Below are 62,846 nucleotides of genomic sequence, written 5' to 3'. Positions count from 1 at the left end.
AGATGAAATGGATGCATTCCTGGAAAACTATAAACTTCCAAAATTGATCCAGGAAGAAATTGACAACCTGAATAGACTGATGTTTAGTATGATATTGAAGCAGTAATAAAAAACCTCCCAAAAAACAAGAGCCCTGGGAATACTACCAAACTTTCAAAGAAGAAATAACACCTATTCTCCTGAAGCTGTTTCAAAAAATTGAAGCAGAAGGAAAACTTCCTGACTCTTTCTATGAAGCCAGCATTACCCTGATCCCTAAACTAGGCAAAGACCACAACAAAGAGTAGAATTTCAGACCAATATCCCTGATGAATATGGAGGCCAAGATTCTCAACAGATCCTAGCAAATAGGATCCAACAGCACATTAAAAAGATTATCCACCATGACCAGGTGGGATTCATCCCTGGGCTACAAGGTTAGTTCAACATTCACAAATCAATCAATATGATAGAACAAATTAATATGAGAAGAGAGAAGAACCACATGGTCCTCTCAACTGATGCAGAAAAAGCATTTGACAAAATCCAGCATCCTTTCCTGATTAAATGCTTCAAAGTATAGGGATAGAGGGAACATTCCTGAACTTCTTAATATCTATCTATGAAAAACCCACAGCAAATATCATCCACAATGGGAAAAAAGCTCACAGCCTTCCCTTTGAGATCTGGAACAAGACAAGGATGCCCAATCTCACCACTCTTGTTCAACAGAGTATTAGAAGTTAGACAACACAAAGAAATAAAAGCTATCCAAATTGGCAATGAAGAAGTCAAACTCTCTCTCTTCACAGATGACATGATTCTTTATATGGAAAACCCAAAAGACTCCACCCCCAAACTACTAGAACTCATACAACAATTCAGCAATGTGGTAGGATACAAAGTCAATGTACAGAAATCAGTGGCTTTCTTATACACTAACAATGAAAATACAGAAAAGGAAATTAGAGAATTGATTCCATTTACTATAGCACCAAGAACCATAAGATACCTGGGAATAAACCTAACCAAAAAGGTAAAGGATCTGTACTCAAGGAACTACAGAACACTCATGAAGGAAATTGAAGAAAGCACAAAAAGATGAAAGACCATTCCATGCTCTTGGATTGGAAGAATAAACATTGTTAAAATGTCTATATTGCCTAGAGTAATTTATACTTTTAATGCCATTCCGATCAAAATTCCACCGGTATTCTTCAAAGAGCTGGATCAAATAATCCTAAAATTTGTATGGAATCACAAGAGACCCTGAATTGCTAAGGAAATGTTGAAAAAGAAAAACAAAACAGGCTGCATTTCGTTATCTGATTTCAAGCTTCATTACAAAGCTGGGAATGCCAACACAGCATGGTATTGGCATAAAAACAGACACATAGAGCAGAGGAAGAGAGTAGAGATCCCAGAGATGGACCCTCAACTCTATGGTCAAATAATCTTCGACAAAGCAGGAAAAAATATACAGTAGAAAAATGACAGTCTCTTCAATAAATGTTGCTCAGAAGATTGAACAGCTATATATAGAAGAATGAAACTCGACCATTATTTTACACCATACAGAAAGATAAACTTGAAAAAAAACTTGAAAAAAAAAAACACCTTGGATAAAAGACCTCAACATGAGGCAGGAATCCATCAGAATCCTAGAGGAGAACATGGGTAGTAACCTCTTCAACATTGGCCACTGCAACTTCTTTCAAGATGTGTCTCCAAAGGCAAAGGAAACAAAAGCAAAAATGAACTTTTGGGACTTCATCAAGATCCAATGCTTCTGCATAGCAAAGGAAACAGTCAACAAAACAAAGAGGCTACCCACAGATGGGAGAAGACATTTGCAAATGACAGTACAGACAAAAGGTTGATATCCAGGATCTATAAAGAACTCCTCAAACTCCTCAAACTCAACACACAGAGAACAGAAAATTATGTCAAAAAATGGGCAGAAGACATGAACAGACACTTCTCCAATGAAGACATACAAATGGCTATCAGACACATGGAAAAATGTTCATCATCATTAGCCAATCAGGGAGATTTAAATTAAATCCACATTGAGATACCACCTTACTCCAGTTAGAATGGCCAAAATTAGCAAGACAGGAAACAACCTGTGTTGGAGAGGATGTGGAGAAAGGGGAATCCTCTTCCACTGTTGGTGGGAATGCAAGTTGGTACAACCTCTTTGGAGAACAGTGTGGAGATTTCTCAAGAAATTTAAAAATAGAACTTCCCTATGACCCTGCCATTGCACTCCTGGTTATTTACCCCAAAGATACAGATGTCATAAAAAGAGGGGCCATCTGTACCCCAATGTTTATAACAGCAATGGCCATGGTCGCCAAACTATGGAAAGAACCAAGACACCCTTCAATGGATGAATGGATAAGGAAGATGTGGTCCATATACACTATGGAGTATTATGTGTCCATCAGAAAGGATGAGTACCCACCTTAGTAGCAACATGGACGGGACTGGAAGAGATTATGCTGAGTGAAATAAGTCAAGCAGAGAGAGTCAAGTATTATATGGTTTCACTTATTTGCAGAGCATAACAAATTACACAGAGTACATGGGGAGATGGAAAGGAGAAGGCAGTTGAGGGAAATTGGAGGGGAGATGAACCATGTGAGACTATGGACCCTGAAAAACACCCTGAGGGTTTTGAAGGATGAGCTGGGAGGTTGTGGGAGATAATTGGTGGGTATTATGGAGAGCACGGATTGCATGGAGCAGGGGGTGTGGTGCAAAAAGAATGAATTCTGTTACACTGAGAAGAAATAAAAAGAAATAAAAAATACTTAAAAAAAGGTCATATATATAACATTAAAAAAAGGAAATTAAAAAATATAAAAAATAAAACAAATAAAAAATATAAAGAATAATTATAAAAATAAAATATATATATAATTTTTATTTAATTATAAATATTTATATTATAAATAACTAAAAATATTTTTACTATTTATAAATATTATAAATACTTATATATATTTATTACATTATTAATAAATATGAAAATATATTCATTTTTATAAATTTATAATATTATATATAAATGTATTATATATAATGTTATATATAATATATAATTTATTTATGTATTATATTATTTATATATTATATATTATTATATATTGTATTATATATTATATATATTTTATATTTTATATATAAATATTATAAGTATACATTTATAAATATTATTTATTTATAAATATATATAAATATATATATAACTAAATTAGACTGGTGACTAGAACAGGGTCACCCACTTAATTTTGGTCTCTTAGAGGAAACTACCTCCCAAATTTTTTATAGAATGGAAAACATATATAAGGGTAAGCACCATGAAGGGATGGACTATGAGTGTAAAGATGAAAAAAATTTTTTTTAAATTTCTACAAAAGGAGTTGATAAAGTAAGTTGGTTCGGAGAATAAAGAAAAAGAAAGTGGAGAGAATTTGCTCAGGATGGAGACTAGAACAAGCTCAGTGATAGATTTAGGGTGTATTTTAATCTATTTGAGGAATTTGTACTCCAAATTTTTTACAATAAAAAACCCTATGTGTATATAAAAAATAAAGTTAGATACAATGAAGGATAAAATATGACTATAATACTGAATGTTCAAAAATATTTTTTTGTGGGGAGGAGTCAAGATGGCAGAGAAGTAACAAGCTGAGACAACATCAGGTAACAGGAGATCAGCTAGATAGCTTATCAATCCATTGCAAACAACTACAAATCCAATGGGAGATTGAAGAGAAGAAGAATAGCAATTCTAGAAACAGAAAATCAACCACTTTCTGAAAGGTAGGACCGACAGAGAAGTGAATCCAAAGCTACAGGAAGATAGACTGCAGAGGGAGGGGCTGGCTCTCAGTAAGCAGTGGAGCAATGAAGCACAAAATCAGGACTTTTAAGTCTGTCCCACTGAGGGACATCACTCCAGAGGCTAAACTGGGGTGAAGCCCAAGAAGGGTCAGCATGGCCCCAGGTCCCTCAGGGTCACAGAAGGATTAGGGGTATCTGAGTGTTGCAGAGCTTGCAGGTATTAGAGTGGGGAAGCCAGCTACAGAGACAGAGCCGGGGAGTGAGCTCTCAGCACGGTGTTACTTTGAACTGGCACAGGCTGGGTACCCTTGGAGTGCAGCTAGAGGCCAGGAAGACTGGAGTGATTGAGCGCTTTTCTCTGAGGGCGCACTGAGGAGTGGGGTCCCAGCTCTCAGCTCCTCCAGCTGGAGATTGGGAGGCCGCCATTTTCATTCCTGTCCTCCGGAACTCTACTGAAAGTGTTTAGGGAACAAAAGCAGATTATTTAGCCCAGCCCCTGGTAAGGGAGTGTCTTTGCCACCTCGGGCATAGACGCTTGAGATTCACTACAACAGGCCCCACCCCCAGAAGATCAATAAGAAATCCATAAAAGACAAAGTTTACTTACCAAGGAGAGCAGCGGAATTGCAGAGGAGGGGAAAGCAAAGCATGGAACTCATGGCTTTCTCTCCATGATTCTTTAGTCTTGCAGTTAATTTAATTTAACTTAGTTTAATTTCTTTTCTTCTGCTAAATTTTTTTTAACTTTTACCCATTTCTTTTTTAATATTTTTTTAACTAGTTTATCTTAACAATACCTTTCATAAAAAATAATAATAATCTTTTTTAACCCTCATTATTATAGTCATATTTTATCCTCCATTTTATTTAACTTTATTTTTTGTATACACATAGGGTTTTTTCTTCTAAAAAATTAGGGGTACAACTTCTTCTAATAGATCAAAATATGCCCAAAATCTAGCTCCGGGCTTGTTCTAGTTTCCAACCTGGGCAAATTCTCTCCACTTTCTTTTTCTTTATTCTCCCAACCAACTTACTTTATCAACTCCTTTTGTAGAAATTAAAAAAATTTTTTTTTCATCTTTATAGGCATATTCCATCCCTTCACTGTGTTTACCCTTATGTACATTTTTCATTCTTTAAAATTTTGGGAGGTTATTTCTACTAAGAGACCAAAATACTCTCAAAATTAAGTGGGTGACCCTGTTCTAGTCAGCGGTCTAATATATATATATGTATTCTTTTTTATATTTTTTCATTTTTAAATTTTCTTCTCTGAACTTCTTTTTATCCCCATTCTCCCCCTCACGATTTGCGGTCTCTTCTGATTTGGTTAAAGCGCATTTTCCTTGGGTCTTTGCCACCCTATTAGTATATTATTTGCTCCTTCATATGATCTTATTTGGAAGAAATGACAAGGCGGAAAAACTCACCACAAAAAAAAAAAAAAAAAAAAAGAACAAGAGGCAGTACCTAAGGCTAGGGACCTAATCAATACAGACATTGGTAATATATCAGATATAGAGTTCACAATGACGATTCTCAAGGTTCTAGCCAGGCTCAAAAAAGGCATGGAAGATATAAGAGAAACCCTCTCTGGAGATATAAAAGCCCCTTCTGTAGAAATAAAAGACTAAAATCTAACCAAGTTGAAGTAAAAAAAGCTATTAATGAGGTGCAACAAAAAATGGAGGCTCTTAGTGCTAGGCTAAATGAGGCAGAAGAAAGAATTAGTGATATAGAAGACCAAATGAGAGAGAATGAAGAAGCTGAGCAAAAGAGATACAAACAACATAAAATCTGATAAAAAGGGGGTGCACCTGGGTGGCTCAGTGGGTTAAAGCCTCTGCCTTTGGCTCAGGTCATGATCTCAGGGTCCTGGGATCGAGCCCAGCATTGGACTCTCTGCTCAGCAGGGAGCCTGCTTCCCTTCCTCTCACTCCGTCTGACTCTCGGCCTACTTGTGATCTCTGTCAGTCAAATAAATAAATATAATCTTTAAAAGAGAGAGAGACAAAAAACTACTAAACCATAAGGGGAGAATTTGAGATATAAGTGATACCATAAGATGAAACAACATTAGAGTAATTGGGATTCCAGAAGAAGAGAGAGGAGAGCAGAAGGTATATTGGAGAGAATTATTGTAGAGTATTTCCCTAATATGGCAAAGGGAACAAGCATCAAAATCCAGGAGGTGCAGAGAACTCCCCTCAAAATCAACAAGAATAGATCCACACCCCGTCACCTAATAGTAAAATGTACAAGTCTTAGCTACAAAGAGAAAATGCTGAAAGCAGCCCAGGAAAAGAAGTCTGTAACATACAGTGGTAAAAATATTAGATTGGCAGCAGACTTATCCACAGAGACCTGGCAGGACAGAAAGATTTGGCATGATATATTCAGAACACTAAATGAGAAAAACATGCAGCCAAGAAGACTATATCCATCTAGGCTATCATTGAAAATAGAAGGAGAGATAAAAAGCTTCCAGGCCAAACAAAAACTGAAACAATTGGCAAAACCAAACCAGCCCTAAGGGAATATGAAAGGGGTCCTCTAAACAAAGAGAGAGCCTAAAAGTAGTAGATCAGAAAGGAACAGAAAAATATACAGTAACAGTCACCTTACAGGCAATACAGTGGCACTGAATTCACATCGTTCAATAGTTACACTGAATGTAAATGCGCTAAATGCCCCAATCAAAAGATATGGAGTATCAGAATGGATAAAAAACCAAAACTCATTAATATGCTGCCTACAAGAAACTCATTTTAGACACAAAGATACCTCCAGATGTAAAGTGAGGAGGTGGAAAACAATTTGCCATGCTAATGGACATCAAAAGAAAGCTGGGTGGCAATCCTCATATCAGATCAATTAGAAGTTAAGCCAAAGACTATAATAAGAGGTGAGGAAGGACACCATATCATACTCAAAGTGTTTGTCCAACAAGAAGCTCTAACAATTTTAAATATCTATGCCCCTAACATGGGAGCAGCCAACTATATAAACCAATTAATAACAAAATCAAAGAACCACATCGAAAATAATACCATAATAGTTGGGGACTTTAACACTCCCCTTATGGAAATGGACAGATCATCCAAGCAAAAGATCATCAGGAAATTTAAAGGATACACTGGACCAGATGGACATCACAGATATATTCAGAACATTCCATCCCAAAGCAAGAGAGTACACATTCTACTCTAGTGCACAGGGAACATTCTCCAGAATAGATCACATCCTGGGTTATAAATCAGGTCTCAACCAGTATCAAAAGATTGGGATCATTCCCTGCATATTTTCAGACCACAATGCTCTGAAGCTAGAACTCAATCACAAGAGGAAATTTGGAAAGGACCCAAATACATGGAGACTAAACAGCATCCTTCTAAAGAATGAATGGGTCAACCAGGAAATTAAAGAAGAATTGAGAAAATTCATGGAAACAAATGACAATGAAAACACAATGGTTCAAAATCTGTGGAACACAGGAAAGGCAGTCCTGAGAGGAAAATATATAGTGGCACAAGCCTTTCTCAAGAAACAAGAAAGGTCTCAAATACACAACCTAACCCTACACCTAAAGGAGCTGGAGAAAGAACAAGTAAGAAACCCTAAACCCAGCAGGAGGAGGGAAATAATAAAGATCAGAGCAGAAATCAATGAAATAGAAACCAAAAACACAATAGAACAAATCAATAAAACTTGGAGTTGGTTCTTCGGAAGGATTAATAAGATTGATAAACCCCTAACCAGACTTACCAAAAAGAAAAGAGAAATGACCCAAATAAATAAAATCACAAATGAAAGAGGAGAGATCACAACAAACACCAATGAAATACAAACAATTATAAGAACATATTTTGAGCAACTCTATGCCAACAAAGTTGACAATCTGGAAGAAATGGATGCATTCCTAGAGACATATAAACTACCACAACTGAACCAGGAAGAAAGAGAAAACCTGAACAGACCCATAACCAGTAAGGAGATTGAAGCAGTCATCAAAAATCTCCAAACAAACAAAAGCCCAGGGACAGAAGGCTTCCCAGGGGAATTCTACCAAACATTTAAAGAAGAATTCATTCCTATTTTCCTGAAACTGTTCCAAAAAGTAGAAATGGAAGGAAAACTTCCAAACTCATTTTATGAGGCCAGCATCACCTTGATCCCAAAACCAGACAAGGATCCCATCAAAAAAGAGAATTACAGATCAATATCCTTGATGAACACAGAAGCAAAAATTCTCACCAAAATACTAACCAATAGGATCTAACAGTACATTAAAAGGATTACTCACCACAACCAAATGGGATTTATTCCAGGGCTGCAAGGTTGGTTCGACATTCACAAATCAATCAATGTTATACAATGCATGAATAAAAGAGAGAACAAGAACCATATGATACCCTCAATAGGTGCTGAAAAATCTTTTGACAATGTTCAGCATCCCTTTCTGATCAAAACTCTTCAAAGTGTAGGGATAGAGGGCACATACCTCAATATCATCAAAGCCATCTATGAAAAACCCACTGCAAATATCATTTGCAATGGAGAAAAACTGAAAGCTGTTCTGCTAAGGTCAGGTACATGGCAGGAATGTCTATTATCACCACCACTATTCAACATAGTACTAGAAGTCCTAGCCTCAGAAATCGGACAACTAAAGAAATTAAAGGTATCTAAATTGGCAAAGAAGAAGTCAAATTATCACTATTTGCAGATGATATGATACTATATGTGGAAAAGTTAAAAGACTCCACTCCACAACTGCTAGAACTTGTACAGGAATTTAATAAAGTGTCAGGATATAAAATCAATGGAAATAAATCAGTTGCATTTCTCTACACCAACAACAAGACAGAAGAAAGAGAAACTAAGGAGTCAATCCCGTTTACAATTGCACCCAAAAATCATAAGATACCTAGCAATAAATCTAACTAAGAAGGCTAAGTATCTATACTCAGAAAACTATAAGTACTCATGAAAGAAATTGAGGAATACACAAAGAAATGGAAAAATGTTCCATGCTCCTGGATTGGAAGAACAAATATTGTGAAAATGTCTATGCTACCTAAAGCAATCTACACATTTAATGCAATCCCTATCAAAATCCTACCCATTTTTTCAAAGAAATGGAACAAATAACCCTAAAATTTATATGGAACTAGAAAAGATCTCAAATAGCCAAAGGAATATTGAGAAAGAAAGCCAAAGTTGGCAGCATCACAATTCCGGATTTCAAGCTCTATTACAAAGCTGTCATCATCAAGACAGTATGGTACTGACACATAAACAGACACATAGATCAATGGAACAGAATAGAGAGCCTAGAAATAGCCCCTTAACTCTATGGTCAACTAATCTTTGACAAAGTAGGAAAGAATTTCCAATGGAAAAAAGACAGCCTCTTCAACAAATGGTGTTGGGAAAATTAGACAGCCATATGCAGAAAAATGAACGTGGACCATTCCTTACACCACACATGAAAATAGACTCAAAGTGGATGAAGGTCCTCAATGTGAGAAAGGAATCCATCAAAATCCTTGAGGAGAACACAGGCAGCAACCTCTTTGACCTCAGCCTCAGCAGCTTCTTCCTTGGAACATTGCCAAAGGCACAGGAAGCAAGAGCAAAAATGAACTATTGGGACTTCACCAAGATCAAAAGCTTTTGCACAGCAAAGGAAACGGTTAAGAAAACCAAAAGACAACTGACAGAATGGAAGAAGATATTTGCAAAAGGCATATCAGATAAAGGGCTAGTGTCTGAAATCTATAAAGAACTTAGCAAACTCAATACCCAAAGAACAAACAATCCAATCCAGTAATGGGCAGAGGACTTGAACAGACATTTCTGCAAAGAAGACATCCAGATGGCCAACAGACACATGAAAAAGTGCTCTACATTACTTGGCATCAGGGAAATACAAATCAAAACCACAATGAGATATCACCTCACACCAGTCAGAATGGTTAAAACCAATAAGTCAGGAAATAGATGCTGGTGAGGATGTGGAGAAAGGGGAACCCTCCTACACTGTTGGTTGGAATGCAAGCTGTTACGACCACTCTGGAAAACAGCATGGAGGTTCCTCAAAAATTTGAAGATAGAGCTACCCTTTGCCCCAGCAATTGCACTACTGGGTATTTACCCTAAGGATACAAACGTAGTGATTCGAAGGGGCCCATGCACCGAATATTTATAGCAACAATGTTTACAATTGCTAAACTATGTAAATAACCTAGATGTCCATCAACAGATGAATGGATAAAGAAGTGGTATATATACACAATGAATACTATGCAGCCATCTAAAGAAACAAATCTTGCCATTTGCGATTATGAGGTGGAACTAGGAGGTATTATGCTTAGAGAAATAAGTCAATCAGAGAATGACAACTATCATATGATCTCCCTGATATGAGGAAGTGGGGATGCAATGTGTGGAGTTTGGGGGGTAGGAAAAGAATAAATGAAACAAGATGGGATCAGGAGGGAGACAAACCATAAGTGATTCTTAATCTCACAAAACAAACTGAGGGTTGCTGGGGGGAGGGGCGTCGGGAGAGGCGGGTGGGTTTATGGACATTGGTGATGGTATGTGCTATGTTGAGTGCTGTGAAGTATGTAAACCTGGTGATTCACAGACCTGTACACCTGGGAATAAAAATACATTATATGTTTATTTAAAAAATATATTTTTCAAATGAAAAGTATTGTTAAGATAAACTAGTTAAGAAATTTTGAAAAAGGAAGGTGTAAAAGTTCTAAAAACTTAGCAGAAGAAGAAAAATAAAATAAAATATATTAACTTTGCAAGACTAAAGTATCATGGGGAGAAAGCCATGAATTCCATGCTTTGCTTTCTCTTCCTCTGGAATTCCACTTTCTCCTTGGTAAGTGAACTTGGTCTTGGCTGGATTTCTTACTGATCTTTGGGAGTGGGGGTGGGGCCTGCTATAGTGATTCTCCTTTGTAAACACCTACCTTTGCCCAAGGTGGAATTGCACCGCCCTTATCAGGGGCAGAGCTAAGTAATTATCTTGGGTTCCCTTTCAGGAGCTTTTGTTCCCTGAATGCGTTCAGTAGAGTTCCGGAGGATGGGAGTGAAAATGGCGGCCTCCAATCTCTGACTGGAGGAGCTGAGAGCTCGGGGCCCCACTCTTCAGCGCACCCTCAGAGAAAAGCACTCAATCACTCCAATCTCCCTTGCCTCTGTCTGCACTCCCAGCTCACCCAGTCCATGACCAAGCATCTCAGTCTCTGGCACACAGCTCTGCCTGGAGTCTCTGAACCCCCAGATCCCTGGGCTCTTCCAGGGGGGTCTCCTCGGATCTTGTTGGGACCCCACTCAGAGAGCAGTGGCCTGTGCCATGGATTATGGCTTAAGGTAACCCCAAGTTGAGTGCTCACTCCTCGGCTCTTTGTAGCCAGCTTCTCTGCTCTAATACCTGCGAGCTCTGCAACACTCAGATAACCCTGATCCTTCTGTGACCCTGAGGGACCTGGGGCCATGCTGTCTTCATGTATGCTTCACCCTGGTTTAGACTCTGGAGCGATGTCCCTCTGTGGAGCAGCGTTTTGAAAGTCCTGATTTTGTGCTCCATTGGTCTGCTGCTTGCTGGGAGCCGGCCTCTCCCCCGTGGTCTATCTTCCCGTCACTTTGGATTCACTTCTCTGCCATTCCTACCTTTCAGAAAGTGGTTGATTTTCTGTTTCTAGAACTGTTGCTCTTTTCTCTTGGATCTCCTGTTGGATTTGTAGGTGTTTACAATGGACTGATAAGCTATCTAGCTGATCTCCTGCTACCTGATATCGTCTCAGCCTGCTACTTCTCTGCCATTTTGACTCTTCCCCCCATTCTCATTTTTTAATACTATATTTTATTTATTTATTTGAGAGAGGACACAGTGAGAGAAGGAACACAAGCAGTGTGAGTGGGAGAAGGAGAAGCAGGCTTCCCATAGAGCAGGGAGACTGATGCAGGGCTTGATCCCAGGGTCCTGGGATTATGACCTGAGCTGAAGGCAGCCAATTAACAGCTGAGCCACCCAGGCACCCCCTCATTCTCAACTTGGGCCCAACCACAGAAAGCCAAATCACTTAGGATTCCATCCTGTCTAGCTACCCTGCCTCCAGTTACCTTCCCACCAACAAGATCCAGAGAGTATCTGAAACCTTCCCTTTTTTATACTATAAATCTCTAACACTCTTCTGCCTGCTTTGAGTCACTGCCAAAACACAAATAATGGTGGCAGACTCCATTGAAAGCTTTAAATAAACAACTTTTGCCTGTTTTCATTTGGGAGGCTCTTCTTTATTAACACAATGATATCCCTATTTTATCAATGAGTATTAAATATAGATATTAATATAAATGAGAAATATAAATGAGGAATATTAGACACAGAGAGGTTGAATAATTTTCCTGGGATCACACAGCTAGTCAAGGGCAAAGTTGAGATCAGGCCCAGGAAACTTACTCTCAGATCTTTGTTGTGGGATTTGTCCTGTGCATGGTTAGAGCCTTAGCAGCATCTCTGGCATCTATCCACCAGATGCCAATAGTATCCTCTGTCAGTTGTCACAGTGATAAATGTCTCAGGCAGTGCCAAATGTTCCTGGGGAAAATGAGAACCACTTATATCTAACATTTTGGTTACCAATTTTTTTGGGGGGGGGGGGTCCTAGTTCTTTCTTTCTATTTTTGTTTTCCACTCTTTTCTTTTTTTTTGGCATTTTGTAATTTTAATTGAGTATTTTATATGATTCCCTTTTCTTCCTTTTTATCATATCAGTTATCCTTTTTTTTTCAATTTCAACTTCTTTTTCTTTTTTTTTTTTTCATTTATTTATTTTCAGCAAAACAGTATCATTATTTTTTCACCACACCCAGTGCTCCATGCAATCTGTGCCCTCTATAATACCCACCACCTGGTACCCTGACCTCCCCCCCCAGACACTTCAAACCCCTTAGATTGTTTTTCAGAGTCCATAGTCTCTCATGATTCAACTCCCCTTCCAATTTACCCCAACCCCCTTCTCTCTAACTCCCCATGTCCTCCATGCTTTTGTTATGCTCCACAAATAAGTGAGACCATATGATAATTGACTCTCTCTGCTTGACTGATTTCACTCAGCATAATCTCTTCCAGTCCCATCCATGTTGCTACAAAAGTTGGGTATTCGTCCTTTCTGATGGAGGCATAATACTCCATAGTGTATATGGACCACATCTTCCTTATCCATTCATCCGTTGAAGGGCATCTTGGTTCTTTCCACAGTTTGGTGACCGTGGCCATTGCTGCTCTAAACATTGGGGTACAGATGGCCCTTCTTTTCACTACATCTGTATCTTTGGGGTAAATAACCAGGAGTGCAATGGGTCATAAGGAAGTTCTATTTTTAATTTCTTGAGGAATCTCCACACTGTTCTCCAACGAGGCTGCACCAACTTGCATTCCCACCAACAGTGTAAGAGGGTTCCCCTTTTTCCACATCCTCTCCAACACAAGTTGTTTTCTGTCTTGCTAATTTTGGTCATTTTAACTGGTGTAAGGTGATGTCTCAATGTAGTTTTAATTTGAATCTCCCTGATGGCTAGTGATGATGAACATTTTTTCATGTGTCTGATAGCCATTTGTATGTCTTGATTGGAGAAGTGTCCGTTCATATCTTATGCCCATTTTTTGATATGTTTGCCTGTTTCATGTGTGTTGAGTTTGAGGAGTTCTTTATAGATCTGGATATCAACCTTTTGTCTGTACTGTCATTTGCAAATATCTTCTCCCATTCCGTGGGTTGCCTCTTTGTTTTTTTGACTATTTCCTTTGCTGTGCAGAAGCTTTTGATTTTGATGAAGTCCCAAAAGTTCATCTTCGCTTCTGTTTCCTTTGCCTTTGGAGACATATCTTGATAGGAGTTGCTGTGGCTGATATCTAAGAGATTACTGCCTATGTTCTCCTCTAGGAGTCTGATGGATTCCTGTCTCATGTTGAGGTCTTTTATCCATTTTGAGTTTATCTTTGTGTACAGTGTAAGACAATGGTTGAGTTTCATTCTTCTACATAGTTATACTTTTTTTAAACTTAAAAAGGTTTTTCTAGAGTTTACAATATACTTTTACATAATGTTTATTCTACAAATGATCCATTAATCAAAATTCACTTTAAATAACATTGTGACACTTCACAGTAGTGAAATATCTTGTAAAACAAAATATTTCTAATTCCTTCTACCCATTCCTTTTATCATTTATGACATTCATTTTATTTATACATAAGCATGCATAAACATATATACATATATATATAAACATACATAGTCAAATACATTATTGCTGTGTTATTTTTAAGAAATACTTATTTGTTAGATCAATAAAGGATAAATATATAAATTTTGATTTCATTTATACTTACATATTCTCTGGTGCTCTTGCTTAGCTCATATAAATCTGTTTCTGACCTATATAATTTTCCTTCTCTCTGAAGTACTTTTTAAAGCATTTCTTGCAAGACAGGTCTACTAGCAACAAATTTCTTCAATTTTTGTTCACCTATACAAGTCTTCATTTCTCTGTCACTTTGAAGGATGATTTCACAGGGCACAGAAATCTAGGTTCTCTGTGTCTTTTTTAATGCGCATTTTTCTTTTCTTTTTTTTTTCCTCTCAGCACTGAATATTTCATTCCATTACTTTCTTGCTTTCATTGTTCCTAAAGAGAAGTCAAATGTAATTATTTGCTCCTCTATAGGAAGTGTTTTCCTACCTTCATTCCCTTGTCTTCATTCAAAAATTTCTTCTTTACCTTTCATTTTGTGTTTATGGCCTTTATCTTACTTAAAGTTTTCTGGTCTTTCTGGTTCTGTGGTTTGGGGTCAGACAATAATTTGGGAAAATTATCAGTTATTATTGTTTCAAAACAGAGCTTAATGCTCTGTTCTTAGGGACATAAGTGTTAAGAGGTATTTTTTCTTGGAAATTGACAGCCGAATCATTATGTGAATCATTATGTGATTCTTTATCTTTGACAAGTTTCTTTGCTTTGAGCTACTGTAGGCTTTATGCAGGTAAAGAATATAACTTTATGATTTTCAAAATTTTATTATTGTATCACTCAAAGGATGGTGAAGTAGAGATATAAATATGACTATATATAAAAATTGATATGATATATACATATGCACAGACTATAATATTTAGTTACTTTATAATTACTTGGGTGTGGTTAGAGGAGAGATTAAAGAATATACTAGGAAAATGAGATTACAGATTATCTGTGCTTTCACACATAACATAAAATTCACCATTTCAATCACTTGAAAATACACAGCCAGTGGCATTAGTAAATTCATAATGTTGTGCAACCTTTACTACTATTTAGTCTGAGAACTTTTTCATCATCCCAAGTTGATTAAGCAGTCATACCTCATTCTCCTGTCCTTCTAACCTGTAGCACTGATCTATGTCTTTATGAATTTTCTCTGTCTTTACTGTAGACATTTAACAAAATGGAATCCTACAATGTGTGGTCTTTTGTGTCTGGCTTCTCTCACTTTAGCAGAATATTTTCTTTAAAAAATTTATTTATTTATTTTAGAGAGAGAGAGAGCACAAGCACAGGGAGGGGCAGAGGGGGAGGAAGAAAGAGAATCTCCAGCAGACTCCCTGCTGAATGTAGAGCCCAACACAAGGTTCAATCTCACTACCCTGAGAGCATGACCTGAACCAAAATCAAGAGTCAGATGCTTAACCAACTGAGCCACCAGGTACCCCATAGCATAATGTTTTCAAAGTTCATCCTTGAAAGCTGTTGTATGATGCATCAGCACTTAATTTTTTTTTAATGACTGAATAATATTTTATTGTATGAATTTGTCCCATTTTTATTTAACCATCAATAGAGAGACACTTGGGTTGCTTCTGCCTTTTGTCTATTGTAAATAATACGACCTTGAGCATTCATATATAAGTTTTTCTTTGACACACCTCTTTTCAGTTGTTTTGGATGTACACCCAAGAATGGAATTGCTGGATTATTAATTAATTCTAAGTTTGCTTTTCTGAGGAAACACAAACTGTTTTTCATAGTAGCAAAGTGCTTTTAAGCTGTATGTTTATAGAAAATGTGTTATCTTGGAGTTCGTAATTCAGAGTTAGCTCCAATCTAGACTTAGAAAAGATGATAAAAACTGATCAGACAGATAATTTTTTTTAAAGATTTATTTATTTATTTGTCAGAGAGAGAGAGAGAGAGCATGAACACAGGCAGACAGAATGGCAGGCAGAGGCAGAGGGAGAAGCAGACTCCCTGCCGAGCAAGGAGCCCGATGTGGGACTCGATCCCAGGATGCTGGGATCATGACCTGAGCCGAAGGCAGCTGCTTAACCAACTGAGCCACCCAGGTGTCCCCAGACAGATAATTTAAATTAATTCAGTAATAATTTATTACCTCCTATGATCCAGGATGATCTAAAAATTGAAGATAATTGATTAAAAAAACAGACAAAAGTTCAGCCCTGATAGGTCTTGTCTTATCAAGTGCATGTAGAAAAACTGGGTGTGAAGGGAATGTGTACAGATAACTTGTATTTGTCTCATTGTTTCATCAATTGCAGTCACAAACTTGGAACTATATTCCCAAAAAGGAACCTAATCTGTAAATGGCGGGCAAGTTTGTAATATATTGCAATGTAATTGTAACTGCACATTGATTGTACATTGTAATAATTATAATGTTGTTTGTTTTGGAAAGGATTTGGTCATTTTTAGGTACTTCGGTCACTTTCTCCTGAGTTATCACTATCCCTCTTCCATTTTCTTCTCAGGCAAAAATGTTTTCTACTATGCTAGCATCTGCCCTCATTGGTCCTGAAATTTAACTTTGAGCTTCTCCACTTCATTTTGGTATCTTTTGTGTCTAACAGAGCTAGGCTTCACTATGTCACTTTGCAAATATTCCCTGATAAGTCAGCTTTAAAATCTTTCCATTTTCATGCTTTCACACTTTCTTTCTTTCTTTTCTAATAAAAGAAAGAAAACAAATTGTGGCCTACATTATAGTTGGAAATGCTGAGATGTGTATTTTCTCAAGTAAGTTCCAGGTCTGATTGGAGTTTGTCATTTTTTACACATGGAAATCAAATTCTCACAGATACTGATCTTAAAGTCCCTGTGTTGCCTTCTGATGTGTTCCCTACTGCACTTGAACCTACTTATCAGCAAGCTTTTTCCTGGCATTCCAGCTATCTGGAGACCCACAATAATTTCTCTTCTGCCACAAAAAGGGCCTGCTCTCTTCCTGTCATGTTTGTTTTGTGAAAAGATGTGAGGACTAAGTTCACAGCAAGTGCCAGAAAACACAGAAGAGTCGCTTAATTCCATGATCATGAACTTAAGTTTCCTTCTCTATTGTTAATTTGCCCTTCTCATTTGCTGGCTTCTACCTCTTGTACAGGAGGTCTGCAGGAGCTCTGACATGACTACACGTCAGCCAATAAGAAAGAGTGGAAGAGTGTGATCCTGCCTGGATGTCTAAGGGCACTGCTGGGAGGCACCATTTACACTTATGGTGCACTGGCCACACCTTAGGAACATAGCCATACCTAGCTGCTTTGGTGATTGGGAAATAGATTTATTTCAGGTGGTTTCACTCAGTTAAAATTGGGTATATTTTTAAAGAGGGTAAAACTGGATATTAGAGAACAACTTGCTCCCTGTGTCACAGGAAGGATGAATAGACAGATTATCTCAGCCATGTCCTTTTTCAAAGCTTACCCACCTGTTTAATGAGCATGAGGTCAGATGTATTACTAATTGTAAATTATGGCTTTCTTCTTTATTTGGGTAAGTGCTAAGAAGTCAAAGGACGTGTAAGGTCAAGCTTATGGAGCACGAGGTAGGGGATTGTGGTTGTGAAGGTATCCTGTTCTGGAATCAGATGGTGGGCATGTATTTATAACATTATGGCCACATAGCCCCTTGGAATAGAACTCACTCTTTCCTGAGTAAATTCCTTCTTTGGAGAGAGAATGTGGTGGAAGTATTTGGGTGAGAATGCAATTCCTTATTGCATTCTTGATTTTTATTTTTATTTATTTTTTTAAAGATTTTATTTATTTATTTGACAGGTAGAGATCACAAGTAGGTGGAGAGGCAGGCAGAGAGAGAGGAGGAAGCAGGCTCCCCGCTGAGCAGAGAGCCCAATGTGGGGCTCGATCCCAGGACCCTGGGATCATGACCGGAGCAGAAGGCAGAGGCTTTAACTCACTGAGCCACCCAGGCACCCCTGTTCTTGATTTTTATGAAGAGTCAGTTTAGAGAAAATTAATCCAGCTGCAGTAAAAAGGATGCAGATTGAAATTTAAGGATGACTCTTGACCTTTGAAGACTTTTAGGGATGTCTTAAGAAAACAGGAAGTGATTTTAGCATCACTTCATAGCATCACTATGCTTGTCACTTTCTATAATCAAAGGCTTGGATGATAAAGTTTGGTTTACTCAGAGGTACAAGACTGCAACCAGGGACTGTTCTTTTCTCCCTCCCTGCCTCCCTGCTGCCTTCTATGTTAGATGGTGATACATGTTAGAGCAAAAAGGACTGCTAAAAGGATTTCAGGGGAGGTGAGGAAGTGGAGTTGGTAGCATGGTGACATTTTTGTTTATAGACACATCCTGGAAAAACAAGCTGTGGTTGTTCACGTGGGGTGGGGTGTGAAAGAAGGCAGGGAGCTCTGTTTGGAAATTCCTGCATCATCCAAGTAAAGAAGGACTGTATCTTTGGACTATAATTGTAGTAGTTGCATCCCCAAGGATTGCATCTCATGGAATCATAAGCATTTAGTGAGGGATTAGATGTGGGTGGTGACAGAAACCTGATGACCTGGTGAAGCGTTCATTCAGTTAGCAGCGCTGAAGGAGATATCATGACTTTGTTTGTTTACATGATGAATTTGAGACTAACATCCAGTGTAGGTTTTGAGATGGAGTTGAGTGGTGAAGAGCTTGGAGGAGACATGTCATGTCCCATAATATGTATGACAGACTTTGGTGTTAGGTAGCAACTTGAAACCATGACCGTGAATGAGAGAGACTTGAGAGACTGTAGACTGAGAAAAGAAGGGTCTAGCACCAGGTTATCACTTAATGTGAAAGAGTGAGCCAGAGTAGGAGAAAAGCCAGAAATGTGGTGTCACTACCAAAGGAAGGAAGATTTTCAAGAAGGAACTAATAATGCTGTTGGGATTAGGTAAGAAATGTTCTTTGGGCTTGTCCATTCATTCAACAAATATTTATTGATGAGGGCACAATACTAAAAGTTAAAGCCTCAAATACCTTGAATTGTACATTCTAACGGGAAAAAGAAACATGGAGTATGCAAATTGATTTAGAAAGAAATGGTGGAATGGGGTGAAGATATATTTTGGACAGGGTGGCCAATTGCAGGCATCTCTGATATAATCACATTTGAAAGTTTCTAAATGTAGTGCAGGAGAAAGCCATGCAAAAATGTGGAGGAAAGCACTCAGGCATCAGGAAACCTGTGTTGAGAACCACAAGCTAGAATTTTGCTTAGATATTCTGATCAATAGCAAGAGGGCCAATGTAGCTGGAGGAGATGGATGAAGGAGAAGTTTGGGAAAATGGCTGAAGACAAAGGACTTCGGAGATCTTTTGGAGAGAAGAGATGCCCTTGGACATTTAGTGACACAGAGATCATGAGTGATTGCTACTTTGAACAAGGGATGGCTGGAACGGAAGCCAGATTGGAGTTTGTTGAGGTGGGGGATAGGAGTGAGAAGTGGACACTGACAATCTGGACAACTCTCTGAAGAGGAGGGCAGCAGCTGTAAGGGAATGAGGCAGCCTCTCTCTCTTGCCTTCATGTAGATTTGGGATTCTTGACTACTCATTTCAGAAGGAAATCCTAGAATGGACTCCTGGAGCCACAGTGACATCCTAGAAGAGGAGGACTCCCCCTCCTGAGTCTTAAGCAGTCCTACCCACCCCACACTTCCCTATCACCTTCTTCATTGCTCCTGTCACTTCCTTGTTCCTGAGACTGTAGATGACAGGGTTCAGCATGGGTGTGAGGACTGTATAAAAGACGGACACAACATCATCCTGGCCAGGAGAGTGGTAAGATGCAGGTAACATATAGGTATACACGAGGGGCCCATAGAAGAGGTTGACAACTGTTAGGTGGGAGGAGCAGGTGGCTAGGGCCTTCTGACGCCCCTCCACGGAATGCATCCTAAGCACTGCTGCCAGAATGAGGGCATAGGAGGTGGTGATGAAGGCAATGGGCACCAGAAGGACCACCACACCTGTCATAAAGAGGACTTGCTCATAGGCAGCTGTGTTAGCACAGGCCAGCCTCAGCAGTGAAGGTACCTCACAGAAAAAGTGTTCAATCTTCCTTGAGCCACAATAGGGGAACTGCAGGGTCATTGCTGTCTGGATAGAGGCATTGAGGGACCCTCCCAGCCAGGAGGCGGCCACCATGAGCAGACAGGTCTGACGACTCATGAGTGATGGGTAGTGCAGAGGGTTGCAGATGGCCACGTAGCGGTCATAGGCCATGAGGGCCAGCAGGAGGCACTCAGCAGCCCCAAGGAACATGAAGAAAAACATCTGTGCTCCACAGCCCACAAATGAGATGCTAGTCCAGCCAAAGAGAAAGCCTGCTATCATCTTGGGGACGGTGACTGAGGTGAAGAAGATGTCCAGGAATGACAGCTGGCTGAGGAGGAAATACATGGGTGTGTGGAGCCGGGCATCAGCCCAGATCAGGAAGACCATGGCAGTGTTGCCAGCCATGGCTAGTGTGTAGATTATCACAACCATGCTGAAGAGGAACAGGTGAATCGGGCTCTCATTAAAAAGGCTTGTGAGGACAAAGCTGATGGTGGAGGAGTGGTTCCAGGTCCTTCTGCCTGCCTCCTGCCAAGACTCACTGTGGGGAGGAAGAAACAAACTCACCAATAGCTCAGAAGCATCCACTCTGAGTTAGAGAGGGGTGATGGATGAAAACAGCAAAGAGCAACAATTAAGTAAAGCTGGCACAGGGGCTGTGGGAATTCTTCCTCAGATTCTTGCATATTTTTATAGGCTTGGCATTATTTCATGTTGAAAAACCACTATAAAAGACTTGGCATGCAGCCAAAAACATGCTCAGAAGGGAACTTCTAACACAAAATACCTGTGTTAAAAAAGGAGGAAAGCTCGATGCTTCTCTGAGGCTGAAGGTTTCCGCCGCTCGTCCACCCTTCCCCCCCAAGCCTATGACCCGCCTCCGGCCCCCGCCCTCCCAGTCCAATCTCTGATCTGTTTAGTAAAAAGGTGCTGTTCCGAAAAGGAGGAAAAGGGGGTAGCACGGATAACCTCGGCCCTGGACGTAGGAAGCACCTGTGTCTGGCCAGCCGGTGTGAGACGAAGAGACAATCCTTCCCTGCCGCCCGGATAATCAAGAATTTTGGCCGGACCTTTGAGCACACACCGAGAGAGTGAGGAACCAGACGAAAAGCACAGACTATGGCGCTGAAACGGATTAATAAGGAACTTAGTGATTTGGCCCGTGACCCTCCAGCACAATGTTCTGCAGGTCCAGTTGGGGATGATATGTTTCATTGGCAAGCCACAATTATGGGACCTAATGACAGCCCATATCAAGGCGGTGTATTCTTTTTGACAATTCATTTTCCTACAGACTACCCCTTCAAACGACCTAAGGTTGCATTTACAACAAGAATTTATCATCCAAATATTAACAGTAATGGCAGCATTTGTCTCGATATTCTAAGATCACAGTGGTCTCCTGCTTTAACTATTTCTAAAGTTCTTTTATCCATTTGTTCACTGCTATGTGATCCAAACCCAGATGACCCCCTAGTGCCAGAGATTGCACGGATCTATAAAACAGACAGAGATAAGTACAACAGAATATCTCGGGAATGGACTCAGAAGTATGCCATGTGATGCTACCTTAAAGTCAGAATAACCTGCATTATAGCTGGAATAAACTTTAAATTACTGTTCCTTTTTTGATTTTTCTTATCCGGCTGCTCCCCTATCAGACCTCGTCTTTTTTAATTTTATTTTTTGTTTACCTCCCTCCATTCATTCACATGCTTATCTGAGAAGACTTAAGTTCTTCTAGCTTTGGACAATAACTGCTTTTAGAAACTGTAAAGTAGTTACAAGAGAACAGTTGCCCAAGATTCAGAATTTTTTTTAAAATGGAGCATGTGTATTATGTGGCCAATGTCTTCACTCTAACTTGGTTATGAGACTAAAACCATTCCTCACTGCTCTAACATGCTAAAGAAATCATCTGAGGGGGAGGGAGATGGATGCTCAGTTGTCACATCAAAAGAAGCAGCATTATTCTAGCATCCAGTCTTTTTTTAAGCCTTCCACTGTTAGAGATTTGAGGTTACATGATATACTTTATGCTCATAACTGATGTGGCTAGAGAATTGGTATTGAATTTATAGCATCAGCAGAACAGAAAATGTGATGTATTTTATGCATGTCAATAAAGGAATGACCTGTTCTTGTTCTACAGAGAATGGAAATTGGAAGTCAAACACCCTTTGTATTCCAAAATAGGGTCTCAAACATTTTGTAATTCTCATTTAAATTGTTAGGAAGCTTGGAGCTATTAGTTAATCTATCTTCCAATACACTGTTTAATATAGCACTGAATAAATGATGCAAGTTGTCAATGGATGAGTGATCAACTAATAGCTCTGCTAGTAATTGATTTATTTTTCTTCAATAAAGTTGCATAAACCAAAAAAAAAAAAAAGGAGGAAAGACTGAAAACCAATGATCAAATTTTCCATCTTAAAAAGCTAAAAAAGAACCATAGCACATTAGAACACCCCGTGTTTTGTGGAATACACACGCTTAGTAGTGTTTCCAATAATTAAATAAACAAATAAGTAAATATGCACACAGGACAAAATTTCAAAAACAAATACTTTCATGCCAAGTCTAAGCACTTGATCCACAAATATGTGAGTTATGTGGTTCAAAATTCTCATTGTAGATACATGAGATACATGTGATGAATTTTTCTATGAAATAGCTGAGAGGCTGTGACAGTGGCTGACAGGGTACATTTTATCAGTTAGCATGGCTGTGCAGTGCCATCTTGACCTTGTTATCTTGACCCCCAGGTGTCCTAAATATGCCCTTTGTGCTCAGATGCAGTAACTGCTCTTAGGAAGGAATTTGGCAGTATGTTGTCCTTATCCTCATGCTATGACCTCATTTCAATTGGTTTGCTATAGCAGTCTATTACCTTAGTAAGAAGATCCCTTATGAACCTGTTTGATAGAGAATAGGCCTCTTTGTAAGCATTAACCTGTGAAATTCATAATACGAGTATGTGAGCCAGTTTCAGTAGTTGCCCCTGGAAGTATCTTCCTTAAAGTTCTCCTTTTTCAAATTACTTTTGTTGAGGTAAAGTCAATTTCAATGGATGTCAAATTAAGCTATGATGAGAAAGAAGTCACCCAAAGGCAGTTTTAAGAAAGTATGGATGAGGGGATGAGCTCAGACCAAACACACCACTGCAAGAGAGCCAGCAGAGATCTGCCCACCAGGAAAATTCCCAGACTTTGTGGCCTGCTGGCTTCCTGGGTTTTAGGATCCCAAATCCTAGGGAATGGTTTGAATTCTGGCTCATATTTCTGAGCTCGAGATAACAAATGACTTAAATGGAGAGAATGAAGATAAATAAAATGAATTTCTCCATGATCCTGAATGAGTTGAGAATATGAGAGAATGTTGGAGCTGGTTGACAAGTTGGGTCACTGGGACAGGCCTAGAGGGGTATGTAAGTGTTGTAGAGGTACCGCATGTCAGAGATGTGACAGGCCGTGGCCCTAATCTGCATGTCCTTCAGATTCACCAGCAGAGTCGTGCAATCTATGGGTGATCTGCATTTCCAGTTTCCCTGAAACTAATTTCTAGGCGTGGGCCTTGAGCACCCATGTTTCTTAAGGCTCCCAGGCTAGGCTGACATATGGTCTGAGTTGAGAACCACTGCCCATAGCTTCTGAAGGAGCTTAGAATCCTGTGCTTTCCTAGGTCCCGCAAATAGGAATCAGGTAGCTATGCTAGGAAAAGGTTTTCCTCAATGCTCATCCTGGCATTCCTTGCTATGCCAAGGGACCCATTTTATCTATCACCTTAAACTTCACCATTTCCAGGATGCTCATGCCAGGTTATACAGATTCCTTAGTGATGAATCAAATGTGTTCAGAGTACAGCAGGGCCCATTCCAAAGTTTCTCTCTCGAGCTGAGCACAAGAAGTTAATGCTGTTAAACTGAAACATTCAAGATGAGCTTTTAGTGAAGATGTGATATACTGCATCTGTTTTATGTATTTGATGATGCTTTGACATCTTGAGGTCTTTCAGTCCCAGGGAAGGGACTGTTCCTCTTAAGGGTGCTAATTCATAAAGATGGTGAACAACTTGCAGTGGCTAATGTCTTTGGTGTGAAAATGAATCAATCCTGAGTACATACCCTGTTCTGCCTCCCTTTATCATTCTGGAACAATATCCCTCTGCCATAATCATCCTAGGGACAGGTTTCAGACAACTAAAGACAATACCTGTGGCTCAAAGCCCACCCAAATGATTCTAACTATCAAATCCTAAACCTGCTCATCTGTTGCCTTACCCAGTCCTTTCCACAAAAATTATGCAAAAGCTTTTGCATATGCTTTCTTCTCATTCATTCTGCCTCCTGACCAACCCTGATGCTTCCTTTCCTCTGGGGCCCTGCATGCCCCCTCCTTTTGGGAACTGTAGAAAATTACCTTTTTTTATGGCAATCATCTCCTGATCTGTTCACTTCACCAAAGCATGACATAAAAAGAGACTAGGTGCATTTGAAAACATTCCCCTGAAGAGAATTGTCTCATGTTTTCCCTGTTTTGTCATTTTGCAGACACAGCTTGTATTGTTTGGTGTCTCAAAATTCTCATAACCACTAGATTTTACAGCTGGAGGAAACCTCACCCATTACCCCAATTTTATCCATACATAGTATGACCCTTGGTCAACAAATTTTTGAACTTCCAGGCCAGATCCCAAATCCTCCTAACTGTTCTATAGCTGGCTTCCTCAGGCTTGGCACAACAAATGGATAATTGTTTGCTATAAGAGACTATCCTGTGCATGGCAGTGCATTCAGCAACATCTCTAGACTCTCCCACTAGATGCCAATAGTACTCCCTCCCAGTTGTGACAAACAAAAATGTCTGCAGACATTGCCAAATGTTCCGTGCTGGGAAAAATCACCTCTGACTGGAGACTTTTTTCCTAGGGCATTATTTTCAGTTACTTTTCTTTCCTTTGCTTCCTTTTCCACCAAGGCAAATGAAAGAGAAAAGGAACTCACATGTTTTCAATCTGTAATAATTTGACCCAGAGTTGTCTGAATGTCCTTTGCAGATTTTACCAAGTTCAAGCCATTGTGATTAAGGATCTAGTCTCTGGAGTTAGGTTGCTTGGGTTCAAGACCCAACTTCACTACCTCTACAACTTAGACTACTCAGCTTCAAGCTCCTTGTCTCAGAATTGTTGAAATCTGTTGGAGGCATTAAGTGGTTAATACCTGTAGAGTGCTTGGGGTACAGTTAGGCAGGAAGGATACACAGTTTGTCAGCTGCTATTAACACCACGACTCTTATTACTACTTTTATGACCCTGAGCCTCTGCTTATCTCTCTCTATAAAATGGGGTCATGATACTTGCTTCTCAGGGTTTTTGTGAGTATTGAATTAGAAAAATGTTGAGGTTGTGTTTTTTGCATAATAGGTATTCAGTAAATATTAGGATACTTCCCTTCCTCACTTAAGCAAATTAGTTTTGCAAAATAATCATACGGTCGATAATTGTACCCACCTGCAAAGAGCTCCTATTCTCTCCCATTTGGAGACTTCTCTTCTACAAATTTTATTCTCAGAAAGCTTGGAAGGGGTTGTGGTTGTTGTGATGGGGAGGGCTTCTCCATTGAACACCTAGACTGAGTATTACTTATGACTAAGGACTCTGTCCTCTCCTTGTTTTATATTTCTCCACAGAAAACACTTCACATAGTCCCTGGTCAATGCTTATGGGATGTGTGTGGTGAATAATTGAAAGAAAACACAACCGCGCCCACATAAACACTGTTACCTAAGTGGCGGGTTTTGGTATTGCCAACTGAGTTCAATAGCCCTTTGTGGGGCTGTGCGTAAGCAACTGTTCTTAGAAATTATTGATTGTCCTGGCACTATTGATTTTTCTTTTCATGGCAGTTTCTAATTATTAACACACACACAGACACACAGACATAGACACACACACATACACACACACATTTGCATTGCAGTGTATGAAGTACATGTGTGTGCATGTCTCAGAATAATTATTTAGGGTGAATATATTAGGCTGGAGGAAGAGGATATGTTTTTCTATTCCTACTACCTCTAGCTTGTGTAGCTCTGAACTAGTATGCAACAGGCATCAAAAAACCACTAAAATGAACAAAAAAGGGATCTTTAATGTAAACAACATGCTTTATGTTGTCAGGTATTTCTAGAACTAGTCTTCCTTCTCTCTTCTATGATTTATCTGTAATGATATGATATTTTCTATCCCCCTACAGTTTAACTGTTTTTTTTTCTTTTTAAAGTAAAGCACAGCCTTGATTTTTATAATTCAAGAAGTCTCATTTATGGAGAAAGACGCTGCATAAAAACAATAAACAAAAAACAAAACCCAAAATCAAACAACTGTCATATTGTTAGAGATTTTTAAATGGTGGAAAATTTGACAGAAGTTGTGGAATTACCCATTGTCAAATGTGGGGCTGCATGAATGGGGGCGATGGTTTTAAATTACTTCTCTCTTTCTTGACCTCCCATCTTTCCCTCACTCACCTCACATTGTCCCAGTGTGCAGTTTCCATCAAGACACTGTCTCTTGTTGACTTTTCTCCTTCTTCCATGTCCTTCCAGGGCTCCACGTTGTGGCTCAGAAATGAAACAATCTCTTGGGGAGTCCGTATGGAAGTCTGTGAAAGCTGAGTCCATACACCCATCTCTTTTCAATAAGACACCTCTGAAAGTATCCCATTTCCCCCTTAGAGCCCTGTTTTCCACAGCATGCCTTAACCACCTTTACTATAAATAGGGTGAGCTGCTGCTTGTTTCTTGCTTTCCTTTATCCACTTCAGAATGCTGTGACTGCAAAGCTTTTGTAACTGAATTTGCCCTATTTTTTTACCCAAAGAGTATGATTGCAGTCCTTCATAGATCAGTGCTCATGATGTTTTTGACACTTACAGGATATGCGTGCTGGGATGACACATTACTTAACCCCCAAACTTCAAATCCCAGATAATGTAATGGCATTTAGATTTGGCCCCCAAATCTGCACATCAGAATGATCTGAGGAGTTTCCAAAAATACTAATGTACGTGCCTCATCTTCAGAATTAGTGAGTTAATTGGTCTGTGATATGTCCAGATCTTCGGAAGGCTTAAAAGATTTCTAGGTGATTCTAATCTGCAGACAAATGTGGAAACACTAAATAGGGATTTCACAGAGGAATGACAGATATGCCAACTGTTGACACCCAGATCTCCTAGACCAGAATATGGTCTCTAGATCAGTAGAATCAGCTGCTTCATCAAAATGCAAATACTGAGAACCCACAGAGACCTATCAAATCAGAAACACTGGGTAGTGGCTCATAACTGCTTTAACAAGACCTCCAGTTGGTTCAGTGTTTGCTAAAGTTTAAGAACCCTTCTAGCACAGAGATTGTCAATCAGGAGTGATTTTGCCTCCTTGATCCCAGGGATATTTGTCAATGGCTGAAGACATTTTTGGTTCTCATAACTCAGAAGAAGGGTTGGTGTATAGTGGGAAGAAGCCAGGGATTCTGCTAAACATCCTACAGTGTGCAGTATAGCCCCCAAACAGAATGTTAATTAGCCCCAAATATCCATAGTACCAAGATTGGCACTGTGTTGTTGAATGATTAAATGAATGAACATGACTCATGATAGAAGTGAAGGGAAAGACCAAAGCTCATACAGTTCACTAAAGGAGGTGCTTTTAAAGTAGTGAAAATTAAGTAGTGCAAATTTACATCTACTTAGAGCATCGAAACCACCTTAGTCTGGATATCATAGGATCCAAAGGGACATACATAGTCAGGTGTTTCCTAAGCAGTGGACAGCTTGGCACAAACAGCAAATTCTCCAGATGAGTAGTTAGGTTTTTGATATGTGCACAGAAGCACTGGCAGGTATTTTTCTTTTATTACACGGTGTGGTGGTGGTCTTTTATGGATGTGGCTCAGACTCTGTGAGAATAAAACTGCCACCATGTGGTTTCTTGCTCTTGGCTTGATTTACGGATGAACAATCCAAAATTCTGCTGACTTATTTGACATTCTGTAGCCACAGGAAAAATTTGAAGTTAGTGCTAGGGACACATGGAGAGTGTCTTGACCTGTGAGCACTTTTGTCATCTGTTGAGACAGGTCCCGGGGTTGGAGTGGCTGGGGGAGAGGAAAGACTCTCTTTGTTCCACAACTTGACATGGTGTTGGGATTTCATCTGGATACACTAATGGTCTTAATAGTTTTACCCACTAGGCTGCTCTATGTGCCAGAACTGTGTTTGGTGTGCTAAATACATGTGTTCTAGGTAGGCATTATTATCTGCATTTTATAGAGTAAAAATCCAAGGTTCAGAGATAACAGACACAAGAATGGAGGGTTCAAATCCAGTCTAACCAGAAGCCACTGCTTGTTACACCATGTTATTTTGTTTTGACAACATTCTGACAGCTCTCTGAAATCTCACCTCTTTAAAACTGGTGCTCAGGGGCGCGTGGGTGGCTCAGTGGGTTAGGGCCTCTGACTTTGGCTTGGGTTATGATCTCAGGGTCCCAGAGAGCCTGAATTGGGCTCTCTGCTCCATGGAAAGCCTGCTTCCTCCCCCCTCTCTGCCTGCCTCTCTGCCTAGTTGTGATTTATCTCTGTCAAATAAATACAATATTAAAAAAAAAAACATAAACAAACAAACAAACAAACAAAATTGGTGCTCAGCTGGCCACCAAAAGCCAGTGTAACTCAACTGATAAGTTGGAAATGCCAGTTGGTAGACCTACTTTAACTATAAGTTGAGTGATTTGTAGACTGTGCTAAATAAAACCTAAATGGTTTCCATTTAGGAAACATCTAAAGAAACTTGTTATCTACCATCAGGAGAAAAGATGATGGAGGGCAATTTACCACACTTCTTAGTTCTCCTGCACTAGCACTTTAACAAAGTCCTTATGATTAATGGATATAAAATAAGATGTCCCAGTGGAGATGTTGTTTTCTTCTAAAATAACTGATTGAAGAATGTTGTGGCTTCTCATTCTTTGGAATTCTTTACAAATGGGGTAGCAAGCTCCTTACCTGTGCAGACACCTGAGGCCCTGAAGTTGGACAGGATGTTTTCCAAAACTGAGAGCCAGTGATTTTGTCCTTGATGTCTCCTAAGCATTGCCCAAGGTTTTCTGTGCAGGCCATTAAGTAGCTTCAGAAAGGATACATGATATAGATTGAAAAGAATTCTAAATAAACACAAGTGTCAAGGTCTGAGATAAAGTTCATGGTTTCTGGACAAGTGGTGGCTCCTATGGAAAAACATGTGAATACTTCCTCACTCATAATGCTGGGTCTACAGGGGCTCTAGGGCCCCCACACTAGTGTCTCAAAGCTCCATATACACAGGGTATTTGTGGGCAGGCTTAGACACCATTGGTTAGATCAACATAGCTCATCTCTGTGTCTGGGGGAAACTGTTCCCCAGACACAAAGATGTGGAAAAACATCCTTCTTCCCACCCTTCCTCCCTTCCTCCCTCCCTCTCTCCCTCCCTTCTTTCCTTCAACGTTTCTATCTCTCTTCCTCCCTCCTATCTTCCCTTACTTCAAAAGATCTACTGAATTTGATTTTAGTTATAGCTTTTTTTGGTCCTATTGTCCTAATGGGTTTTTGTTCTTCAGTTCTAAAAATAATCCTGTGGGAAGCAAACTAATATTTCTTTATCTCCCATTTTGTATTAAGCACTTAACACATTATCTCAATTTATCCTCATACTAATATAACAAAAATGATAATAGACCATTATTGTACAGAGGAAAAAAACCAAAAATTCAGAAGGTTAACTAACTTAGTGTTTAAGGTTGTCATGGGGTGTGATCCCAGGTATGTGTCATGGTGAAGCTATGACCTCCTTGGTTGACAACGTGGCCAGAATGTACTATGTGCACTCTGCCAGCCCTTGATAGTATGGGAATTCGGGCTATGTTAATGTGCACAGATCCCCTCACAACATGGCTATTTGGTGATTATGTCTACATAGGCCTAAGAGCTGATATTTTGGATTGAATTGAGTGAAAACAATAAAGTTGGTCTACTTCTCAACAAAATTAATTAGATATCTGTGTTCTGAACAGTAAATGAAACCTTCTCTCTGAAGAGTATAAAAAAGATTACAAAATATGGTTCACATCCAATATCACATTCCTCAATTACTTCACTTTTTCTTTAGGCAATTGTATGTCAGTGAGTCAAATGTTTGCTGCTTCTATTACATATGTACAGATCTCAAAGATAAGATTGTTGTGTTCTCAGAATTTATAATCTCCATTAACACAGCAACAGAGTGAGGTGAATCTTATTGTCCCATTTTGCAGAGATGGAAATTGAGACTCCAAAAGAAAAGGATTTTGCCCAGGAGCACTGAGTTTGGGATCAGAAATGGCTCCCCCATCTGCCAACTTTATTCATATTTTAACCAGATCAAAACCTATTTTGTTGCGGAAGAATTCTTATTCATTCATTCTTGCCCTTACTCATTCAAAGCACATTTATTCACTACTGATCCTAACCTGATGCAATGTTGGTCTTCTGACTCCTAGAGCTGGAATTTACTTGTTGAACATTGTACTTTTGATCCTATGAGATCTAACAGCAACCATTGCATTTTTCTTTTAACATTTATATATCGAGATCTTGCCTGTTGCAAGGTTCCAAGTGCTCAAATAATCCTCGAGAGCGTGTAAGCGGAGGGCCTTGGAGAAAGAATCTTTTCCTTCACCAAGCATAGAACTCAGCAGGCTAATTTCTGTGCTTCACTGACCACTGCTCTACTACTCTACCAGAGAAGGCACAGCCAGCAACTGCAGTATCTATGCACACTGATGTTACCATAGATTTTGAGTGGGAAATGAAATAATATGAGTTTATTTTCCCAAAGGGCATGAACTTTTTGTTCAGCCTCATTGTCAAATTTTTCTTTATATTTAAAGTGCTATGGGCAACACCATACTAAGACCATGAAGTCAGTTTTTCTTTGCTATGCTTTCTCTATTCCCTCATATTTCTTCTTACTTTATTATGATTCTTCTATCCTCAGCTTCAGCTAACCTCAGTCTTCATCATCATGAACTAACCTGAGATCCAAGAACTGTTAGTGAGATGAAAGTGATTTAACAGGCTTCATTCATACTGCTCTCTACTCACTGAATAGTATCCCTGAATAACCCACCCATACCTGACTTCTGTGTAAGGCTATGATTAACATCAGAGAAATCCCTGTTTACTGCTTTGTACTTGATTCTCCCTGGTATCTCTGGTCTTCATATATGATCTTACTCTGTGTATCCAACAACGCTTATGAAGTGTCTCCAAGACTGGACTTGTATTTTGAGACATGGGCTATATCCTTGAGCTGTTCTAGTCTGGTAGGAATCATAAGACAATATGCTACAAGATCATATCATCCAACTCTGCATGTAAAAAGTCCAAGCTACCTGGTGAGAAGGTGGTTTTGGTGTATTCCAGAGTCTCCTTGGGCTGGTAATAAAAAGGCTTATGTCCAGCCAGTCTTCTCAAAAATCACTGTATATATTTAAGGTGCACAATTTGATGATTTTATATATTTATACATTGTGAAATGACCACCTCAAGCAAGCTAATTAGCCAAGTAGCAATATTGTTACCTCTAGTTACTATTATTATTAGAACTGTAGAATTTATTGATCTTGCATAAACCTGTGTCTCTTGACCAAAATCCCCACCCTTACCCCCAGCTCCTATGACTCAGCAAAAACATTTCCAGGTACAGCTATATGTAGAAGAATGAAAATCGACCATTCTCTTACACTGTATACAAAGAAAAATTCAAAATGGATAAAAGAACTCAACGTGAGACAGGAATCCATCAGAATCCTAGAGGAGAACATAGGCAGTAATCTCTTTGATATCAGCTACAGCAACTTCTTTCAAGATATGTCTCCAAAGCAAAGGAAATAAAAGCAAAAATAAACTTTTGGGACTTCATCAAAATCAAAAGCTTCTGCACAGCAAAGGAACAGTCAGAAAAACAAAGAGGCATCCCACAGATTGGGAGAAGATATTTGTAAATGACAGTACAAACAAAAGTTTGATATCAAGGATCTATAAAGAACTCCTCAAACTCAACACACACAAAACGGACAATCATATCAAAAAATGGGCAGAAGATATGGACAGACACTTCTCCAATCAAGACATACAAATAGCTATCAGACACATGGAAAATGTTCATCATCACTAGCCCTCAGGGAGATTCAAATTAAAACTACATTGAGATATCACCTTACACCAGTTAGAATGGCCAAAATTAGCAAGACAGGAAACAACATGTGTTGGAGTGGATGAGGAGAAAGGGGAGCCCTCTTCCACTGTTGGTGGGAATTCAAGTTGGTGCAGCCTTTTTGGAGAACATGTGGAGATTCCTCAAGAAATTAAAAATAGAGCATCCCTATGACCCTGCCATTGCACTCCTGGGTATTTACCCCAAAGATACAGATGTAGTGAAAAGAAGGGCCATCTGTACCCCAATGTTTATAGCAGCAATGGCCATGGTCGCCAAACTGTGGAAAGAACCAAGATGCCCTTCAACGGACGAATGGATAAGGAAGATGTGGTCCATATACATTATGTAGTATTATTCGTCCATCAGAAAGGATGAAGAGCCAACTTTTGTAGCAACATGGATGGGAGTGGAAGAGATGATGCTGAGTGAAATAAGTCAAGCAGAGTCAGTTATCATATGGTCACTTATTTGTGGAGCATAACAAATAGCATGGAGACATGGGGAGTTAGAGAGGAGAAGGGAGTTGGGGTAAATTGAAAGGGGAGGTGAATCGTGAGAGACTATGGATTCTGAAAAATGATCTGAGGGTTTTTTTAAAAATATTTTATTTTTTATAAACATATATTTTTATCCCCAGGGGTACAGGTCTGTGAATCACCAGGTTTACACACTTCACATCACTCACCTAAGCACATACCCTCCCCAATGTCCATAATCCCACCCACTTCTCCCAAACCCCCTCCCCCCAGCAACCCACAGTTTGTTTTGTGAGATTAAGAGTCACTTATGGTTTGTCTCCCTCCCAATTCCATCTTGTTTCATTGATTCTTCTTCTACCCACTTAAGACCCCATGTTGCATCACCACTTCCTCATATCAGGGAGATCATATGATAGTTGTCTTTCTCTGCTTGACTTATTTCGCTAAGCATGATATGCTCCAGTTCCATCCATGTTGTCGCAAATGGCAAGATTTCATTTCTTTTGATGGCTGCATAGTATTCCATTGTGTATATATACCACATCTTCTTGATCCATTCATCTGTTGACGGATATCTAGGTTCTTTCCATAGTTTGGCTATTGTGGACATTGCTGCTATAAACATTTGGGTGCACATGCCCCTTTGGATCACTACGCTTGTGTCTTTAGGGTAAATACCCAGTAGTGCAATTGCTGGGTCATAGGGCAGTTCTATTTTCAACATTTTGAGGAACCTTCATGCTGTTTTCCAGAGTGGTCTCACCAGCTTGCATTCCCACCAACAGTGTAGGAGGGTTCCCCTTTCTCCGCATCCTCGCCAGCATCTGTCATTTCCTGACTTGTTGATTTTAGCCATTCTGACTGGTGTGAGGTGATATCTCATTGTGGTTTTTATTTGTATTTCCCTGATGCCGAGTGATATGGAGCACTTTTTCATGTGTCTGTTGGCCATCTGGATGTCTTCATTGCAGAAATGTCTGTTCATGTCCTCTGCCCATTTCTTGATTGGATTATTTGTTCTTTGGGTGTTGAGTTTGCTAAGTTCTTTATAGATTCTGGACACTAGTCCTTTATCTGATATGTCGTTTGCAAATATCTTCTCCCATTCTTTCAGTTGTCTTTTGATTTTGTTAACTGTTTCCTTTGCTGTGCAAAAGCTTTTGATCTTGATGAAATCCCAATAGTTCATTTTTGCCCTTGCTTCCCTTGCCTTTGGCGTTGTTCCTAGGAAGATGTTGCTGCGGCTGAGGTTGAAGAGGTTGCTGACTGCGTTCTCCTCAAGGATTTTGATGGATTCCTTTTGCACATTGAGGTCCTTCATCCATTTTGAGTCTATTTTTGTGTGTGGTGTAAAGAAATGGTCCAATTTCATTTTTCTGCATGTGGCTGTCCAATTTTCCCAGCACCATTTATTGAAGAGGCTGTCTTTTTTCCATTGGACATTCTTTCTTTTCGAAGATTAGTTGTCTGTAGAGTTGAGGGTCTATTTCTGGGCTCTCTATTCTGTTCCATTGATCTATGTGTCTGTTTTTGTGCCGGTACCATGCTGTCTTGATGATGACAGCTTTGTAATAGAGCTTGAAATCCGGAATTGTGATGCCACCAACTTTGGCTTTCTTTTTCAATATCCCTTTGGCTATTCAAGGTCTTTTCTGGTTCCATATAAATTTTAGAATTATTTGTTCCATTTCTTCGAAAAAGATGGATGGTATTTTGATAGGATTGCATTAAATGTGTAGATTGCTTTAGGTAGCATAGACATTTTCACAATATTTATTCTTCCAATCCAGGAGCATGGAACATTTTTCCATTTCTTTGTGTCTTCCTCAATTTCTTTCATGAGTACTTTATAGTTTTCTGAGTATAGACTCTGTGCCTCTTTGGTTAGGTTTATTCCTAGGTATCTTATGGTTTTGGGTGCAATTGTAAATGGGATTGACTCCTTAATTTCTCTTTCTTCTGTCTTGCTGTTGGTGTAGAGAAATGCAACTGATTTCTGTGCATTGATTTTATATCCTGATAGTTTATTGAATTCCTTTATATGTTCTAGCAGTTTTGGAGTGGAGTCTTTTGGATTTTCCACATATAGTATCATATCATCTGCAAAGAGTGATAATTTGACTTCTTCTTTGCCGATTTGGATGCCTTTAATATTTTTTTGTTGTTGTTGTCTGATTGCTGAGGCTAGGACCTCTAGTACTAGTACCACCTCTAGCAGTGGTGATAATGGACATCCCTGCCGTGTTCCTGACCTTAGCGGAAAAGCTTTCAGTTTTTCTCCATTGAGAATGATATTTGCGGTGGGTTTTTCATAGATGGCTTTGATGATATTGAGGTATGTGCCCTCTATCCCTACACTTTGAAGAGTTTTGATCAGGAAGGGATGCTGTACTTTGTCAAATGCTTTTTCAGCATCTATTGAGAGTATCATATGGTCCTTGTTCTTTCTTTTATTGATGTGTTGTATCACATTGACTGATTTGCAAATGTTCAACCAACCTTACAACCCAGGAGTAAATCCCACTTGGTCGTGGTGAATAATCCTTTTAATGTACTGTTGAATCCTATTGGCTAGTATTTTGGTGAGAATTTTCGCATCTGTGTTCATCAAGGATATTGGTCTATAGCTCTCTTTTTTGATGGGGTCCTTGTCTGGATTTGGGATCAATGTGATGCTGGCCTCATAAAAAGAGTTTGGAAGTTTTGCTTCCATTTCTATTTTTTGGAACAGTTTCAGGAGAATAGGAATTAGTTCTTCTTTAAATGTTTGGTAGAATTCCCCGGGGAAGCCGTCTGGCCCTGGGCTTTTGTTTTTTTGGAGATTTTTAATGACTGTTTCAATCTCCTTACTGGTTATGGGTCTGTTCAGGCTTTCTGTTTCTTCCTGGTTCAGTTGTGTTGGTTTATATGTTTCTAGGAATGCATCCATTGCTTCCAAATTGTCAAATTTGTGACATAGAGTTGCTCATAGTATGTTCCTATAATAGTTTGTATTTCTTTGGTGTTAGTTGTGATCTCTCCTCTTTCATTCATGATTTTATTTATTTGGGTCCTTTCTCTTTTCTTTTTGATAAGTCGGGCCAGGGGTTTATCAATTTTGTTAATTATTTCAAAGTACCAGCTCCTAGTTTCATTGATTTGTTCTTTTGTTTTTTTGATTTCTATTTCATTGACTTCTTCTCTGACCTTTATGATTTCTTTACTCCTGCTGGGCTTAGGGTATCTTTCTTGTTCTTTCTCCAGCTACTTTAGGTGTAGGGTTAGGTTGTGTACCTGAGACCTTTCTTGTTTCTTGAGAAAGGCTTGAACCGCTATATATTTTCCTCTCAGGACTGCCTTTGTTGTGTCCCACAGATTTTGAACTGTTTTATTTTCATTATCATTTGTTTCCATGATATTTTTCAATTCTTCTTTAATTTCCCGGTTGACCCATTCATTCTTTAGAAGGATGCTGTTTAGTCTCCATGTATTTGGGTTCTTTTCATACTTCCTTTTGTGGTTGAGTTCTAGCTTAGAACATTGTGGTCTGAAAATATGCAGGGAATGATCCCAATCTTTTGATACTGGTTGAGTCCTGATTTAGGACTGAGGATGTGATCTATTCTGGAGAATGTTCATCCCAAAGCAACAGAATACACAGAAACTCGAAGGCGCATTTATTCACATCCGTGCCACCTAAACCTACTGGGTACAGTAATCGGGACTGAAGAAGGGACGGATTACAACTTAAACAACAACAAAAACATTGGGACCTCCATCCCCATGACTCGCAAGTTCTAGTTCAGAACGTCTGCATGCTGGCAAGCCAGTGTCCTCCCTGAGAAGCACGCGTCATGCCTCGTTTTCTCCCTCCGGCATCTGTCCCTCTCAGTTAAGGCCTGGACAGCATGAGGACAGGCCGCAGAGGCTCCCCTGCAGCCGTGCTCTGGCGAGGGGCCGTGTCCTGTGCCGTCAGTCACCTGCGGGCCTGGGCCCCATGAAGTCCGGCTCTGGCCTGTGTGGTTCTGCCATCCCCTGCCTCCGGAGCTCCTCCACCGTCTGCAGCAGGGCTGACCGCTCCAGCTCCAAGGCGAGGGTGGCCTGCTTCAGCTTGCTTTCACTGCTCAGAAGCTTCTCAACTGTGGCTTCCAGGCTCTGGATCCTCCCGTTTGCCACCTGCAGGTGTTCCAGGAGGTCAAGGTTCTGTTTGCGCAAGCTGCTGTTGGTCTTCTCTAATTTGTCCATTCTTTGGTTGTCACTGAGAGGAGAGGAATCGATAAGTTCTTCTTGAAGCACGTGGTACTCGACTTCGTAGGCTTGTAACTGTTTGGCGATATCCATCTCAGACACCTGACTGATGGTCTTTTCCATTTGCACCAAGCCCAGGTTGGGAAGGGTGTTTTTTATAAAGTCAACTATGGTTTCTAGGTTTTCATGTTGCAGAATCAAGGGCTTATGGCTTCCCAACAGACTTAAAGCCACTTTAAATATGACCTCTGATCCCTGAAGAAAGATCATATCAAAGACTCTGGCTACAAATCCCAGTGGGAACTGGGAGGCAAACACGGTGAGAAACCAGGGGGCGGCATAGAGGCTGGGCCCAATCTCATGCTCCTCAAGGTGGTTGTAGAGGTCTCTGTGGTAATCGTGAAGAAGCCTCGAGAGCTGGTACATCTGGATCTGTAAAATAATCATGTCCGGCCGATACTGTTTCCGCAGTCCCATTTCAAACATCAGAAACTTGAGCATGGTAAATGCCTCTTCCTCACCCATGTGAAGCAGCAAAATGCCTGCTACAAAGCTGAGACCTTGGCAGTATCCTACTTCCTGGTCAAGAAGCGAGTAGGCCTTCAGGGTCGGCCCAACAAGAAGATCTAACAATTTTAAATATTTAGGCCCCCTACGTGGGAGCAGCCAACTATATAAACAAATTAATAACAAAATCAAAGAAACACATCAACAATAATACAATAATAGTAGGGGACTTTAACACTCCCCTCACTGAAATGGACAGATCATCCAAGCAAAATATCAGCAAGGAAATAAAGGCCTTAAACGACACACTGGACCAGATGGACATCACAGATATATTCAGAACATTCTTCTAGTGTTCTTATTATAGTCTTTGGCTTAAAATCTAATTGATCTGATATAAGGATTGCCACTCCTGCTTTCTTCTGATGTCCATTAGCATGGTAAATTCTTTTCCACCCCCTCACTTTAAATCTGGAGGTGTCTTCGGGCTTAAAATGAGTTTCTTGGAAGCAACATATAGATGGGTTTTGTTTTTTTATCCATTCTGATACCCTGTGTCTTTTGACAGGGGCATTTAGCCCATTAACATTTGGGGTAACTATTGAGAGATATGAATTTAGTGCCATTGTTTTGCCTGTAAGGTGACTGTTATTGTATATGGTCTCTGTTCCTTTCTGATCTACCACCTGTAGGCTCTCTCTTTGCTTAGAGGACCCCTTTCAAGATTTCCTGTAGAGCTGGTTTGGTGTTTGCAAATTCTTTCAGTTTTTGTTTGTCCTGGAAGCTTTTAATCTCTCCTTCTATTTTCAATGATAGCCTAGCTGGATATAGTATTCTTGGCTGCATGTTTTTCTCGTTTAGTGTTCTGAAAATATCATGCTAGCTCTTTCTGGCCTGCCAGGTCTCTGTGGATAAGTCAGCTGCCAATCTAATATTTTTACCATTGTATGTTACAGACTTCTTTTCCCGGGCTGTTTTCAGGATTTTCTCTTTGTCACTGAGACTTGTAAATTTTACTATTAGGTGACGGGGTGTGGGCCTATTCTTATTGATTTTGAGGGGCGTTCTCTGAACCTCCTGAATTTTTATGCTCGTTCCCTTTGCCATATTGGGGAAATTTTCCCCAATAATTGTCTCCAGTATACCTTCTGCTCCCCTCTCTCTTTCTTCTTCTTCTGGAATCCCAATTATTCTGATGTTGTTTCGTCTTATGGTGTCACTTATCTCTCGAATTCTCCCCTCGTGGTCCAGTAGCTGTTTGTTCCTCTTTTGCTCAGCTTCTTTATTCTCTGTCATTTGGTCTTCTATATCACTAATTCTTTCTTCTGCCTCATTTATCCTAGCAGTGAGAGCCTCCATTTTTGATTGCACCTCATTAATAGCTTTTTTGATTTCAGCTTGGTTTTATTTTAGTTCTTTTATTTCTCCAGAAAGGGCTTTTATATCTCCCAAGAGGTTTTATCTAATATCTTCCATGCCTTTTTCGAGCCCAGCTAGAACCTTGAGAATTGTCATTCTGAACTCTAGATCTGACATATTACCAATGTCTGTATTGATTAGGTCCCTAGCCTTCGGTACTGTCTCTTGTTCTTTTTTTGTGGTGAATTTTTCCTTCTTGTCATTTTTTCCAGATAAGAGCATATGAAGGAGCAAGTAAAATACTAAAAGGATGGCAACAACCCCAGGAAAATATGCTTTTACCAAATTAGAAGAGATCCCAAATCGTGAGGGCGGAGAAAGGGGATAAAAGAGGTTCAAAAAGGGAGAACGAAAAAAAAAAAAGAAAAAAGAAAAAAAAGAAAAGAATTAAAAAAAAGAAAACACATAAGAAAAATATAAAAAGAAAAAAATATATATATTAGATAAACTGGTTAAAAACCGTTAAGAAAGAAAAAGGCAAAAGTTAAAAAAAATTTTACCAGAAGGTGAGAAAAAAAACAAAAAATTAAAAAAAAATTAAATTAACTGCAAGACTAAAAATAAATCACAGGGAAAAAGCCATGAGTTCCGTGCTTTGTTTTCTCCTCCTCTGGAATTCTGCTTCTCTCCTTGGTATTGAAACCGCACTCTTTGGTAGGTGAACTTGGTCTCGGCTGGATTTCTTGTTGATCTTCTGGGGGAGGGGCCTGTTGTAGTTATTCTCAAGTGTCTTTGCCCCAGGCGGAAATGCACCGCCCTTAGCAGGGGCCGGGGTGAGTAATCTGCTCGGGTTTGCTTTCAGGAGCTCTTGTTCCCTGAGCGCTTTCTGTAGAGTTCCGAAGGATGGGAATACAAATGGCGGCCTCCTGGTCTCGGTCTGGAGGAGCCGAGAGCCCAGGGCCCCACTCCTCAGTGTGCCCTCAGAGAACAGCGCCAGTTACTCCCGTCTGCCTGAACTCCGGCTGCGCTCCGAGCTCACCGAGCCTGCGACCGGTTCAAGGTAACACGGAGCTGTGAGCTTACTGTCGGCTCTGCCTCTGTAGCCGGTTTTCCCGTTCCAATACCCGCAAGCTCTGCGACACTCAGACACCCCCGATCCTTCTGTGACCCTGCGGGACCTGAGGCCACGCTGACCCCGCGTGGGCTTTGCTCCGGTTTAGCCTCTGGAGCGATGTCCCTCAGCGGAACAGACTTTTAAAAGTTTTGATATTGTGCTCCATTGCTCTGCTGCTTGCTGGGAGCCGGCCCCTCCCCCCGGGGTCTATCTTCCCATCGCTTTGGATTCACTTCTCTGCCGGTCCTACCTTTCAGTAAGTGGTTGTTTTTCTGTTTCCAGAATTGCTGTTCTTCTTCTCTTCAATCTGCCGATGGATTTTCAGGTGTTTGCAATCTTTAGATAAGCTATCTAGCTGATCTCCGGCTAGCTGAAGTAGTCTCAGCCTGCTACTTCTCCGCCATCTTGACCCGTTTCATAAATTTAATTATGATACACTTTGGTGTTTGTCTGCCCTTTTTTTTTTTTTTTTTTTAAATGGGAGTGTTCTATGCCTCCTGGATCTGGGTGTCTGTTTCCTTCCCCAGTTTGGGGACATTTCATCTATTATTTCTTCAAATAAACTTTCTTCTCTCTTTTCTCTCTTTTTCTGGACTCCTATAATGTGAATGTTATTATGTTAGATGGAATTACTGAATCCCCTCAATCTGTTCTCATGTTTCACAATTCTTCTTTTTCTTTCTTGTTCAACCTCATTATTTTCCATTATTTTGTCTTCTACATCACTTATTCATTCCTCTGCTTATTCCAGCCTGCTGTTCATAGCATCACACTTGTTCTAATCTCAGTGTTTGCATTGTTCATTTCTTACTGCTTTTTCTTTTTTAAAACTCTTTTCCCTGTCATAAGAGCCTCCCTGATGTCTTCCAGCCTTTTCTCAAGCAAGGAAGTATTCTTATGAATGTTTCTTTAAATTCTCCATCAGATATATTACTTATAACTGTTTCATGCAGCTCTCTGACTGTGACCTTATCTTTATCTTTTATTTGGGTTGAATTCCTCTGTCTTGGCATTTTGTCTAAGTCTCTGCCATCTTCTCTGTGTTATCAAAGCCCATTATGTTTTCTGCTCCTGAGAGTAATAGATTTATGAAGAAGAGATCTTATATTCTCCAGGACCTAGTGCTTCAAAGAGTGTGCTGTGTGTTGTTTGCATTCTTCTGTTGTGCTTTGACTGCTCCATGCTTCAGGCCAATCATCTTGAGAAGATCTCCTTGTTTGCAGTGGACAGTGTTTGATTCTTGGCCAGAATGTGGTGGGTTTTAACTGGTATGCTTGGTTTTGTTAAATGAGACCTGATCCTAGACTTGAATCCTTGTAGAATACTTCGGCTGGGAGATCTGGTGTTGGCAGGAGTTTTTGATCTTCTTTTAGGGGATGGGCTCATTATACTGGGACTGATATAAATTTCAGAGGGAAGGATAGTTTGCCAGAGCACAGGGGTGTGGGACTTGGGATAAGCAAGGTTGGCAGCCTGTGTCTGTGCTGCACTGCCTCCTGCAGATGTCTCTGTGTTTATGCTGAATGGTGGGAGAGGAAATGCAGCCAGCCAGGTCCTTTGTCCTTGAAAGGATGTCTCTGTGAATGCTGCCTCTCTATGGTGACCTCCAGGGACAGTGAATTATCTCCACACCATGTGCCCCAGGCATTTTGCATATCACTGTTTCCATGCTGTATGTCCCCATATTGTTTGTCTGCCTTATCCCCAACAGTGGCGCAGAGTGCCCATGACTCTCTCCCTGTTAATCTCCGTGACATTTAAAAACTCCAGGTTTTAAGTCCCACTGAATGCAAGAATTCATGAAAATCAGTACTTCTTATTATTTCCAACCAACTGTTTTAGGGAAACCTTCTCCTTGTGCATTCCCTGTGTGCCCCTCTCCCTCTTGCCTTTCTCTTTGACCACAGCTCCTTCCCTCCACAGCACCTAAGATCCCTTTCTCTCCTAAACCATGTCCTCACACTTCCTACACTCTCAACCATTCTATACATTACTCAGTGCTCTTCACTATAAGTCGGCTCTTTTTTTTTAAAATTTTTAAATTTCTTTTCAGTGTAACAGTATTCATTGTTTTTGCATGACACCCAGTGCTCCATACAATCCGTGTCCTCTCTAATACCCACCACCTGGTTCCCCCAACTTCTCATCCCATGCCACTTCAAAACCCTCAGATTGTTTTTCAGAGTCCATAGTCTCTCATGGTTCACCTCCCCTTCCAAATTCCCCCAACTCCCTTCCTCTCTCTAACTCTCCATGTCCTCCATGCTATTTGTTATGCTCCACAAATAAGTGAAACCATATGATAATTGACTCTCTCTGTATGACATATTTCACTCAGCATAATCTCTTCCAGTCCCATCCATGTTGCTACAAAAGCTGGGGATTCATCCTTTCTGATGGAGGCATAATACTCCACAGTGTATATGGAGCATATCTTCCTTATCCATTCGTCTTGAAGGGCATCTTGGTTCTTTCCACAGTTTGGCGACCCTGACCATTGCTGCTATAAACATTGGGGTACAGATGGCCCTTCTTTTCACTACATCTGTCTCTTTGGGGTAAATACCCAGGAGCGCAATGGCAGGGTCATAGGGAAGTTCTATTTTTAATTTCTTGAGGAATTTCCACACTGTTCTCCAAAGTGGCAGCACCAAGTTGCATTTCCACCAACAGTGTAAGAGGGTTCCTCTTTCTCCACATCCCCTTGAACACATGTTGTTTCCAGTCTTGTTAATTCTGGCATTTTCTAACTGGTGTAGGTGATATCTCAATGTGGTTTTAAAAAAAACATTAATTTATTTATATTCAGCATAACAGTATTTATTATTTTTTTACCACACACAGTGCTCCATGCAATCCCTGCCCTCTATAATACCCACCACCTGGTATCCCAACCTCCCACCCCCCCGCCACATCAAACCCCTCAGATTGATTTTCAGAGTCCATAGTCTCTCATAGTTCACCTCCCTTCCAATTTCCTCCAACTCCCTTCTCCTCTCTAACTCCCCATGTCTCCATGCTATTTGTTATAATCCACAAATAAGTGAAACCATATGATAACTGACTCTCTCCGCTTGACTTATTTCACTCAGCATAATCTCTTCCAGTTCCATCCATGTTGCTACAAATGTTGGGTATTCATCCTCTCTGATTGAGGCATAATACTCCATAGTGCATATGGACCACATTTTTCTTATCCCTTCGTCCATTGAAGGGCATCTTTGTTCTTTCCACAGTTTGGCGACTGTGGCCATTGCTGCTATAAGCATTGGGGTACAGATGGCCCTTCTTTTCACTACATCTGTATCTTTGGGGTAAATACCCAGGAGTGCAATGACAGAGTCATAGGGAATTTCTACTTTTAATTTCTTGAGGAATCTCCACACTGTTCTCCAAAGTGGCTGCACCAACTTGCATTCCCACCAACAGTGCAAGAGGGTTCCCCTTTTTCCACATCCCCTCCAACACATGTTGTTTCCTGTCTTTCTAATTTTGGCCATTCTAACTGGTGTAATGTGATATCTCAATGTGGTTTTAATTTGAATCTCCCTGAGGGCAAGCGATGATGAACAGTTTTTCATGTGTCTGATAGCCATTTGTATGTCTTGATTGGAGAAGTGTCTGTTCATATCTTCTGCCCAGTTTTTTGATATGATTGCCTGTTTTGTGTGTGATGAATTAGAGGAGTTCATTATAGATCCTGGATATCAACCTTTTGTCTGTACTGTCATTTGCAAATATCTTCTACCATTCCGTGGGTTTCCTCTTTGTTTTTTTGACTGTTTCCTTTGCTGTGCAGAAGCTTTTATTTCGATGAAGTCCCAAAAGTTTATTTTCACTTTTGTGTCCTTTGCCTTTGGAGACATATCTTGAAAGAAGTTGCTGTGACTGATATCGAAGAGGTTATTGCCTATGTTCTCCTCCAGGATTCTGATGGATTCCTATCTCACATTGAGGTCTTTTATCCATTTTGAGTTTATCTTTGTTTACCGTGTAAGAGAATGGTCGAGTTTCATTCTTCTACATATAGCTGCCCAGTTTTCCCAGCACCACTTATTGAAGAGACTGTCTTTTTTCCACTGTATATTTTTTCCTGTTTTGTCGAAGATTAATTGACCATAGATTTGAGGGTTCATATCTGGGCTCTCTACTCTGTTCCACTGGTGTATGTGTCTGTTTTTATGCCAGTACCATGCTGTCTTGGTGACTAAAGCTTTGTAATGAAGCTTGAAATCAGATAACGTGATGCCCCCAGTTTTATTTTTGCTTTTCAACATTTCCTTAGCGATTCGGGGTCTCTTCTGACTATACAAATTTTTGGATTATTTGCTCCAGCTCTTTAAAGAATAGCGGTGAAGTTTGGAATGGAATGGCATTAAAAGTATAGATTGCTCTATGCAGTATAGACATTTTAACAATGTTTATTCTTCCGATCGAAGAGCATGGAATGGTCTTCCATCTTTTGGTGTCTTCAATTTTTTTCATGAGTGTTCTGTAGTTCCTTGAGTACAGATCCTTTACCTCTTTGGTTAGGTTTATTCCCAGGTATCTTATGTTTCTTGGTGCTATAGTAAATTGAATTGATTCTCTAATTTCCCTTTCTGTATTTTCATTGTTAGTGTATAAGAAAGCCACTGATTTCTGCACATTGACTTTATATCCTGCCACGTTGCTGAATTGCTGTATGACTTCTAGTAGTTTGGGGGTGGAATCTTTTCGGTTTTTCCATATAAAGAATCATGTCATCTGCAAAGATAGAGAGTTTGACTTCTTCATTTCCAATTTGGATACCTTGTATTTCTCTTTGTGGTCTGATTCCTGTTGCTAGGACTTCTAATACTATGTTGAACAACAATGGTGAGAGTGGGCATCCTTGTCGTGTTCATGATCTCAACGGGAAGGACACAAGCTTTTTCCCATTGAGGATGATATTTGCTGTGGGTCTTTCATAGATCGATTTTATGAGGTTCAGGAATGTTCCCTCTATCCCTATACTTTGAAGCGTTTTAATCAGGAACAGATGTTGGATTTTATCAGATGCTATTTCTTCATCAATTGAGAGGACCATGTGGTTCTTCTCTCTTCTCATGTTAATTTTTTCTGTCACATTGATTGATTTGCGAATGTTGAACCATTCTTGTAGCCCAGGAATGAATCCCACCTGGTCATGGTGGATAATCTTTTTAATGTGCTGTTGGATCCTGTTTGCTAGGATCTTGTTGAGAATCGTAGCATCCATATTCATCAGTGATATTGGTCTGAAATTCTCCTTTTTGGTAGGGTCTTTGCCTGGTTTGGGGATCAGAGTAATACAAGCTTCATAGAAAGAGTCTGGAACTTTTCCTCTGCTTCAATTTTTTGAAACTGCTTCAGGAGTATAGGTGCTATTTCTTCTTTGAAAGTTTGGTAGAATTCCCCAGGGAATCCCTCAGGTCATGGGCTCTTGTTTTCTGGGAGGTTTTTGTTCACCACTTCAGTCTCATGAATAGATATCAGTCTATTCAGGTTGTCAATTTCTTCCTGGTTCAATTTTGGGAGTTTATAGTTTTCCAGGAATGCATCCATTTCATCTAGGTTGATTAGCTTACTGGCTCGTAACTGTTGATAATAACTTCTGATGATTGTTTCTACTTCCTTGGTGGTAGTTGTGATCTCTCTTTTTTCATTCATAAATTTATGAATTTGGGCTTTCTCTCTTTTCTTTTGGATTAGTGTGGCCTATGGTTTATAGATCTTATTGATTCTTTCACAAAACCGACTTTAGTTTCATTGATATGTTCTACTGTATCACTGTTTTCTACCTCATTGATCTCAGCTCTAATCTTGATGATTTCCCTTCTTATGTGTGGAGTTGGTTTGATTTGTTGTCGATTCTCCAGGTCTTTAAGGTGTAGATATAGCTGTGTGTTCTTGATTTTTCAATTTTTTTGAGTGAGGCTTGGATGACTATATATTTCCCCCTTAGGACTGCCTTTGCCCTGTCCCATCGGTTTTGGACCGAAGTATCTTCATTCTCATCATTTTCCATGAACTGTTTCACTTCTTCTTTGATCTCCTGATTGATTCAAGCATTCTTAAGCAAGGTGGTCTTTAGATTCCAGGTATTTGAGTTCCTTCAGTACTTTTCCTTGTGATTGAGTTCCAGTTTCAAAGCATTGTGATCTGAGAATATGCAGGGAATAATCTCCTTCTTTTGGTATCTTTTGGTATCAGTTGAGTCCTGATTTGTGACCCAATATGTGGTCTATTCCTGGGAAGGTTTCATGTGCACTTGAGAACAATGAGTATTCTGTTGTTTTAGGGTGGAATGTTCCGTACATATCTATGAGGTCCTTCTGGTCTGATGTGTCATTCAATGATCTTGTTTCTTTATTGATTTTCTGCTTCGAGGATCTATTTTTGAGAGAGGCGTGTTAAGATCTCCTACTATTAATGTATTTATATCAATATGACTCTTTATCTTGATTAAAAGTTTTCTTATGTAATTGGCTGCTCCCATATTGGAGGCACAGATATTTACAATTGTTAGATCATCTTGTTGGACAGTTTCTTTAAGAATCATGTAGTGTCCTTTTGTATCTCTAACTACAGTCTTTAGTTTAAAATCTAATTCATCTAAAAGGAGAATTGCTACCCCAGCCTTCTTTTGTGGCCCACTGGCATGAAAGATGCTTCTCCATCCCTTCACTTTCAGTCTGGTTTTATCTTTAGGTTCAAAATGGGTCTCTTGTAGACAACATATTGATGGGTCCTGTCGTTTTATCCAATCCGCAACCCTGTGCCATTTTATGGGTGCATTTAGGCCATTCACATTGAGAGTGATTATTGATAGATACGTTTTTATTGACATCGTGTTACCTTTGAAGTCTTCCTTTCTGTAGATTGTCTCTATATTTCTGATAAATGCTTTCTTAGAATTTTTCTTATTTTATAGAACCCCCCTTAATATTTCCTGCTGTGTCCACTTGGTGGTTGCATAGTCTTTTAAGCCTTGCTGGTCTTGGAAACTCTTTATCTCTCCATCCATTTTGAATGTCAGTCTTGCTGGATAAAGTATTCTTGGCTGCATGTTCTTCTCATTCAGTGCCCTGAATATATCTTGCCAGCTCTTTCTGGCTTGCCATATCTCTGTGGACAGGTCTGACATTATTCTGATGGGCTTTCCTCTGTAAGTAAGGAGCCTCTTTGTCATAGCGGCTTTCAAGAGATTATACCTACAATTATGATTCCTCAATTTGACTCTCAGGTGCCTTGGTGTTTTTTTTTTTTTTTTTTTTTTGGAATGTATAATCTTTGGTGGAGTTCGTTCGGCCTCTAGTACATGAATGCTGTTTCCATTCGCAAGATTGGGAAAATTTTCATGGACAACTTGTTCCACTATATCTTCTAGACTTCTTTCTTTCTCCTCCTCTTCAGAGATTCCAATAATTCTGACGTTTGAAATGTTTCATGGCATCATTTATTTCCCTGATTCTGTTTTTTTTTTGGTTTCTAACCTGTTTTTTCCAGGCTTCCTCCTGATCCTTTCTATCTGTTTTTTCTCCAGATCACTAATTCTATCTTCTGTCTCAGTTACCCTAGCTTTGAGAGAATTTAGATTAGATTAAAACTCATTGAGAGCATTGTGAAGCTCATCCCTGGTAGCTTTCGGCTCAGCCCTAACATTGTGAACATCCTGTCTGGTCGCTTTCAGTTTAGCTCTAATCAATTCCGTTTGGTCATCCATGGCTTTCTCCCACCTAGCTATTGCCTGGATAATTGTTAGTCTGAATTCTCTCTCTGACATATTGTCTATGTTGATAGCTGTTAGCTCTGTTGCAGAAGACCCATCATCTGTAATTTTCTTCTGTTGGGCATTCCTCCTCCTAGTCATTTTGGTGAGAGATGACTGAATAGATGTAGCTGGATGTATCGACCATGGTGCAGTTAAGGTGCACCCTGGAACACTTCTGAGCAATCAGGATTCCCCACCCAAATGAGAGAAGAAAGAAAAGAAAAATAAAAGAGAGAGAGAGAAGAAAAACAGGAAGATGAATGAGAAGGTTTAGCCCAAATCGGCCCCAGATAAGATTTATGAAGTATACAAACAAAAACAGACAAACAAAAAGACTGATAAATGTATATGACAAGAGAAATATATATATATATATATGCAAACAAAGGAAGAACCTCGTCGAAAAGAACCCCAAGTGTAAGATGTATGTACTATGAGGACAAACACAAAAACAGAAACAGTGGTGGAAGAAAAAGATGGGAGTGGTTATAAATTCTCAGTGTGGGCAAGGAAGGTTGTTTTGATCATTCCTGGATGTATCTTGATATCTTTGTTAAAGGACTCAACTTTCCAAAGATAAAGCAGGATTAAAAATTGGTTTACCTATAAGGTTAGTATTGATTGGGGAAAGGGGATATCTTTGAAGTTTAACTCTATATGAATAATAGAAAATAAAAATAAAAAGGAATAATATAGACTAAACTAAACTAAAATTTTTAAAAAAAGAAATTCAAAAAATAGAAATGCAAAAGAAAAACACAGGTGTATGTATCAAAAAGTTCAGGTTAGAAGGTTATTATGGAATTTTATGTACTGGACAGCCCACTGTTATGGTAAATAGGTTAAAAAATTATCTATATAAATAAAATGAACCAGAATAGTGGGAATGAGTTAAAATAAAAGTTGTTTGATGAAGTAGTGGTGGTTGTTCTCTTGTAGTCTTTTTGTTTTTTTTCTTTTCTTGATTGGTTTTCTGGGGGAGGGTCCTGCTATGTGGGTTTTCTTTTTTTTTTTTAAATTAATTAATTAATTTATTTTCAGCATAACAGTATCATTATTTTTTCACCACACCCAGTGCTCCATGTAATCCGTGCCCTCTATAATACCCACCACCTGGTACCCCAACCTCCCACCCCTCTGCCACTTCAAACCCCTCAGATTGTTTTTCAGAGTCCATAGTCTCTCATGGTTCACCTCCCCTCCCAATTTCCCCCAATTCCCTTCTCTGTAACTCCCCATGTCCTCCATACAATTTGTTATGCTCCACAAATAAGTGAAACCATATGATAATTGACTCTCTCTGCTTGACTTATTTCACTCAGCATAATCTCTTCCAGTCCCATCCATGTTGCTACAAAAGTTAGGTATTCATCCTTTCTGATGGAGGCATGATACTCCATAGTGTATATGGACCACATCTTCCTTATCCATTCGTCCGTTGAAGGGCATCTTGGTTCTTTCCACAGTTTGGCGACCGTGGCCATTGCTGCTATAAACATTGGGGTACAGATGGCCCTTCTTTTCACAACCTCTGTATCTTTGGGGTAAATACCCAGGAGTGCAATGGCGGGGTCATAGGGAAGTTCTATTTTTAATTTCTTGAGGAATCTCCACACTGTTCTCCAAAGAGGCTGCACCAACTTGCATTCCCACCAACAGTGGAAGAGGGTTCCCCTTTCTCCGAATCCCCTCCAACACATGTTGTTTTTAGTCACTGATGTTCCCTAAGTCTCCCTGCCCCCCTCAAAGGGTTGGACTCTGAGGAGACCGTGTTTTTTCAGGCTTTTGTTCTCTGGCGGTTTTTATGTTTGTTCACTTATTTTTTTTCCTCTCACTTTACTGCTTTTGATGATTTTTGTCATTTTAGAGGAAAACAGACTGCACCCTGTCCTCCCTCTCAGAGAGAAGTCTCCCTCTGTCTGCAGAGCCCAAATAAGTTCCCCCTTGGTTACTGGCAGAGCAGGTTTCCAGTTGCAGTCCTTGGGGATGCAGGATATTTTGCTTATACCCCAATCCATGGCAGTGGTGGCTGTCTGGGCAGCTCCAGACCGCCAGAGAGGTTCCAAGCAGGGATTGCACACTGAGATTTCCCACTGGCTCAGGCTTGAAGTTTCTGGTCTTTCTGGGTCTAAGAGCGCCCGGCTTGCATGCACCTCTTTTAGGGCCTGCTGTGGGTCGTAGACACATTTCAGGCTCTGAGATTGGGTCGCAGGTCCGAAAGCACCAGGCTGGACCTTCAAGCACCTCTCTCAGGGGAGAGTTTGGGGCGAGCGTCTTAGGCTCTGTAACAATGGCGCAGGTCAAAGAGTGCTGGCTGTGCCTTTGCGTACTTCTTTCAGGGGAGGATGTGGGGAGTGCACATCTCAGGCTCTATAGCAGGGCTTGCACCTTCTGTCATCTGGCAAGGCTCCCAGCCCCTCATAGGAGCCAGACCCCATGCGTTCTTGGGCGCACTGGTGGCTTTAGGGATCAAGACCTGTTTTCTCTGCCACACTCTCTCTGCCTCAGCGCCAGGGGAGGCTGTCCTGGGACCAGGGACTTAATCCCCTGTCCCTAGCTGCCCCGATTCCCACAATTTACCCCCTTGATCCTTTGCTCTTTTGGAGTGCTTTCAGCCAGTCTCCAAGTTAATGCTGGTCCCCAGACACAGGGCACTCTTGCTCATATTAGCGGTATTGCTTTTTAACTGGTCGCCTCTGGTGGCTCCCTCCCCCTTTTGTTTATCTTTCCATATCAGTTTGTCGTTCCCACTCCGCTTTACCAGCCCACTGGCGTCTTCTGCCCCTGTAGAGATCCAGACGCCTATAATTCTGATCTCAGGCTGATTTCATGGGTGATTGGAGTTCTTTGGTAGGTAATCAGCTCACTTTAGAGTACAGGTTTAAAAGGTGCCTCCTCCTACTTCCCCGCTATCTTGTCCCCCCCAGAAATCTATTTTTAATTTTTTGACAACTCTTCATACTGTTTTTCACAGTGGTTACATTGGTTTGCATTCCTATCAACAGTGCATTAGAGTTTCTTTTACTCCACATCCTCACAAACGCTTTTTTCTTGTTTTTAATTTTAGCTTAACAGGTGTGAGATTATATCTCATTGTGGTTTTTATTTGCGTTGTTTGATGTTTAATAATGTCAAGCATCTTTTCATGTGTCCGTTGGTCATGTTTACATCTTCTTTGGACAAATGTATGTGTATGCCTTCTGCACAATTTTTAATGGATAATTTGTGAAATTTTGTTTTGTTTGTTTTGATTTGCATATCTTCTTTATATTTTTTGGCTGTTAACTTCTTATTGGATATATTATTTACAAATATCTTCTCCCACTCATTGTGTTCTCTTTTTGTGTTGTTGATGGTTTCCTTTTTTGTGCAAAAGATTTTATTTTTATTTGGTATTTTATTAACTATTTTATCCCAGTTGTTTAATTCTGTTTTTGTTGTCCTTCACAGATGAGATAGATCTAGAAAAATGTTTCTATGGTTGATGCAAAGAGATTACTGCCTATGTTTTCTGTAGGAATTTTATAATTTTAGGGACCAAATTTAGATCTTTAATCCATTTTGAATTTTTGTTTGTTGGTTTGTTTTTGCCTGAATTGTAAGTTTATTTTCTGTAACTCAAATCATTTTTTATCCTAGGCCTTATTCTCTCTGATGGTAGAGAAACTAAATCTAGTTAATTCAAGGTAAATGTTAATATTTTATAATTTGTTTATTTTATTTTCATTCCAGTATAGTTAATATTCAGTATTTTATTAGTTTCAGGTGTGCAATATAGTGATTCAACAATTCCACACATCATCCAGTGCTCATCACAGCAACCACATTTTGAGTTTTTGTTTGTTTGTTTGTTTTTGTGTAGTGTAAGAAAGTGGCCCAGTTTCATTCTTTTCTTGGAAATTTTCAATTTTCCAAACACTGTTTGTTGAAGAGACTATCTTTTGCCCATTGTGTAGTTTCCCCTCCTTTGTTACAGATTAATTTGATATATAATTGTGGGTTTATTTCTGGGCCTTCTGTCCTGTTCCATTGATTTATGTGTCCATTTTTGTGCCAGGAAAAATGATGTTGGAGCAATGGTGGCCACTTTTGCAATTGTTTGCACAATGAAATGCTTGTGGTGCTATTTTAAATGGAATCCTGCCAAGTGGAGTGGGTTGGATAGGGCTGCCCATAGGAGAACTTGGTGGGGTGGACACAGGGCATATGGCATTAACAATGTATGTGTGAGGCTGCTTCCAGGATGGAAGCTGGAACTGCTTTGGAAGGACATCTCTTGAGTGGGGCAGATTGTATGTGGCAGTCTTGAGGAGAAATGTGGGGTTAAGATATTAGCAAGCTAGTTGGTGAATGTTCACACTGGACTTGTAGGTTTCTAGGTTGGGAGTCAGGTGAGAAATAGTGCCTCACAAGTCTTTTGTTCTTGGGGAAGGCTCCTAAAAATCCCTGTATATTCTGAGATTGCTAAATAAATTTTCCCATTTATCTCAGATGCTTTTCAAACTACTACTTTTATGCTGTCTCTTCTGGGATTGTTTTTATGCTGTCTCTTTAAGGGTTGGGACTTCTTCTTTTCACCCTCTGGCTTGCTCACAGCCAAATCTTTTGATTTTTGAATTAGTGTTCAGTTTAGTGTTAAGCACCACTGACTGTCAAAATTGGTGATATTAAAGTCTTCTGGTTTTCAAAGCCAAATGTTATGGGAACTCCTCAGTGCAGGTCCCCCATGTCTGGGGTGCCTGTTATTGGATCTGTTCCTCTCCCTTCTTCATGCTGTGGATTCCCTCCTTTTTGTGGTTAGTCTTGCAGGTGAGGTTGGTTCCTAACTACTCTCCAGTCTTTCCTCCATTTTCCATGTGGCCTTTCTATGAATAACTTTAGAGAACCTGTTCTGCCAGTCTTTGTGTCATTTTCTGGGTTATTTAAACTGATATGGTTGTTATCTATGTGTATCCATGAGACAATCAGTGCTTGTCATTCTCTTACTCTGTCATCTTCTCTAGAAGTTTAATAGGTCTTCCTTAACATAATTCCTGAAATCCCTGTTTTGACTTTGAAATGCAATGTCCTATACTGTTGCCATCCACAGATAAAAATGTGCAAATACTTCTTGGACATGTTGATATTCAAGATTTTCTTTTTCTTTTTCTATTTAAATTTTAGCTTTGTGTGTCTTTCTTGAACTTGTAGACTTTACTTAATACCCAACAGCTACTAACTGGCCACATTATAACTTTAAAATTGCACTATTTTTCTAACTTCTAAAGAACTGTTAATATGCTCTAAATACAAATCCAGATAATTTTTTTTCCTATTCCTTATGAAAGTAAACCCCATGATTAATTAAAAAAAATTAAATTACATTAGCCAACATATAGTACATCATTAATTTCAGATGTAGTGTTTAATAATTTATCAGTTGCATATAATGCCCAGTGTTTTTCACATCATGTGCCCTCCTTAATGCCCATCACCCAATTACCCCATCTTCCCAAGGCACTCCCATTCAACAGCCCTCAGTTTGTTTTCAATAGTTAAGAGTCTCTCATGGTTGGGGAGACAAGATGGGGTGGAAGTAGGAGGAGGCATCGTTTCAACCTGTACCCTAAAGTGAGCTGATTGCTTACCAAAGAACTCCGATCACCCATGAAATCAACCTGAGATCAGAATTATATATGTCTGGATCTCTACAGGGGCAGAAGACGCCACTGGGCAGGTAAAACGGAGTGGGAACGTCAGACTGATATTGGAAGATAAACAAAAGGGGGAGGGAGCCACCAGAGGCAACTGATCGGAAAGTAATACCCCAATACAAGAGTGCTCTGCATCTGGGGATCAGCATTAACTTGGAGACTAGTTGAAAGCACTCAAAAAGAGCAAAAGATCATGGTGGGGGGCGGAAATTGCAGGAATCAGGGCAGCTAGCAAGAGGGGCTTAAGTCCCTGGACCCCGGACAGTCTCCCCTGGTGCTGAGCCAGAGAGTGTGGCAGAGAAACCAGGTCTTGGTCCCTGAGCCACCAGTGGGCCTGAGAACGTGGGGGGGTCCAGGTCCTGTGAGGGGCTGGGAGCCTCTCCAGATGGCAGAACACTGAGCCCTGCTAACAGAGCCTGAGACGTGTGCACCACTCACCCTCCTGTGAGAGAGGTGCGCAAAGGCCCTGACTGGCACTCTTAGACCCATGCCATTCTATCACAGCCTGAGACACGGGCGCCTGCCCCACACACTCCCCTGAGAGAGGTGCGTGCAAGCCCAGCACTCTTAGACCTAGAAAGACCAGGCACTCCCAGCCCGGGCCAGTGGGAAAATCTCAGTGTGCAATCATTGCTTGGAACCTCTCAGGCGGTCTGGAGCTACCCAGACAGCCACCACTGCTGTGGTTTTGGGTACAAGCAGAAGATCCTATGTCCCCAGTGACAGCAACTCAGAACCTGCTCTGCCAGTGGCCAAGCGGGAATTTATATGGGCGCTGCAGCACCCATAGGGAACCAGACTGAGGTTTCTCTATGAGAGGGAGGTCAGGGTGCAGTTTTCTTTGCTCTAAACCTACAAAAACCATCAAAAGTGGTCAAGGCGAGAGAAAAAAAAAGTGAAAAAACATGAAAACCTCCAGAGAACAAAATCCTGAAAAAACCCGTTTCCTGAAACCCACGCCATTGAGGGGGATAGGAAGACTTAATTCACAGAATATCATTCACTGAAAACCCACGTGGCAGGTCCCTCCCTAGAAAACCAACCAGGAAAGAAAAAAAAAAAATATGACAAGAGAACAACCACCACAACTTCATAGGACAACTTTAATTTTTAACTTGTTCCCACATTCTGGTACTTTTTTTTTTTTAATATAGATAATTTTTTAATTAATTAATTTATTTTCAGCATAAAAGTATTCATTATTTTTTCACCACACCCAGTGCTCTATGCAATCCCTGCCCTCTATAATACCCACCACCTGGTACCCCAAACTCCCTCCCCCCTGCCACTTCAAACCCCTAGGATTGTTTTTCAGAGTCCATAGTCTCTCATGGTTCACCTCCCCTTCCAATTTCTCCAAACTCCCTTCTCCTCTCTAACACCCCTTGTCCTCCATGCTATTTGTTATGCTCCACAAATAAGTGAAACCATATGATAATTGACTGTCTCTGCTTGACTTATTTCACTCAGAATAATCTCTTCCAGTCCCATCCATGTTGCTACAAAAGTTGGGTATTCATCCTTTCTGATGGAGGCATAATATTCCATAGTGTATATGAACCTCATTTTCCTTATCCATTAGTCCGTTGAAGGACATCTTGGCTCCTTCCACAGTTTGGCATCCGTGGCCAATGCTGCTATAAACATTGGGGTACAGATGGCTCTTATTTTCACGACACCTGTATCTTTGGGGTAAATACCCAGGAGTGCAATGGCAGGGTCATAAGGAAGTTCTACTTTTATTTTCTTGAGAAACCTCCACATTGTTCCCCAAAGTGGCTGCACCAACTTGCATTCCCACCAACAGTGGAAGAGGATTTCCCTTTCTCCACATCCCCTCCAACACATGTTGTTTCCTGTCTTGCTAATTTTGGCCATTCTAACTGGTGTAATGTGATATCTCAATGTGGTTTTAATTTGAATCTCCCTGAGGGCTAGTGATGATGAACATTTTTCATGGGTCTTATAGCCATTTGTATGTCTTGATTGGAGAAGTGTTTGTCCATATCTTCTGCCCATTTTTCATATGATTGCCTGTTTTGTGTGTGTTGAGTTTGAGGAGATCATTATAGATCCTGGATATCAACCTTTTGTCTGTACTGTCATTTGCAAATATCTTCTACCATTCCTTGGGTTGCCTCCTTGTTTTTTTGACTGGTTCCTTTGCTGTGAAGAAGCTTTTATTTCGATGAAGTCCCAAAAGTTTATTTTGCTTTTGTTCCTTTGCCTTTGGAGACGTATCTTGAAAGAAGTTGCTGTGGCTGATATAGAAGAGATTATTGCCTATGTTCTCTTCTAGGATTCTGATGGATTCCTGTCTCACATTGAGGTCTTTTATCCATTTTGAGTTTATCTTTGTGTACGGTGTAAGAGAATGGTCGAGTTTCATTCTTCTCCATATACGTGCCCAGTTTTCCCAGCACAATTTATTGAAGAGACTGTCTTTTCTCCACTGTATATTTTTTCCTGTTTTGTCAAAGATTAATTGACCATGGAGTTGAGGGTCCATATCTGGGCTCTCTACTCTGTTCCCCTGGTGTATGTGTCTGTTTTTATGCCAGTACCATGCTGTCTTGGTGACCACAGCTTTGTAGTAAAGCTTGAAAACAGATAACGTGATGCCCCCAGTTTTATTTTTGTTTTTCAATATTTGCTTAGCGATTTGGGGTCTCTTCTGATTCCATACAAATTTTAGGATTATTTGCTCCATCTCCTTGAAGAATACCAGTGCAATTTTGATCGGAATGGCTTTAGAAGTATAGATTTCTCTAGGCAGTATAGACATTTTAAGAATGATTATTCTTCTGATCCAAGAGCATGGAATGGTCCTCCATCTTTTTGTGTCTTCTTCAATTTCTTTCATGAGTGTTCTGTAGTTCCTCAAGTACAGATCCTTTACCTCTTTGGTTAGGTTTAAGCCCAGGTATCTTATGGTTCTTGGTTCAATAGTAAATGGAATCGATTCTCTAATTTCCCTTTCTGTATTTTCATTGTTAGTGTTTAGGAAAGCCACTGATCTCTGCACATTGACTTTGTATCCTACCACGTTGCTGCATTGCTGTATGAGTTCTAGCTTTGGGGGTGGAGTGTTTTGGGTTTTCCATATAAAGAATCATGTCATCTGTGAAGAGAGAGAGTTTGACTTCTTCATTTCCAATTTGGATAGCTTTTATTTCTCTTTGTTGTCTGATTGCTGTTGCTAGGACTTCTAATACTAAGTTGAACAAGAGTGGTGAAAGTGGGCATCCTTGTCTTGTTCCTGATCTCAACAGGAAGGCTGCAAGCTTTTTCCCATTGAGGATGATATTTGCTGTGTGTCTTTCATAGATTGATTCGATGTGGTTCAGGAATGTTCCTTCTATCCCTATACTTTGAAGCGTTTTAATCAGGAACGGATGCTGGATTTTGTCAAATGCTTTTTCTGCATCAATTGAGAGGACCATGTGGTTCTTCTCCCTTCTCATATTAATTAGTTCTGTCACATTGATTGATTTGTGAATGTTGAACCATTCTTGTAGCCCAGGGATGAATCCCACCTGGTCATGGTGGATAATCTTTTTAATGTGCTGTTGGATCCTGTTTGCTAGGATCTTGTTGAGAATCGTAGCATCCATATTCATCAGGGATATTGGTCTGAAATTCTCCTTTTCAGTAAGGTCTTTGCCTGGTTTGGGGATCAGGGTAATGCTGGCTTCATAGAAAGAGTCTAGAAGTTTTCCTTCTGCTTCAATATTTGAAACAGTTTCAGGGCAATAGGCATTATTTCTTCTTTGAAAGTTTGGTAGAATTCCCCAGGGAATCCATCAGGTCCTGGGCTCTTGTTTTTTGGGAGGTTTTTGATCACTGCTCCAATGTCGTTAGTAGATATCAGTCTATTCAGGTTGTCGATTTCTTCCTGGTTCAATTGTGTGAGTTTATAGTTTTCCAGGAATGCATCCATTTCATCTAGGTTGCTAAGCTTATTGGCATATAACTGTTGATAATAACTTCTGATGATTGTTTCTCCTTCCTTGGTGTTACTTGTGATCTCTTCCTTTTCATTCATAATTTTATGAATCTGAGCTTTCTCTCTTTTCTTTTGGATTAGTGTGGCCAATGTTTTATCAATCTTATTGATTCTTTCAAAAAACCAGCTTCTAGTTTCATTGATACATTCTACTGTATCTCTGGTTTCTACCTCATTGAGTTCAGCTCTAATCTTGATGATTTCCCTTCTTATGTGTGGAGTTGGTTTGATATGTTGTTGATTATCCAGTTCTTTTGTGTAGAGACAGCTGGTGAATTCTGGATTTTTCAATTTTTTGGAGAGAGGCTTGGATGGCTCTGTATTTCCCCCTTAGGACCGCCTTTGCTGTATCCAAAGGTTTTGGACTGAAGGGTCTTCATTCTCATTGGTTTCCATTAATTGATTCAGTTCTTCTTTGATCTCCTGCTTGATCCAAGCATTCTTAAGCTCGGTGGCCTTTAGCTTCCAGGTGTTTGAGTCCCTTCTGAACTTCTCTTTGTGATTGAGCTCCAGTTTCAAAGCATTGTGATCTGAGAATATGCAGGGAATCATCTCTGTCTTCTGGTATCGGTTGAGTCCTGATTTGTGACCAAGTATGTCGTCTATTCTTGAGAAGTTTCTGTGTGCACTTGATAAGAATGAGTATTCTGTTGTTTTAGGGTGGAATGTTCTGTATATATCTATGAGTTCCATCTGGTCCAATGTGTCATTCAATACTCTTGTTTCCTTATTGATTTTCTGCTTCGATGATCTATTTCTGAGAGAGGCGTTTTAAGATCTCCTACGATTAGTGTATTCATATCAATATGACTCTTTTTCTTGATTAACAGTTTTCTTAAGTAATTGGCTGCTCCTATATTGGGGGCATAGATATTTACAATTGTTAGATCATCTTGGTGGATAGTTCCTTTAAGGATTATGTAGTGTCCTTCTGTATCTCTGACTACATTCTTTAGTTTAAAGTTAATTTATCTGATATGAGAATCACTACCCCAGTGTTCTTTTGAGACCCACTGGCATGAAAGATGCTTCTCCATCCCTTCACTTTCAGTTTGTGTGTAACTTTAGGTTCAAAATGGGTTTCTTGTAGACAACATATGGATTCGTCTTGTGCCTTTTTATGGGTGCATTTAGGCCATGCATATTGAGAGTGATTATTGATAGATACGTTTTTATTGACATCGAGTTACCATTGAAGTCTTTCTTTCTGTAGATTTTCTCTATATTTCTGTTAAGTGATATTCTTAGGATTTTTCCTCTTTTATAGAACCCCCGTAATATTTCCTGCAGTGCCGGCTTGGTGGTTGTTTAGTCTTTTAAGCCTTGCTGGTATTGGAAACTCTTTATCTCTCCATCCATTTTGAATGTCAGTCTTGCTGGATAAAGTATTCTTGGCTGCATGTTCTTCGCATTCAGTGCCCTGAATATATCTTGTCAGCCTTTTCTGGCTTGTCAGGTCTCTGTGGACAGGTCTCACGTTATTCTGATGGGCTTCCCTCTGTAAGTAAGAAGCCTTTTTGCCCTAGCGGCTTTCAAGAGATTATACCTACAATTATAATTCCTCAATTTGACTATCAGTTGTCATGATTTTTTTTAAAGATTTTATTTATTTATTTGACAGGTAGAGATCACAAGTACGTGGAGAGGCAGGCAGAGAGAGAGAGGAGGAAGCAGGCTCTCTGCTGAGCAGAGAGCCCGATGAGTGCTCGATCCCAGGACCCTGGGATCATGACCTGAGCAGAAGGCAGAGGCTTTAACCCACTGAGCCACCCAGGTGCCCCTGTCGTGATTTTTTTTCGAATACATAATCTTGGGTGGAGACCGTTCAGCCTCTAGTACATGGTTCCATTTGCGAGATTGCGAAAATTTTCATGAAGGACTTGTTCCACTATATCTTCTAGACTTCTTTCTTTCTCCTCCCATTCTGGTATTCCAATAATTCTGACGTTGTAACACTTCATGGCATCATTTATTTCTCTGATTCTGTTGTTCATGGTTTCTAAGCTCTTTGTTCCCGGCTTCCTCCTGATCCTTTCTCTCTGTTTTTCCTCCAGATCACTAATTCTATCTTCTGTCTCAGTTACCCTAGCTTCGAGAGAGTTTAGATTAGATTGGAACTCATTATGAGCATTGTGAACCCCCTCCCTGGTAGCTTTAGGCTCCGCCCTAATATTGTGAACATCCTGTCTGGTTGCTTTCAGTTCAGCCCTAATCAATTCCTTTTGGTCAGTCATGGCTTTCTCCAACCTAGCTATTGTCTAGATCATTGTTAGCCTGAATTCTCTTTCTGACATATTGTCTATGTTGATAGCCGTTAGCTCTGTTGCAGAAGGTCCATCCTCTGTATTTTTCTTCTGTTGGGCATTCCTCCTCCTAGTCATTTTGGTGGAGATGACTGAACAGATGTAGCTGGATGTATCATCAACTGTGGTGCTGTCAAGGTGCACCCTGGAACACTTCTGAGCAATCAGGATTCCCCACCCAAACGAGAGACAAAAGAAGAGAAAAAGAAAAAGAAAAAAAAATAAAAGAAAAAAATAAAAGAAAAAAAACAGAGAGAGAGAGAGAGAGAGACAGGAAAGAAAGAAAGATGCCAGAGACGGTTCAGCCTAGATGGGCCCCAAGGTAAGATTTATGAAGTAGACAAACAAAAAGTCTGATACAAGTATATGACAAGAGAAAAAAAATATATGCAAATAAAGGAAGAACCTTGTCAAAAAGAACCCCAAGTGTAAGATTTATATGCTATCAGGAGAAACACAAAAACACAGAAACACTAATGGAAGAAGAAGATGGGAGAGTGGTTATAAATTCTCAGTGTGTGCGAGGAAGTTTGTTTTGATTCTTTCTGGATGTATCTTGATATTTTTGTTAAAGGAGTCAAATTTCCTAAGACACAGGGGATTAAAAATTGGTTTACCTATAGGGGTAATATTGATTGGGGAATAGGGATTACTTTGAAGTTTAACTCTATATAAATATTAGAGGATAAAAATAAAAAGGAATAAACTAGACTAAACTAAACTAAAATTTAAAAAAAGGAATTCAAAAAATAGAAATGCAAAAGAAATACATAGGTGTATGTATCAAAAAGTTCAGGTTAGAAGGGTATTATGGAATTTGATGTACTGTACAGCTCGCTGTGATAGTAAATAGGTTAAAAAAATTACCTATGTTTAAAAAAAATGCACCAGAATCGTGGTAACGAGTGAAAAATAAAAGTTTTCCTATAAAGTAGTGGTTGTTCTCTTGTAGTCCTTTTTTTTTTCCTCTTTTTTTTTTGTTTTTGTTTTTGTTTGTTTCTTGGTTTGTTTTCTGAGGGAGGGGCCTGCCACATGTGTTGTCAGTAAATGATGTTTTGAGTTAAGTCCTTCCGCCCCCCTCAAGGGGGTAGGCTCTGAAAAAAAAAAAACAAAACTTTTTTTTTTTCAGGCTTTTGTTCTCTGGTGGTTTTTATGTTTGTTCACTTTTTTTTCCTCTCACCTTGACTGATTTTAATGGTTTTTGTAGTTTTAGTGGAAAACAAACCGCACCCTGATCTCCCTCTCAGAGAGAAGCCTCAGTCTGGGTGCTGAGCCTAAATAAGTTCCCCCTTGGCCACTGGCAGAGCAGGTTCCAAGTTGCGGTCCCTGGGGACACAGGATCTTTTGCTTGTACCCACAAGCCAAGGCAGTGGCGGCTGTCTGGGAGCTCCCGACCACCAGAAAGGTTCCAAGCAGCAATCACACACTGCAATTTTCCCACTCACCGAGGCTGGGAGTGCCTGGTCTTTTTGGGTCTAAGAGAGCCCGGCTTGTGCGCACCTCTTTCAGGGGTGACTATGGGTCGCACGTGCATCTCAGGCACTGAGAATGGGGCACAGATCCGAAAGCACCAGGCTGGGCTTTTGCACACCTCTGTCAGGGGAGAGATTGGGATGCACGTCTTAGGCTCTGAAAGAATGACGCTGGTCAAAGAGCACAGGCCTGGCCTTTGTAACTCTCTCAGGGGAGTATGAGGGACATGAGCGGGTATCTCAGGCTTTGTGGCAGGGCTTGCACATTCTGCCAATGGGCGTGGCTCCCAGCCCCTCACAGGAGCTAGAACCCATGCATTCTCGGGTGCGCTGGTGGCTTCGGGACCAAGACCTGGTTTCTCTGCTGCATTCTCTCTGCCTCAGTGCCGGGGAGGCTGTCCTAGGACTGAGGACTTAAGCCCCTGTCCCAAGCCGCCCCGATTCCCACAATTTCCCCCCGTGATCCTTTGCTCTTTTTGAGTGCTTTCAACCAGTCTCCATGTTAATGCTGGTCCCCAGATGCAGGGCACTCTCGCTGATATTGGGGTATTAGTTTCCAACCGGTCACCTCTGGTGGCTCCCTCCCCCTTTTGTTTATCTTCGGATATTAGTCCAAAGTGCCCCCCCCCCCCCCCCCCCGCTTTACCTGCCCACTGGCGTCTTCTGCCCCTGAAGAGATCCAGACGTGTATAATTCTGATCTCGGGCTGATTTCATGGGTGGTCGGAGTTTTTTGGTAGGTAATCAGCTCACTTTGAGGTACAGGCTGAAAAGGCGCCTCCTCCTACTTCCCCGCCATCTTGTCCCCAAGTCCCTTGGATAATTATTTAACCTATTTAACATCACAGTGAGATGTCCACTACATCAAATGCCACAATAATGTTCTAACCTGAACTTTTTGATACATATACCTATGTTTTTCTTTTGCATTTCTATTTTTTAATTTTTTTAAAATTTTACTTTAGTTTAGCCTAGTTTATTCCTTCTTTATTTTTATTTTTTAATATTAATATAGAGTAAAACTTCAAGATAATTCCCTTTCCCCAATCAATGCTACACCTATAGGTAAACCAATTTTTAAAAAATTTTTTCAATTTATTTATTTTCAGAAAAACAGTATTCATTATTTTTTCACCACACCCAGTGCTCCATGCAATCTGTGACCTCTATAATACCCACCATCTGGTACCCCAACCTCCCACAACCCTGCCACTTCAAACCCCTCAGACTGTTTTTCAGAGTCCATAGTCTCTCATGGTTCACCTCCCCTTCCAATTTACCCCAACTCCCTTCTCCTCTCTAACTCCCCATGTCCTCCGTGCTATTTGTTATGCTCCACAAATAAGTGAAACAATATGA

At 40.1% G+C, this 62,846-nt stretch overlaps 1 protein-coding gene and 2 pseudogenes across 3 annotated transcripts; 1 reads left to right on the top strand and 2 right to left on the bottom strand.

Annotated features, from left to right (window-relative positions):
• Positions 1 to 19,827: 19,827 nt before the first annotated feature.
• On the bottom strand, positions 19,828 to 20,939 carry LOC309861994 (olfactory receptor 2Z1-like; the record flags this gene model as incomplete). The annotated part of the gene is made up of 2 exons (XM_082725243.1): positions 19,828 to 20,794; positions 20,905 to 20,939. The coding sequence occupies 2 exons, from the start codon at positions 20,937 to 20,939 to the stop codon at positions 19,828 to 19,830; spliced, it is 1,002 nt and encodes a 333-aa protein (XP_082581369.1).
• A 192-nt stretch (positions 20,940 to 21,131) lies between these two features.
• Positions 21,132 to 22,648, top strand: LOC309861059 (ubiquitin-conjugating enzyme E2 D3 pseudogene; annotated as a pseudogene). Its single transcript has one exon. The product of its transcript is annotated as a ubiquitin-conjugating enzyme E2 D3 pseudogene (transcript).
• Positions 22,649 to 36,672: 14,024 nt separating this feature from the next.
• Positions 36,673 to 37,861, bottom strand: LOC309861053 (TBC1 domain family member 1 pseudogene; annotated as a pseudogene). The gene has a single exon. The product of its transcript is annotated as a TBC1 domain family member 1 pseudogene (transcript).
• Positions 37,862 to 62,846: the final 24,985 nt, after the last annotated feature.

This window comes from Mustela nivalis (assembly GCF_964662115.1).
Source record: "Mustela nivalis genome assembly, chromosome: 3".
NCBI classification, from domain to species: Eukaryota; Metazoa; Chordata; class Mammalia; order Carnivora; family Mustelidae; genus Mustela; species Mustela nivalis.
This window is presented reverse-complemented; position numbering and strand designations above follow the sequence as displayed.